We start from the raw sequence: 72,089 nt of genomic DNA on the forward strand, positions 1-72,089 counted from the left end.
GGGTTCGGTCCGCGGCCGTGTTTTGGATTCGGACGCGTTTTGGCAAAACCTCCCTGAAATTTTTTGTCGGATTCGGGTGTATTTTGGATTCGGGTGTTTTTTTTTACAAAAAACCCCCAAAAACAGCTTAAATCATAGAATTTGGGGGTCATTTTGATCCCATAGTATTATTAACCTCAATAACCATAATTTCCACTCATTTTCAGTCTATTCTGAACACCTCACAATATTATTTTTAGTCCTAAAATTTGCACCGAGGTCGCTGGATGACTAAGCTAAGCGACCCAAGTGGCCGACACAAACACCTGGCCCATCTAGGAGTGGCACTGCAGTGTCAGGCAGGATGGCACTTCAAAAAAATAGTCCCCAAACAGCACATGATGCAAAGAAAAAAAGAGGCGCAATGAGGTAGCTGTGTGACTAAGCTAAGCGACCCAAGTGGCCGACACAAACACCTGGCCCATCGAGGAGTGGCACTGCAGTGTCAGACAGGATGGCAGATTTAAAAAATAGTCCCCAAACAGCACATGATGCAAAGAAAAAAAGAGGTGCACCAAGGTCGCTGGGTGGCTAAGCTAAGCGACACAAGTGGCCGACACAAACACCTGGCCCATCTAGGAGTGGCACTGCAGTGTCAGGCAGGATGGCACTTAAAAAAAATAGTCCCCAAACAGCACATGATGCAAAGAATAAAAGAGGCGCAATGAGGTAGCTGTGTGACTAAGCTAAGCGACCCAAGTGGCCGACACAAACACCTGGCCCATCTAGGAGTGGCACTGCAGTGTCAGACAGGATGGCAGATTTAAAAAATAGTCCCCAAACAGCACATGATGCAAAGAAAAAAAGAGGTGCACCAAGGTTGCTGGATGGCTAAGCTAAGCGACACAAGTGGCCGACACAAACACCTGGCCCATCTAGGAGTAGCACTGCAGTGTCAGGCAGGATGGCACTTCAAAAAAATAGTCCCCAAACAGCACATGATGCAAAGAAAAAAAGAGGTGCACCAAGGTCGCTGGATGGCTAAGCTAAGCGACCCAAGTGGCCGACACAAACACCTGGCCCATCTAGGAGTGGCAGTGCAGTGTCAGGCAGGATGGCACTTCAAAAAAATAGTCCCCAAACAGCACATGATGCAAAGAAAAAAAGAGGCGCAATGAGGTAGCTGTGTGACTAAGCTAAGCAACCCAAGTGGCCGACACAAACACCTGGCCCATCTAGGACTGGCACTGCAGTGTCACGCAGGATGGCACTTCAAAAAAATAGTCCCCAAACAGCATATGATGCAAAGAAAAAAAGAGGCGCATTGAGGTAGCTGTGTGACTAAGCTAAGCGACCCAAGTGGCCGACACAAACACCTGGCCCATCTAGGAGTGGCACTGCAGTGTCAGACAGGATGGCAGATTTAAAAAATAGTCCCCAAACAGCACATGATACAAAGAAAAAAAGAGGTGCACCAAGGTCGCTGGATGGCTAAGCTAAGCGACCCAAGTGGCCGACACAAACACCTGGCCCATCTAGGAGTGGCAGTGCAGTGTCAGGCAGGATGGCACTTCAAAAAAATAGTCCCCAAACAGCACATGATGCAAAGAAAAAAAGAGGCGCAATGAGGTAGCTGTGTGACTAAGCTAAGCGACCCAAGTGGCCGACACAAACACCTGGCCCATCTAGGAGTGGCACTGCAGTGTCAGACAGGATGGCAGATTTAAAAAATAGTCCCCAAACAGCACATGATGCAAAGAAAAAAAGAGGTGCACCAAGGTCGCTTGATGGCTAAGTAAAGCGACACAAGTGGCCAACAAACACCTGGCCCATCTAGGAGTGGCACTGCAGTGTCAGACAGGATGGCAGATTTAAAAAATAGTCCCCAAACAGCACATGATGCAAAGAAAAAAAGAGGCGCAATGAGGTAGCTGTGTGACTAAGCTAAGCGACCCAAGTGGCCGACACAAACACCTGGCCCATCTAGGAGTGGCACTGCAGTGTCAGACAGGATGGCAGATTTAAAAAATAGTCCCCAAACAGTACATGATGCAAAGAAAAAAAGAGGTGCACCAAGGTCGCTTGATGGCTAAGCTAAGCGACACAAGTGGCCGACACAAACACCTGGCCCATCTAGGAGTGGCACTGCAGTGTCAGGCAGGATGGCACTTCAAAAAAATAGTCCCCAAACAAAACATGATGCAAAGAAAAATGAAAGAAAAAAGAGGTGCAAGATGGAATTGTCCTTGGGCCCTCCCACCCACCCTTATTTTGTATAAACAGGACATGCACACTTTAACGAACCCATCATTTCAGCGACAGGGTCTGCCACATGACTGTGACTGAAATGACTGGTTGGTTTGGGCCCCCACCAAAAAAGAAGCAATTAATCTCTCCTTGCACAAACTGGCTCTACATAGGCAAGATGTCCACCTCCTCCTCATCGTCCCGATTCCTCACCTCTTTCACTGTGTACATCCCCCTCCTCACAGATTATTAATTCGTCCCCACTGGAATCCACCATCTCAGGTCCCTGTGTACTTTCTGGAGGCAATTGCTGGTGAATGTCTCCACGGAGGAATTGATTATAATTCATTTTGATGAACATCATCTTCTCCACATTTTCTGGAAGTAACCTCGTACTGACAAGGTGAGCGGCTGCACTAAACACTCTTTCGGAGTACACACTGGAGGGGGGGGGGCAACTTAGGTAAAATAAAGCCAGTTTGTGCAAGGGCCTCCAAATTGCCTCTTTTTCCTGCCAGTATACGTACGGACTGTCTGACGTGCCTACTTGGATGCGGTCACTCATATAATCCTCCACCATTCTTTCAATGGTGACAGAATCATATGCAGTGACAGTAGACGACATGTCAGTAATCGTTGGCAGGTCCTTCAGTCCGGACCAGATGTCAGCACTCGCTCCAGACTGCCCTGCATCACCGCCAGCGGGTGGGCTCGGAATTCTTAGCCTTTTCCTCGCAGCCCCAGTTGCGGGAGAATGTGAAGGAGGAGCTGTTGACGGGTCACGTTCCGCTTGACTTGACAATTTTCTCACCAGCAGGTCTTTGAACCTCTGCAGACTTGTGTCTGCCGGAAAGAGAGATACAATGTAGGTTTTAAATCTAGGATTGAGCACGGTGGCCAAAATGTAGTGCTCTGATTTCAACAGATTGACCACCCGTGAATCCTGGTTAAGCGAATTAAGGGCTCCATCCACAAGTCCCACATGCCTAGCGGAATCGCTCTGTTTTTAGCTCCTTCAATGTCTCCAGCTTCTTCTGCAAAAGTCTGATGAGAGGAATGACCTGACTCAGGCTGGCAGTGTCTGAACTGACTTCACGTGTGGTAAGTTCAAAGTGTTGCAGAACCTTGCACAACGTTGAAATCATTCTCCACTGCGCTTGAGTCAGGTGCATTCCCCCTCCTTTGCTGCTCCTCCATCCTCTGAAGCATATAGAGGGTTGAATTCCACCTCGTTACCACCTCTTGCTTCAGATGAAAGCGAGGCAGGTTCAGGACTGTTTGCTGGTGCTCCAGTCTTCGGCACGCGGTGGCTGAATGCCGAAAGTGGCCCGCAATTCTTCGGGCCACCGACAGCATCTCTTGCACGTCCCTGTCGTTTTTTAAATAATTCTGCACCACCAAATTCAATGTATGTGCAAAACATGGGACGTGCTGGAATTTGCCCAGATGTAATGCACGCACAATATTGGTGGCGTTGTCCGATGTCACAAATCCCCAGGAGAGTCCAATTGGGGTAAGCCATTCTGCGATGATGTTCCTCAGTTTCCGTAAGAGGTTGTCAGCTGTGTGCCTCTTCTGGAAAGTGGTGATACAAAGCGTAGCCTGCCTAGGAACGAGTTGGCGTTTGCGAGATGCTGCTACTGATGCCGCCGCTGCTGTTCTTGCTGCGGGAGGCAATACATCTACCCAGTGGGCTGTCACAGTCATATAGTCCTGAGTCTGCCCTGCTCCACTTGTCCACATGTCCGTGGTTAAGTGGACATTGGGTACAACTGCATTTTTTAGGACACTGGTGACTCTTTTTCTGGCGTCTGTGTACATTTTCGGTATCGCCTGCCTAGAGAAATGGAACCTAGATGGTATTTGGTACCGGGGACACAGTACCTCAATCATGTCTCTAGTTCCCTGTGAATAAACGGTGGATACCGGAAACACGTTTCTCACCACCCAGGCTGCCAAGGCCTGAGTTATCCGCTTTGCAGCAGGATGACTGCTGTGATATTTCATCTTCCTCGCAAAGGACTGTTGGACAGTCAATTGCTTACTGGAAGTAGTACAAGTGGTCTTCCGACTTCCCCTCTGGGATGACGATCGACTCCCAGCAGCAAGAACAGCAGCGCCAGCAGCAGTAGGTGTTACACTCAAGGATGCATCGGAGGAATCCCAGGCAGGAGAGGACTCGTCAGACTTGACAGTGACATGGCCTGCAGGACTATTGGCTTTCCTGTCTAAGGAGGAAATTGACACTGAGGGAGTTGGTGGTGTGGTTTGCAGGAGCTTGGTTATAAGAGGAAGGGATTTAGTGGTCAGTGGACTGCTTCCGCTGTCATCCAAAGTTTTTGAACTTGTCACTGACTTCTGATGAATGCGGTCCAGGTGACGTATAAGGGAGGATGTTCCTAGGTGGTTAACGTCCTTACCCCTACTTATTACAGCTTGACAAAGGCAACACACGGCTTGACACCAGTTGTCCGCATTTCTGTTGAAATAATTCCACACCGAAGAGGTGATTTTTTTTGTATTTTGACCAGGCATGTCAATGGCCATATTCGTCCCACGGACAACAGGTGTCTCCCCGGGTGCCTGACTTAAACAAACCACCTCACCATCAGAATCCTCCTTGTCAATTTCCTCCCCAGCGCCAGCAACACCCATATCCTCATCCTGGTGTACTTCAACAGTGACATCTTCAATTTGACTATCAGGAACTGGACTGCGGGTGCTCCTTCCAGCACTTGCAGGGGGCGTGCAAATGGTGGAAGGCGCAACCTCTTCCCGTCCAGTGTTGGGAAGGTCAGGCATCGCAACTGACACAATTGGACTCTCCTTGGGGATTTGTGATTTAGAAGAACGCACAGTTCTTTGCTGTGCTTTTGCCATCTTAACTCTTTTAAGTTTTCTAGCAGGAGGATGAGTGCTTCCATCCTCAGGTGAAGCTGAACCACTAGCCTTGAACATAGGCCAGGGCCTCAGCCGTTCCTTGCCACTCCGTGTCGTAAATGGCACATTGGCAAGTTTACGCTTCTCCTCAGACGATTTTGATTTAGAATTTTGGGTCATTTTACTGAGCTTTATTTTTTTGGATTTTACATGCTCTCTACTATGACATTGGGCATCGGCCCTGGCAGACGACGTTGATGGCATTTCATCGTCTCGGCCATGACTAGTGGCAGCAGCTTCAGCACGAGGTGGAAGTGGATCTTGATCTTTCCCTATTTTACCCTCCACATTTTTGTTCTCCATTTTTTAATGTGTGGAATTATATGCCAGTAATATATCAATAGCAATGGCCTACTACTATATATACTGCGACCAACTGAAATGCACCAAAGGTATGTATGGATGGATAGTATACTTGACTACACAGAGGTAGGTAGAACAGTGGCCTACTGTACAGTACTGCTATATATTATATACTGGTGGTCAGCAAACTGTGCAAAACTGAAATGCACCACAGGTATGGATGGATAGTATAATTGACGACACAGAGGTAGGTAGAGCAGTGGCCTACTGTACCGTACTACTATATATTATATACTGGTGGACAGCAAACTGTGCAAAAGTGAAATGCACCACAGGTATGGATGGATAGTATACTTGACGACACAGAGGTAGGTAGAGCAGTGGCCTACTGTACCGTACTGCTATATATTATATACTGGTGGACAGCAAACTGTGCAAAAGTGAAATGCACCACAGGTATGGATGGATAGTATACTTGACGACACAGAGGTAGGTAGAGCAGTGGCCTACTGTACCGTACTGCTATATATTATATACTGGTGGACAGCAAACTGTGCAAAACTGAAATGCACCACAGGTATGGATGGATAGTATACTTGACGACACAGAGGTAGGTAGAGCAGTGGCCTACTGTACCGTACTGCTATATATTATATACTGGTGGACAGCAAACTGTGCAAAAGTGAAATGCACCACAGGTATGGATGGATAGTATACTTGACGACACAGAGGTAGGTAGAGCAGTGGCCTACTGTACCGTACTGCTAAATATTATATACTGGTGGACAGCAAACTGTGCAAAACTGAAATGCACCACAGGTATGGATGGATAGTATACTTGACGACACAGAGGTAGGTAGAGCAGTGGCCTACTGTACCGTACTGCTATATAGTATATACTGGTGGTCAGCAAACTGTGCAAAACTGAAATGCACCACAGGTATGGATGGATAGTATACTTGACGACACAGAGGTAGGTAGAGTAGTGGCCTACTGTACCGTACTACTATATATTATATATTGGTGGACAGCAAACTGTGCAAAAGTGAAATGCACCACAGGTATGGATGGATAGTATACTTGACGACACAGAGGTAGGTAGAGCAGTGGCCTACTGTACCGTACTGCTATATATTATATACTGGTGGTCAGCAAACTGTGCAAAACTGAAATGCACTACAGGTATGGATGGATAGTATACTTGACGACACAGAGGTAGGTAGAGCAGTGGCCTACTGTACCGTACTGCTATATATTATATACTGGTGGACAGCAAACTGTGCAAAACTGAAATGCACCACAGGTATGGATGGATAGTATACTTGACGACACAGAGGTAGGTAGAGCAGTAGCCTACTGTACCGTACTGCTATATATTATATACTGGTGGTCGCAGCGGGATCGCGATTTCAGCGGGTCCCACCTGGGGGGGCCCTCTTACCTCCTTCCTAACGTGCAGCCACGCGATCCAGGAGAGCAGCGGCGGTATGTGTGCCTGATGAGACCGAAGCGCCTCCGCTGTAAGTACCCGGCAACCAGGGCGCGGGAGTATACAGAACCGCTGGGGAAGGTGATGGAGCCGCAGCACGATATGTCAGGATGACATATAGCATCAAGTGCCTGTGCTGCAGCCCTTGAAGTCTTCTTTCTTGTCAGAAAAGCTCTTTTCAGGGCTGCCTAACGCAGCCCTCCCTGTTAGCTGCCTGCACTGCAGGCACCAACTTACAAACTGAGCTCCAGTGCCTGGAGGCGGGGATATAGAGGAGGTGGTGCAGTGCATCCTGGGAACAGTCAAAGCTTTTGTTACGTTCCTGGTGCTCAGAACAAGAGAGATGTTGCGTAGTGAGTCCAGAGCACCAGGAACGTAACATTATCACCGGCCATACAACAAAAAAGAAACAAAGCTAAATAGTAGTTTTTTCTTTTTGGGTCCAGTGTCTTGTCTAGAATTCAGTGTGCAGAATCCAGTCCGGTGTTTAGAATCCAGTCCTGTCTAGAATTCAGTGTGCAGAATCCAGTCCGGTGTTTAGAATCCAGTCCTGTCTAGAATTCAGTGTGCAGAATCCAGTCCGGTGTTTAGAATCCAGTCCTGTCTAGAATTCAGTGTGCAGAATCCAGTCCGGTGTACAGAATCCAGTCCGGTGTGCAGAATCCAGTCCGGTGTTTAAAAATCCAGTCTTGTCTTGTCTAGTTTAAAAAAAATCCAGTCCAGTCTTGTCTTGTCTTGTCTAGTTTAGTCTTGTCTTGTCTAGTTTAAAATCCTCCTATGCCAACTATGCAAGCCCTGCAGGCGTCTCTCTCAGCCCTGAACACTGCTTTCAGTGCTTTGAAACCTGAGCGACTGGAAGTTTTGCAGCAATCCTTAAAGCAACTGCAAAACCTTCTGACCAAAATTTTGCTTATTTTGCCAGAAGTCGTTGAGAGTTCATCTACCTCTAAAGAGACTCTTGCTCACAATATGGTGACAAGAGAATCCTCAGGTTCAGTTGGAGAGAAAAAGTTTAAAAGTTTTCTGCGGCCCAGGCTCTCAGAAGAGGAGCGTCTGCGTCGCAGAAACTTAAATTTATGCCTATATTGTGGGGGTTTAGGCCACTATCTGGAGACCTGTGAGTTGCGCAAGCTAAAGTGTGGCGACAAGTCCTGCCCTCTGGCCAAGTTGAGTCAGGATACAAGACCTACTCCTGTCTCTACTGTGGCAGAGGTACTTGTCACACAACCCACACTAAAAAGCACTCTGTCCTATAATTGGGGTCCTTGGGCTAGGGAGCCCCATTATAGATTCAGGAACCAAAGGAGAATTTTTCTCTCCTCTCTTGATTTTCCTGTTGAAGCAGAGTTGCAAACCCCTGGAGCGGTGCCCGATGCCCGGGGTCCTGGAGCGGTGCCCGATGCCCGGGGTCCTGGAGCGGTGCCCGATGCCCGGGGTCCTGGAGCGGTGCCCGATGCCCAGGGTTCTGGAGCGGTGCCCGATGCCCAGGGTCCTGGAGCGGTGCCCGATGCCCAGGGTCCTGGAGCGGTACCCGATGCCCAGGGTCCTGGAGCGGTACCCGATGCCCAGAGTCCTGGAGCGGTACCCGATGCCCAGAGTCCTGGAGCGGTACCCGTTGCCCAGAGTCCTGGAGCGGTACCCGATGCTCTGGGTCATAGAGGGACATCGAATATTATAGCTCAGGTGTCAATACCAGAAGGGGTCTCAGAAGCTGTTACCCCAGGTAGGGACTTGAAAAGCGCAACTCCAGAGAAGGTGTCTAAAACCATGGTTCTAGAAGGGAACTCGAGAAGCAAAACCCCAGAAGGGATCTTTGAAGTAATATCCCCAAGTGGGGTCTCGAGAGACACAGCCCCAGAGAAGGGTCTAGAAGTCGCTTCCCCAGGAAAGGACTCAAGAGGCATAGCGTTAGTGGAGGTTCAGAAGGTTATAGCTTCAGCAAAAGTCCCGGAAGTCATAGTCCCGGGAGAAGTTTCGATAATTATCGACTCAGAGAGGGAGGCTGACGGCCCGGTCCCAGAGAGGGAGGCTGACGGCCCGGTCCCAGAGAGGAAAACTGACGGCCCGGTCCCAGAGAGGGAGGCTGACGGGCCGGTCCCAGAGAGGGAGGCTGACGGCCCGGTCCCAGTAAAAGAATCCAAGGTGCCGCCTCCAGCGGGGTTCCCGAAGGCCACTGCCCCAGCGGGGTTCCCGAAGGCCACTGCCCCAGAGGGGGTTCTGAGGGCCACTGCACCGGGTGGGGTTCAGAAAGTCACTACCCCGGGTGGGGTTCCGAGGGCCACTGCCCCGGGTGGGGTTCAGAAAGTCACTGCCCCAGGTGGGGTTATTTATTTATTTATTTATTAACAGTTTCTTATATAGCGCAGCATATTCCGTTGCGCTTTACAATTAGAACAACAGTAATAGAACAAAACTGGGTAAAAACAGACAGACATAGAGGTAGGAAGGCCCTGCTCGCAAGCTTACAATCTATAGGGGTTCAGAAAGTCTCAGCCTCGAGAAAGGTCAGTAGTGACCAGGTCCTAGCAAAGCACTCTAGTCAGTCAGATGGGAAGGAAGCAGATCCTGACTCTGTTGATATCTCAACATCTATAATCTTTGATGGGGACTTAGTCCAATTTCTGGCGCTTTACAAACACTATTACATCATTATGTTGTCTAGACCATTTCTGGGCATCACTTCAGAGAACCTTGTGCTCTATCTGATATATTCCTTTAGAGGGGAGCCTTTTGAGTGGGCATCCAATTTAATGAAAACTGAAGATCCCATTCTTCAGGATCTCCCAGCATTCAGTGATGCAGTTATTAAGAGATATGGTTCCAAAGAAATTGGTTCAGGTTCCTCTAGGTCACCCGTCTTATTTGCTGTATACTGTAAACTCGGCACAAGAGTCTCAGCCCGTTGTTTTGACTGCAGGATGTGCTTTTCTGTCTTCTTCTAATAGTAGTACTTTGCCTGAAAGTTCAGCTCCCAAGGTTAAGAAACCAATCTCTGATTTGAACCCAGCCTTGCTGGGAGGTACCATCAGTTCAGACAATGTTTGGGAATTACCTTGGTCAGACCTCAAGAACTTTGTAAAAATAATAATAATAAGAAAAAGAAATAATTATTGACTCTTGCCTTGTTATAAAAAAGATTTTTTTTTTCCCCCTTGTCTTGTGTCCAGTGGCCACCGTGGGGGGGGGGGGGGGGGGGGGGTACGGCTGTGGCTCATTCCTGTTTTGCATTTTGGTTATGTATTTTATGTTATACATCTGTTTATATTCCCCGTGGGTGTTATGGGGTGTTCGGAGCCCACCCTTAAGGAGAGGGTACTGTTATGAACCACAGGTAGTGGTTCATTCCTGTTTTCCGTATTTTATGTTTATAGTTCTCTTGCAGGCCAGGATTTCCCCTTGTTCTGGTTTAGAAGATTCTTGTTTGCTGTCGGTGGTGAGTCTGTGTAATTGCAGCCTGTTTCCATGTGTTTGGCCTCACCTGTCTGCTAATTGCATCTTGTCAGTTTGGAGTCATGCAACAGGGCAGCTGCACGACATAATTAATTAGGGCTCTCTGTTATATTCTGGCTCAGTGCAATACACAGACGCCGGTGATAGTTCTTGAGTTCTGAGCTAGTTCCTGAGTGTCTGTTCCAGTGTCTGATCCCGTGTCCTGCCGTGAAGCGTTCCTGTCCAGAAGTCCTGTGGCTTTGTCTGTGCCTGGTCGAGTATCTGGCTTCTTGGTGTCCACCGGTCTGTCGTTTGGGATTCTGCCTGTCCTCCGGTTCTGAGAGCCTGTGTCGGCTACAATGGGGGTTCCTGTCCGTTTGCCAGTATTTGTACCGGTTCCGTGAGTAGCGGCTTTGCCGCGTCCGTTGGCCTAGGCCGCTGTATTCCTTGGTTATATCTGTTACTGGTGTTTTGCAGAGGGTTCTGCATATGCTGTCACCGCCGGTACACAACAGTAGAGTGTCGGCGTGTGGACAGCATTTCCTTGGTTGTTCTTTTCCTTTGGCGGCGTGCCGCACATGTATTTAGTTTTAGGGTTGTTAGCAGCCCCTAGCCTTCTGTTTGCTTTAGTTAGAGGTCCCCTTGTTATTATCCTGTCTCGGTTCACGCCTTGTCTCACTCTAAGACCTGGGGGCATCGGAGTTGGGCAGACCTAATCCGCCCTTCAAACGCGGCTGCCGTGGGCCCAAGAAACCATAGTCACGCAGGCGTGAACTGACCACACGGGTGAAACAATGGAGGTAGGCTGCTAGGGGCTATTTCCATACCACACCTTATTTCAGCGTCACGTTCTGGTGCTCTGGACTCACTACGCAACATCTCTCTTGTTCTGAGCACCAGGAACGTAACAGCTTTAGCCTGTTGGTGCCTCGGATCAAGTTCCAACTCTACACCCCAATGTTATTCCCTGTGGAATCCCAGTGTACCCCGCTGCAGAAATGTGTTCTGATCTTCATCTAAGTCACAACAATAGACAAACACAGTCTGCTGAAACTAATACCACACAGTTATATGTTCTCATGTTTTTATTGAACACACCATGTAAACATTCACAGTGCAGGGTGGACAAAGTATGTGAACCCTAGGCTAATGACTTCTGCAAGAGCTAATTTGAGTCAGGAGTCAGCCAACCTGGAGTCCAATCAATAAGACGAGATTGGAGGTGTTGGTTAAAGCTGCCCTGCCCTATAATAAACACACATCAGTTTCTCATACGTCCTAGAGGATGCTGGGGACGACATCAAGACCATGGGGTATAGACGGGATCCGCAAGAGACTTGGGCACTCTAAAGACTTTTCATTGGGTGTGAACTGGCTCCTCCCTCTATGCCCGTCCTCCAGACCTGTTTTAGAAATGTGCCCAGGTCGACTGGATGCACTCTGAGGAGCTCTACTGAGTTTCTCTGAAAAGATTTATGTTAGGTTTTTTATTTTCAGGGAGATCTGCTGGCATCAGACTCCCTGCTTCGTGGGACTGAGGGGGCAGAAGCAGAACCAACTTCTTCTGCTTCTGGCTGACAGGACACCATTAGCTCCTGAAGGGAACTGAACGCTAGCCGTGTCTAGATGCTCACTCCCACAGCACGCCGTCACCCCCCTCACAGAGCCAGAAGACAGGTGAGTATGAGAAGATTGAACTTCAATCAAGTAAGTGACGCCATTGCTGCCCACACACACAGGCACTGTAGTGTGCATGGCGCGGGGGGTGGCGGCCAGGGCAGCAAAATACCTCTATAAACTAACTAATAGGGGGCATAAGATGCCCAGGCACAGCCCTACCCCCACCAGTATAAATATTACAAACAGTCTCTGAGGTAAAAAGGGCGGAGCTTCTTCCTCAGGCAGCCAGCACACTACTCAGCACCATTTTCTCTCTCTCCTTTAAGCTGCAGAGATATAGCTGGTCCTCCTCCACTTCTGACTACAAGTATTTAGGGTGTAAATAAGGGGGCACAAAGTGATTTGGGTGCTTTACAAATGTGTTTTACTGTGTAAAGAGTGCTGCATGTCAGTGGGCATTCTGTGTTCACAGACATTAAATACAGGCGCTGGGGTTGTGAGCTGGCTGCTCCTATACTGTGTCCCTCTGACAGATTTTACTGTGGGTCTATCCCCAAATAAGTCCCAGTGTGTCTGTGAGTGCTGTACAAGTGTGAGGCATGTCTGAGGCAGGGAGTTCCTCCCTGGAGGAAGCCATTTTAGGGACACAGAAATGTAATGTGGTGGAGCTACCAGCACACCAAGAGCCTGCATGGGTGAAAGAGCTACGTGACAGTATGCATCTGATTAACCGTAGATTGGATAAGTCTAAATCTAAGGCTGCATGCTGGAGAAAATCTGTGGAAGATGTGATTTTTCAGGATGCTGTTATTCCTTATGCGGGCGGCCCCTCTGGGTCACATAAGAGACCATTTGCAAATGTTGTAAACACTGATACCGACACGGATTCTGATTCTTGTGTCGATGATAGTGACTCCAGAGAGATAGATCATAAATTGGCAAAAAGTATACAATATATGATTGTGGCTATAAGGGACGTGTTAGAGGTTACAGAAAGCACTCCTGTACCTCAGGAGAAAGCTTATTTATGTAAGGAAAAGAAATCCAAAATCACGTTCCCTCCTTCACACGAACTAAATGCTCTGTATGAAGGGATGTGGGTGAATCCTGATAAAAAGGATTCACATAGCTTATCCTTTGCCGGTTGAATACAGGAAAAAATGGGAGTCACCCCCTGTGTTAGACAGTGCACTTTCCAGGTTGACAAAGAAGGTAATTATCCCTGCTCCTGGCAAAGATTCTATTAAAGAGCCGGCAGACCGCAAAATGGAAACGACATTGAAATCCATTTATGTTACCAATGGTACACTGCTCAGGCCCACTATTGCCTGCGCATTTGTGAGTCGCGCTATTGAAAAATGGTCAGAAAGCGTGTCATCAGAAATTTACACGATTGATAAAGATGAGATACTCCTTAAGTTAGGGAATATCAAGGACGCTGCCGCCTACATGCTGGAAGCAATGAAGGATATTGGACTCTTGAGTTCACAAGCCGCTACCATGGCAGTATCGGCTAGGCGGGCCTTATGGATTCACCAGTGGAACGCGGATGCAGATTCCAAAAGAAACATGGAGGCTCTCCCATATAAAGGTGAGGCCTTATTTGGCGATGGCCTGGATACTTTAGTCTCGGCGGCTACCGCAGGTAAGTCAACATTTTTGCCCTCTGCGCCTGCACTGGCAAAAAAAATAAAAATAAATACCTATCACCCGCAAATGCAGTCCCAATAAATACAAAAAGATGAGAGATTCCCCCTTCTTTGCAGGTAGGGGAAGGGGAAAGAAGCCCACACCGGCTCCAGGTTCTCAAGAGCAAAAGTCTACCCCTAATTCTGCCAAATCCCCAGCATGACGCCGGAACTCACTTGCGGGAGGCCGCTCGGGTGGGGGCACGTCTCAAACTCTTCAGCCAGGATTGGATTCTATCTGGCCTGGACCCCTGGGTGTTGCAAATAGTATCCCAGGGATACAAACTAGAGTTTCAAGACGTTCCCCCATGCCGATTTTTAAAATCGACCTTGCCAGCTTCTCCGCCAGAGAGAGAAGCAGTAACAGCGGCAATCCAAAAATTATGTCAAGACCAGGTCATAGTCCTGGTACCGTTGTCACAACAAGGGCGGGGTTTTTATTCAAGCCTCTTTGTTGTTCCGAAGCCGGACGGCTCGGTCAGAATTTCTTCCTGAAAACGTTCAAGTTCAAGATGGAATCACTTCGGGCGGTGATTGCCAGTCTGGAGGAGGGGGACTACTTGGTGTTGGTGGACATAAAGGATGCTTACCTGCATGTTCCCATTTATCCTCCTCACCAGGCTTATCTGAGATTCGCGATTCAGGATGCCATTACCAATTCTAGACGTTATCTTTCGGTCTCTCCACGGCGCCGAGGGTATTCACCAAGGTGATGGCAGAGATGATGGTCCTCCTTCGTCAGAAAGGAGTCAATATAATCCCTTATCTGGACGACCTCCTGATAAAGGCGAGATCCTGGGAGCAGTTATTACAAAACATATCCCTCTCCCTGTCAATACTCCAACAACACGGGTGGATCATAAATTACCCAAAGTCACAGTTGGAACCGACGACAAGGTTGTCTTTCCTCGGGATGATTCTGGACACAGAAGTTCAGAGAGTATTTCTTCCGCTGGAAAAGGCTCTGGAAATCCAGAAAATGGTAAAACAGATATTGAAACCATCAAGTGTGTCGATCCATCAGTGCATTCGGTTGTTGGGGAAGATGGTGGCGGCCTACGAGGCCATACAGTTTGGCAGGTTCCATGCCAGAGTATTCCAGTGGGACCTGTTGGACAAATGGGTCGGGGTCACACCTATACATGCACAGAAAGATAATCCTGTCGTCAAAAAAACAGGATTTCGCTCCTGTGGTGGTTGCACAGCTCTCACCTGCTAGAGGGACGCAGGTTCGGGATTCAGGACTGGGTCTTAGTAACCACGGATGCAAGTCTCTGAGGCTGGGGAGCAGTCTCTCAGGGAGAAAACTTCCAGGGACGTTGGTCACAACAGGAAGCCTGCCTTCACATAAACGTTCTGGAGCTAAGAGCCATTTACAACGGCCTTCAACAAGTGGTACATCTTCTTCAAGACCGTCCCGTGGAGATCCAGGCGGACAATGTAACAGCAGTCACATACATAAACAGGCAGGGCGGAACGAAAAGCAGAGCGGCAATGGCAGAGGCGACAAAAATCCTCCACTGGGCAGAAAAACATCTACAAGCTCTGTTGGCAATATTCATTCCGGGAGTAGACAACTGGGAAGCAGACTTCCTCAGCAGACACGATATCCATCCAGGAGAGTGGGGCCTCCACCAAGAAGTCTTCGCAGAGGTGACAAGTTTTTGGGGATTTTTTCAAGTAGACATGATGGCGTCTCTTCTCAACAAGAAACTTCAGAGATACTGTTCCAAGTCGAGAGACCTTCAAGCAGTAGCAGTGGATGCACTGGTGACCCAGTGGGTGTTTCCGTCAGTGTATGTTTTCCCTCCACTTCCGCTGATCCCAAAAGTACTCAGGAGCATAAGAAAGACAAGGGTTCGAGCAATCTTCATTGCCCCAGACTGGCCAAGAAGGGCTTGGTACCCAGATCTTCAGCAGTTACTCATAGGAGATCCTCGGCCTCTTCCTCCTCGGGAGGACCTGCTGCAGCAGGGGCCGTGTGTGTACCAAGACTTACCGCGGCTACGTTTGACGGCATGGCTGTTGAGCGCCGTATCCTAGCCAGGAAGGGTATTCCTAAGGAGGTCATCCCCACCCTTATTCAGGCCAGAAAGGGAGTAACGTCAAAACATTACCACCGTATTTGGAGAAAATATGTGTCTTGGTGTGAATCCAAGAAGGCTCCTTCGGAAGAGTTTCACTTAGGACGTTTTCTCCATTTTTTTTGCAGGATGGTGTGGAGGCGGGCCTACGATTGGGATCAATCAAGGTCCAGATTTCGGCCTTGTCAGTGTTCTTCCAAAAACAATTGGCTTCTCTTCCAGAGGTTCAGACCTTCGTGAAAGGGGTTCTGCACATCCAGCCTCCATTTGTGCCTCCAGTGGCACCATGGGACCTTAACGTGGTATTGCAGTTCCTTCAATCGGATTGGTTTGAGCCTCTACAAAAGATAGAGTTGAAGTTTCTCACTTGGAAAGTGGTGATGCTTTTGGCATTGGAATCCGCAAGGCGGGTTTCTGAATTGGGGGCCTTGTCTCACAAGAGCCCTTACCTGATTTTCCATGAAGATAGGGCAGAGTTGCGAATTCGACAACATTTTCTTCCTAAGGTGGTTTCTACTTTTCACATAAACCAACCTATTGTAGTGCCAGTAGTTACTGACACATTCACTGATTCAAAGTCTCTAGATGTGATTAGAGCGTTGAAAATCTATGTTGCTAGAACAGCTCGTATACGGAAAACAGATGCTCTGTTTGTCCTGTATGATCACAACAAGATTGGCTGTCCTGCTTCCAAGCAGACGATTGCACGTTGGATTAGAAATACGATTCAGCAAGCTCATACTACGGCTGGATTGCCGTTACCGACGTCGGTAAAGGCCCACTCCACTAGGAAGGTGGGCTCATCCTGGGCGGCTGCCCGGGGGGTCTCGACATTACAACTTTGCCGAGCAGCTACTTGGTCAGGGTCAAACACATTTGCTAAGTTCTACAAGTTTGACACCTTGGCTGATGAGGACCTAAAGTTTGGTCAATCGGTGCTGCAGGGTCATCCGCACTCTCCCGCCCGTACTGGAGCTTTGGTATAGACCCCATGGTCTTGATGTCGTCCCCAGCATCCTCTAGGATGTATGAGAAAATATGATTTTGATATCTTACTGGTAATCCTTTTCTCCTAGTCCGTAGAGGATGCTGGGCGCCCGTCCCAGTGCGTACTTTACCTGCAGTTTAGTTATTACAGTTACACAAGTTGTGTTATCTTGGTTTCAGCATGTTGCTGCAATTAGTTCATGCCTGTTGGCGTGTGTTATGTTAAATGCCATGTGTGCGGCATGGTTGAGGGTGTGAGTTGGTAGATATCTCACCACTAGTTAAGTAATTCCTTTCCTCGAAATGTCAGTCTCCGTGGGCACAGTTCCTACAACTGAGGTCTGGAGGAGGGGCATAGAGGGAGGAGCCAGTTCACACCCAATGAAAAGTCTTTAGAGTGCCCATGTCTCCTGCGGATCCCGTCTATACCCCATGGTCTTAATGTCATCCCCAGCATCCTCTACGGACTAGGAGAAAAGGATTTACCGGTAGGTTATCAAAATCCTATTTTTTGAGTTTGCAATTCTCAAGAAGCATTGCCTGATGTGAACCATGCCTCGCAGAAAAGAGCTCTCAGAAGACCTACGACTAAGAATTGTTGACTTGCATAAAGCTGGAAAGGGTTACAAAAGTATCCCTAAAAGCCTTGATGTTCATCAGTCCACGGTAAGATAAAATGTCTATAAATGGAGAAAGTTCAGCACTGTTGCTACTCTCCCTAGGAGTGGGCGTCCTGTAAAGATGACTGCAAGAGCACAGCGCAGAATGCTCAATTAGGTGAAGAAGAATCCTAGAGTGTCAGCTAAAGACTTACAGAAATCTTTGGCACATGCTAACATCTCTGTTTACGAATCTACCATACGTAAAAAACACTGAACAAGGATGGAGTTCATGGGAGGAAGCCACTGCTGTCCAAAAAAAACATTGCTGCACGTTTGAAGTTTGCAAAAGATCACCTGAATGTTCCACAGCACTACTGCCAAAATATTCTGTGGACAGATGAAACCAAAGTTGAGTTGTTTAGAAGGAACACATAACACTATGGCCCTCATTCCGAGTTGTTCGCTCGGTAAAAATCTTCGCATCGCAGCGATTTTCCACTTAGTGCGCATGCGCAATGTCCGCACTGCGACTGCGCCAAGTAAATTTGCTATGCAGTTAGGATTTTTACTCACGGCTTTTTCTTCGCTCAGGCGATCGTAGTGTGATTGACAGGAAATGGGTGTTACTGGGCGGAAACAGGCCGTTTTATGGGCGTGTTGGAAAAAACGCTACCGTTTCCGGAAAAAACGCAGGAGTGGCCGGAGAAACGGAGGAGTGTCTGGGCGAACGCTGGGTGTGTTTGTGACGTCAAACCAGGAACGACAAGCACTGAACTGATCGCAGATGCCGAGTAAGTCTGAAGCTACTCAGAAACTGCTACGAGGTGTGTAATCGCAATATTGCGAATACATCGTTCGCAATTTTAAGATGCTAAGATTCACTCCCAGTAGGCGGCGGCTTAGCGTGAGCAACTCTGCTAAAATCGCCTTGCGAGCGAACAACTCGGAATGAGGGCCAATGTGTGGATAAAAAAAGGCACAGCACACCAACATCAAAACCTCATCCCAACTGTGAAGTATGGTGGAGGGGGCATCATGGTTCGGGGCAGCCTCAGGGCCTGGACAGATTGCTATCGACGGAAAAATAAATTCCCAAGTTTATCAAGACATTTTGCAGGAGAACTTAAGGCCATCTGTCCACCAATTGAAACTCAACAGAAGATGGGTGATGCAACCTTCAGTGCTTCCCTATCTAATTACATCCTCTGTACAGTATACATAGCATCACATATCTTTACTCTCACACCCTCCTGACACTTGGCCAACATTGCGGGGTATCATCATACAACCCATTAAGAACATAGCAATCTGGTGGACCATTATGCAATAGATAGCATCTATCCTTGTGTATCTATGCCTATTTACCTATAGATTGTAAGCTTGCGAGCAGGGCCTTCCTACCTCTATGTCTGTATGTTTTTACCCAGTTTTGTTCTATTACTGTTGTTCTAATTGTAAAGCGCAACGGAATATGCTGCGCTATATAAGAAACTGTTAATAATAAACAGGACAACGACCCAAAGTACAGAAGTAGAACAACAGAATGGCTTCAACAGAAGAAAATACGCCTTCTGGAGTGGCCCAGACTCCTGACCTCAACCCGATTGAGATGCTGTGGCATGACCTCAAGAGAGTGATTCACACAAGACAACCCAAGACTATTGCTGAACAGTTTTGTAAAGAGGAATGATCCAAAATTCCCCCTGACCGTTGTGCAGGTCTGATATGCAACTATAGGAAACGTTTGGTTGAGGTTATTGCTGCCAAAGGAGGATCAACCAGTTATTAAATCCAAGGGTTCACATACTTTGTCCACCCTGCACTGTGAATGTTTACATGGTGTGTTCAATAAAAACATGAGAACATATAATTGTGTGGTATTAGTTTCAGCAGACTGTGTCTGTCTATTGTTGTGACTTAGATGAAGATCAGAACACATTTTATGACCAATTTATGCACAAATCCAGGAAATTCCAAAGGGTTCACATACTTTTTCTTGCAACTGTAGCTATACACCCTTAACCCCCACTGCCCAGGTGACACAGCTATCTATACACCCTGAACCTCCCCCAACCCCACTGCCCAGGTGACACAGCTATCTATACACCCTGCCCCCCACTGCCCGGGTGACACAACTATCTATACACCCTGAACCTCCCCCAACCCCACTGCCCAGGTGACACACCTATCTATACACCCTGCCCCCCACTGCCCAGGTGACACAGCTATCTATACACCCTGCCCCCCACTGCCCAGGTGACACAGCTATCTATACACCCAGCTACACCCCCCACACTACCCAGGTGACACAGCTATCTATACACCCAGCTACACCCCCTCCCCCCCACTACCCAGGTGACACAGCTATCTATACACCCAGCTACACCCCCTCCCCCCCACTACCCAGGTGACACAGCTATCTATACACCCAGCTACACCCCCTCCCCCCCACTACCCAGGTGACACAGCTATCTATACACCCAGCTACACCCCCTCCCCCCACTGCCCAGGTGACACAGCTATCTATACACCCTGCCCCCCACTGCCCAGGTGACACAGCTATCTATACACCCTGAACCTCCCCCACTGCCCAGGTGACACAGCTATCTATACACCCTGACCCCCACTGCCCAGGTGACACAGCTATCTATACACCCTGCCCCCCACTGCCCAGGTGACACAGCTATCTATACACCCTGAACCTCCCCCACTGCCCAGGTGACACAGCTATCTATACACCCTGAACCTCCCCCACTACCCAGGTGACACAGCTATCTATACACCCAGCTACCCCCCCCCCCCCACTACCCAGGTGACACAGCTATCTATACACCCAGCCCCCCACTGCCCAGGTGACACAGCTATATATACACCCTGCCCCCACTGCCCAGGTGACACAGCTATATATACACCCTGCCCCCACTGCCCAGGTGACACAGCTATCTATACACCCTGCCCCCCACTGCCTAGGTGACACAGCGATCTATACACCCTGCTCCCCACTGCCCAGGTGACACAGCTATCTATACACCCTGACCCCCACTGCCCAGGTGACACAGCTATCTATACACCCTGCCCCCCACTGCCCAGGTGACACAGCTATCTTTACACCCTGACCCCAACTGCCCAGGTGACACAGCTATCTTTACACCCTGACCCCCACTGCCCAGGTGACACAGCTATCTATACACCCTGCCCCCCACTGCCCAGGTGACACAGCTATCTATACACCCTGCCCCCCACTGCCCAGGTGACACAGCTATCTATACACCCTGCCCCCCACTGCCCAGGTGACACAGCTATCAATACACCCTGCCCCCCACTGCCCAGGGTGACACAGCTATCTATACACCCTGCCCCCCACTGCCCAGGGTGACACAGCTATCTATACACCCTGCCCCCCACTGCCCAGGTGACACAGCGATCTACACACCCTGCCCCCCACTGCCCAGGTGACACAGCGATCTATACACCCTGCCCCCACTGCCCAGGTGACACAGCTATCTATACACCCTGCCCCCCACTGCCCAGGTGACACAGCGATCTATACACCCTGCCCCCCCCACTGCCCAGGTGACACAGCTATCTATACACCCTGACCCCCACTGCCCAGATGACACAGCTATCTATACACCCTGCCCCCCCCACTGCCCAGGTGACACAGCGATCTATACACCCTGCCCCCCCCACTGCCCAGGTGACACAGCGATCTATACACCCTGCCCCCCACTGCCCAGATGACACAGCTATCTATACACCCTGCCCCCCACTGCCCAGGTGACACAGCTATCTATACACCCTGACCCCCACTGCCTAGGTGACACAACTATATATACACCCTGCCCCCCACTGCCCAGGTGACACAGCTATCTATACACCCTGCCCCCCACTGCCCAGGTGACACACCTATCTATACACCCTGCCCCCCACTGCCCAGGTGACACAGCTATCTATACACCCTGCCCCCCACTGCCCAGGTGACACACCTATCTATACTCCCTGCCCCCCACTGCCCAGGTGACACAGCTATCTATACACCCTGCCCTCCACTGCCCAGGTGACACACCTATCTATACTCCCTGCCCCCCACTGCCCAGGTGACACAGCTATCTATACACCCTGCCCCCCACTGCCCAGGTGACATAGCTATCTATACACCCTGCCCCCCACTGCCCAGGTGACACAGCTATCTATACACCCTGCCCCCCCACTGCCCAGGTGACACAGCTATCTATACACCCTGCCCCCCACTGCCCATACACCCTGCTCCCCACTGCCCAGGTGACACAGCTATCAATACACCCTGCCCCGCACTGCCCAGGTGACACAACTATCTATACACCCTACCCCCCACTGCCCAGGTGACACAGCTATCTATACACCCTGCCCCCCACTGCCCAGGTGACACAGCGATCTATACACCCTGCCCCCACTGCCCGGGTGACACAGCTATCTATACACCCTGCCCCCCACTGCCCAGGTGACACAGCTATCTATACACCCTGCCCCCCACTGCCCAGGTGACACAGCTATCTATACACCCTGCCCCCCACTGCCCAGGTGACACACCAATCTATACTCCCTGCCCCCCACTGCCCAGGTGACACAGCTATCTATACACCCTGCCCCCCACTGCCCAGGTGACACAGCTATCTATACACCCTGCCCCCCACTGCCCAGGTGACACAGCTATCAATACACCCTGCCCCCCACTGCCCAGGTGACACAGCGATCTATACACCCTGCCCCCACTGCCCAGGTGACACAGCGATCTATACACCCTGCACCCCCACTGTTCAGGTGACACAGCTATCTATACACCCTGCCCCCCACTGCCCAGGGTGACACAGCTATCTATACACCCTGCCCCCCACTGCCCAGGTGACACAGCTATCAATACACCCTGCCCCCCACTGCCCAGGGTGACACAGCTATCTATACACCCTGACCCCCACTGCCCAGGTGACACAGCGATCTATACACCCTGCCCCCACTGCCCAGGTGACACAGCGATCTATACACCCTGCACCCCCACTGTTCAGGTGACACAGCGACACCACCACCCACCCAGCTATCTTTACACTCAGCCCCACACCCCCACCACTGCCCAGGTGACACAGCTATACTCCGTGCCCCCCCCCCCCCCCCCCACTGCCCACGTGATACTGCCTATAAGTCCCCTCCCCAGGAGAGCCAGCTGTTTCTTGCAGATAGCGGCGATATCCTGCTGATGGGTCTCACTCATATCTCCGGCGACTCTGCACAGCAGAGAGGCGTGGTTCCGTACAGTGACGTTGCACAGCAGAGAGGGCAACGTCACTGTACGGAGCCACGCCTCTCTGCTGTGCAACGTCAGCAGCAGCAGCGCGCGCGATTTGATTCCCTCTCTGTGCCTGCTGTAGCGTGTGTGTAAGCGCCGGATCCTCCGTCCCTCTGCCCGGGAGCACACAGAGCCTGCATCGTATTTATATCCCAGGTGAGTTCTGCTATTTCCCCTGTACCCTCCCCGCACACTGCCCCCTGATGTCAGCCAGGATTAGGAATTACAGGGCCACTGCTGCCGTGGCACTACAAGTACCAGCATGCCCCTTTGAGGGAGCTGTGAGGCTGGCATAGAAAGGGGCATGACTGAGGGGGCCGCATACAAAGGGACATGACTGAGGGAGCTGTGAGGCTGGCATACAGTCATGCCCCTTTCTATGCGCCCCCCTCAGTCATGCCCCTTTCTATGCGCCCCCCTCAGTCATGCCCCTTTCTATGCCAGCCTCAGTCCCCCTCAGTCATGCCCCTTTCTATGCCAGCCTCAGAGCCCCCTCATTCATGCCTCCTTTCTATGCCAGCCTCAGCCCTCTTCAGTCATGGCCCCATTCTATGCCAGCCTCAGAGCCCCCTCATTCATGCCCCTTTCTATGCCAGCCTCAGAGCCCCCTCATTCATGCCCCTTTCTATGCCAGCCTCAGAGCCCCCTCATTCATACCCCTTTATATGCTAGCCTCAGCCCTCTTCAGTCATGGCCCCATTCTATGCCAGCCTCAGAGCACCCTCATTCATGCCCCTTTATATGCCAGCCTCGGCCTCCCTCAGTCATGCCCCTTTATATGCCAGCCTCAGAGCTCCCTCAGTCATGCCCCTTTATATGCCAGCCTCAGAGCTCCCTCAGTCATGCTTCTTTATATGCCAGCCTCTGGGCCCCCATCAGTCCATGCCCCTTTATATGCCAGTCCAAAGCTTGCTCATATACACACACTGAATAATAGTAATGGCGCTAGTTCTCAAGTAATCATTAATATTGTCCCAAAAATAAAGTCTTGTCTTGGAGAAAAACTCCCAAGACACTGCTGCGTGTTGAACAGTGTTGGAAATTTGATTTTCTACTCAACCAAGGTAATTTATCTCCCAATGGAACCCTTGGATGCCAGCCAGCCTCTCTTTAGCGCATCCACCAATACCAATAGGGAATCGTACACCTGAATGAGACAGTATGGTCTATATAAGCCCATAACACAAGGCCACTTTCAAAAGGGGTAAACTTACGGAAGACGAGCCTGACCCTTGAGGATAGTTGAAGGCCCGGGGTCAGAGTGTCCTCAAGGACATAAAAAGACACGGTAATCTAACACAGCCTCGGAGAGATCCTGACACTCATACTGTCAAATGTAAAGCTTCCAGATACGATGATAGATGCTGGAATCATAGTCGGGATAAACTGCCTGGACAACCCTCGTGCTCTCAGGATCTGGGTCTAAGGAACCTTGCCATTAAAGTCAGACAAGACAATTCTGGGTGCAGACACGGCCCTTGGCGCTGAAGGTCCTATTGAAGGGAAAGGCGGCAAGGGATCTGCACCTCGACTAACCTTTTCTGAAGAGTGTCGGATAAGACGGCCGACAAGGCCAGTCCACAGAAAGGTTAGATCGTCATCCTAAAAGAAGTGTAAGGCTGGGTACGCCCTATCACGACTTGATGGCGGACCCTCCTTCACGCACACAGAGCGGATGATTCAGGTAAGCATATACATTTGGCGATTGGCTGCTCATTGGGGGATATTCAATTGTTTGAAAAGTTGGTTGGGTGTCTGTTTTTTCCTAACAACCAACTGACTTTTCAAACAATTAAATACCCCCCAATAGTGGTCATGCTAGGATTTGGGCAGGGCGCCGGACTGTGGGGGGCACAAGCGTGTGCAGCAAAAAAAGGGCGTGGCCACGCAAAATAGGGGGAGTGATCATTTTACGTAATAAAAGTGGGTGGTTCAGCCCACAGATGATAAAACGGCGTGTGGGCGGCCGGCGGCGTCACTGTTAGGTGCTGGGCTTCCCCCAAGCTCTTACAACGTGAATGGATGCTGCACGCATGCGCACGGCATCTTTACACGCTGGGTGGGCAGGAAGCGGGCGACTGTTCTAGCAGGGCGCCGCAGAAAGGGCAGGGCAGATCTTGTCCTTAAAAAATCGGGCAGGGCGCGGCGCCCTGCTAAAACAGCCTAGCGTGAACACTACCCCAATATGTCTGTCTTGCACCACAGCTTGGCGTGCATTTGAATTTGCCCGCCGAGCTGTGACATGAGCCCCTTCAGCAAGTGTACAGGAGGTTGGTGGAGCACCCATACACACAGCCAGATGCGCTGATATAGCTGAAGATGTATCACCAAGCAATGGTCATTCCTGTTCTTTGGTTGTCCCTCGGGCCAATCGGAACCTGGGGATGGGGCTTCAGGGGCGTTTGGGTCAGAAAAAAAATTGGTTAGCCAACCGATGAGTGGTTAACACTATATATACATAGACGTGTGTATGTATATATGAAACAAAATAGCGGCACTCGGAGACTTAAAAATTCAAAGTGTATTCCACAAAAAGACCAACGTTTCGGGGTCTATGTACCCCTTTGTCAAGGTGAAGGGGACATAGACCCGGGAGTGCTGATCCGTTTTTGCATTATATATATATATATATATATATATATATATATATATATATATATATATATATATATATATATATATTATATATATTATACACGGATCGGCACTCGCCTATCTTGTATTAGAAATGCTCCGGTGCCCTCTGGAGATCCATATCCAAAAGTAACCCAATTCCATTCAGCGGCACTCAGAGACTTGTAATGGCGTGAAAAACGTGCTTTAATAAATCATGCTAAAAATCTGCATACCAAACCGACGTTTCGGGGCGCAACCGCCCCTTTATCAAGGTGAGCAAGACAAAAAGTGAAAATCTGAATTTTAAAACATACCTTTATAAAGATTTTCACTTTTGTCTTGCTCACCTTGATAAAGGGGCGGTTGCGCCCCGAAACGTCGGTTTGGTATGCAGATTTTTAGCATGATTATTTATTAAAGCACGTTTTTCACGCCATTACAAGTCTCTGAGTGCCGCTGAATGGAATTGGGTTACATATATATAATATATATATATATATATATATATATATATATATATATATATATATATATATATATATGTAATTTATTTCTGCTGCAGGGTACACTGGGCTCCACACGGATTAACATCGGGGTGTAGAGTAGGATCTTGATCCGAGGCACCAACAGGCTCAAAGCTTTGATTGTTCCCAAGATGCACAGCACCGCCTCCTCTATATCCCCGCCTCCGTGCACAGGAGCTCAGTTTGTAAGTTGGTGCCATGCAGTAAGCAGGCAATCAACAGGTGGGCTGCTATTACAGCCCATAGTATAAGCTAATTTCAGAAGAAAAGAAATTTGAAGACTTCAAGGGCTGCAGCTTTCATGTATGTCAGATAGAAATCCTCTGCTGCTGCTCCATCACTCCCCCAGCGGCACTGTATACTCTCGCGCCCTGGTTGCCGGGTAACTACAGCGGAGGCTCCGGTGTCTTTCCTGTCAGTCACACACTCGCCGCTGCCCTCCGGGATCGCGTGCCCGCAGGTACAAGGGGAGGTAAGGGGTCTCTTTGGCCGCTGTTAACCGCGATCCGGCACGGCCGTGGACACTGTTACTGGGCAGCCGCTCCACTAGCCGCCGGGCCACTGGGCACAGGTGGGGTTTTTTCCTCTCCTAAAACCCCATTTTTAATAGCCTGCAGCGCCCGGTGGGGAAGCCAGCAGGGGGAGAAGGCCTAACCTGTAGCCCCAGGGTGCCATTTCAGTGAATGCTCCTTCCCTGGAGCTGCATATCTCTCCCTCACTCCCTGTCAGCAGCCATCACAATGGAGCTGAGCTGTTCCTGGGACTGCTGGGGCAAATCCTCCTCTGTAAAGCCGCCTGCTCGCCAGCGCTGTGCATTTTACAGGACACTTAAGTATTCTACCTGTCACTGGGACAGTGTTAGTTAAGAAAGAGTGCATACATTCAGTGCTGTGTGGTGCAAACACCCTGTGATATATATCCAGTACTTACTGTTTTTTGATATAACTATTGTTAACATATATAGCTATACTGAGTATTACTTTGTATTGCTAGTCCAGTGCAGTTTTATGGTGTATAATTTCTGCATGGTACGCTTGTGACTATATGTGTGTGTGCATGTAGCTGCTGCGTGGCTGCCATATCTGGTATTTCACTCAGCGTGCTACTCCTATATTCCATAACCTGAGGGGGCTAAGTGCGTCAGGTTTTCAGTATAATATAGGTTTTTCACAAGTTATACTTGCTGTGTATTTTTACTTGTGATTTATAGTCACCATATTTCTCTCTTGGATTCCCGGTTTGTGCTGACACCGTCGCACTTCACTGGGAGTTCTTGCTAGGTATATCGTTGCTAAGAATTGTACCATGTTTCCTGATATTGTGCTTTTTGTTATGTCAGCTACACGAGGCAACGGAGCTGTGGCTTCTCCCACATTGTGTGGTGGTGATGCCGCAGACATTTTGGAGGAATATTTGGCAGCAGAGAGTTCAGGTTGAGAGGGTTCCTTACCCCCCAGTGGGTCTGTAGCACCGGGGGCAACAAATGACCCACCTTGGGCTACCTTTTCCACGCTGTTAAACACGCTTGTAACTAAATTGGCTCCCCCTGTGGGACCACCTGTGCCAATGAGCAGTTTATGGTCCCTGCTATTAATCTGCCATGGGCAGATCAAATCTCCACTCAGTTACAGTAATTGAACCGGTTACTAACTAAATCCAAGTGTCACTCTCGCCCGCCTAAGACTTCTTCTAAACGGGCCATTACCTCCTCACAATCCACTGCTATCCCAGACATACTGATACTGATCCCACAGACACTGACTCAGATGCTTCTGATGGGGAAAGGAAGTCAGTGGTGGATGTCCCTGATTTGATTGAGGCAATTAGGCTCATTCTTCAGGTTTCTGATGATCCTGAGGCTGTCTCTAAAAAGCCGGACAGATTTAAACGCAAGAAGGTGGTTAAACAAGTTTTACCTCATTCTCAACACCTGGCTGCCATTTGTCAGGAATCCTGGGAAAATCCGGGGACAAAATTCACACCAAACAAGAGGCTGTTGGCTCGCTATCATCTCTCTGCGGAGCGATGTAAAAGTTGGGAAACTTATCCGCCTGTAGATTCTCATGTGGCGCGCATGGTAGTTTCCTCTGCTCTGCCAGTAACTACCGTCACCTCTGAAGAAACCGACGGATAGACGTGTGGAGGGTTGTTTGAAAGCGATTTACACTCTAACGGGGGCTGTGCATAGGCCAACCATTGCAGCAACATGGGCTGCTGAAGCTGTTGAGGCGTGGGCTCAGGAGTTAGAGGCGGAGCTCCCTTTCAATGCTTCTGAGCATGCTCGACAATGTCTCATATATTACCACGGCCTCTCTATACCTTGAGGTGGCCTCCAATGCCGGGGTGCTGGTGGCCAAGGCTGCTACCACGTCCGTCTTGGCCAGACGTATTCTTTGATTGAGATCGTGGTTGGTGGATATGGATTCCAAGAAACCCTGGAGGTGCTTCCTTTCAAGGGAGACATTCTCTTTGGAGAACCTCAATAAGATTGTGGCTGATCTGGCTACTGCTAAAACAGCTTAACTAACTAGTACGGCTCCTTCCGCACAGAAGGCTAAAAGTACTTTCCTCCGGCCCTTTCATCCTCCAGGTAAAGCAAAGGGTCAGGCGTACCCAAAGCAAGCTCGTGCTTCCAGACCTGCCAAGCCCAGACCGAAATGAGCCTGGGCTGCCCTTCAGCCTGCTTCCAAAACTGACAAGCCTGCCACATGACGGGGGCGGGCCTCCCTCTGGGGGATCCCATGGTGGGCTGCTGACTTCTAGGTTTTGCCCAGGAATGGTTGAAGACAACTTCCGATGCCTGGGTAAGGGAAGTTGTCACTCGAGGTTACGCTCTAGCCTTCAAGAACCGTCCCCCTCATCAATTTTGCCTGACAGATGTTCCTCTGGACCCGACAAAGACAAACACTCTGCATTCGGTGGTACATTCCCTCCTGTCCACAGGAGTGGTAGTACAGGTGCCTCTGGCTCAGAGAGGATAGGGGTACTATTCACCGCTGTTTCTAGTCCCGAAACCGAACGGGTCCTCACGGCCCATTCTCAATCTGATGTCCTTGAACAAGTATGTGCAGGTTTCCAAGTTTCGTATGGAAACTCTGCGCTCTATTGTTCTGGCCTCGGAGCCTGGGGACTATATGGTCTCCCTGGACATATTCCTATTATTCCTATTGCAGTATCTCATCAGCAGTACCTCAGGTTTGCAGTGGGCAATCTTCATTACCAATTATGGGCATTACCCTTTGGTTTGACAACGGCTCCCCGAGTTTTTACCAAAGTAATGGTTGTCATGACAACTCCGCTCCGCCGTCAAGGGGTCAGGATCCTACCGTAATTGGACGATTTGTTGATCCTGGCAAATTCCCCAGAACTTCTCCTGTTTCATCTCGATCTGACGGTCCAGTGCATGAAAGCCCACAAGTGGCTGATCACCTGGAAGAAATCCTCCCTGGTTCCTGCTCGGAGCATGGTGCACCTGGGAGCGTAAATGGACACTCACAACCAACGGTTGTACTTGTCTCAGGAGAAAGTACTGATGCTTCCTCTCTCGTCCGCAACTGTCGATACATTCGGCGATGCAAGTGCTAGGTCTCATGGTGCCGGCTTTCGACATGGTGGAGTATGCTCAATTCCATTCTCGTCCCCTGCAGAAGTTAATTCTGACTAAGTGGGACAGCCTGCCTCACCGGATCAGATCTCACATTGTCTCCGAAGATCCGCCTGTCACTGAGCTGGTAGCTTCAGGATCAACGATTGAGCAGGGGACGTCCCTTCTGGATATCCAACTGGGTCTTTCTGACGACGGATGCGAGTCTGAGAGGTTGGGGCGCAGTGTTGGAACAACACTCTCTTCAGGGACGGTGGACCAAGGAGGAGTCTTTACTCCCGATAAATATTCTGGAACTGCGGGCAGTGTTCAATGCGTTGACAATGGCCCAGCATCTAATACAAAAACAGACCTGTTCAAGTACAATCTGACAACGCCACTCAATCATTAAGGCGGCACTCTAAGCCGCATGGCAATGAGGGAAGTATCTCGGATCCTTCAGTGGGCAGAACGCCATCTGCCGGCCATATCCGCAGTGTTCATTCCGGGGGTCCTAAACTGGGAAGCAGACTTTCTCAGTCATCAGGACATACACGCCGGAGAATGGAGCCTCCATCCAGAGGTGTTTCATCGTCTCTTGGACAAGTGGGGCCTTCCAGATGTGGAGTTGATGGCGTCTCGACACAATCACAAGGTTCCGGTCTTCGGAGCAAGAACAAGGAATCCAAGCGCCGTTCGTGGATGCTCTGTCAATCCTATGGAACTTTCGGCTGCCGTATGTGTTCCCTCTGGTGTCACTCCTGCCCAGAGTAATACGGAAGTTCAAACAAGAAGGAGGAATCCTACTTCTAATCGCTCAGGCGTGGCCCAGACGGCACTGGTTCTCCGATCTACAGGGCCTCTCGTTAGATCGTCCCCTTCTACTTCCACAACGACCAGACCTCCTTGTTCAGGGCCCTTGTGTTTACCGGGACTTGGCCCGTCTGGCTTTGACGGCATGGCTCTTGAAGATTCCATCCTGAGGGCCAAGGGTTTTTCTGAGGCGGTCGTTCAAACTATGTTGAAGGCCCGTAAACCGGCTTCTGCTCGGATTTATCATAGGGTCTGGAATGCTTACTTTACTTGGTGTGCGTCTCACAATCCATGACATTTTCAAGTTTAGTACGGCCAAACTGTTGGCCTTCCTACAACAGGGCCTGGACTTAGGCCTTTGTCTGCCTTCCCTCAAGGTTCACATTTCTGCCTTGTCGGTTTGGTTTTAGAGAAAGATTTACCCTACCTGATGTTCATACATTCACTCAGGGCGTGTTGCGGATTCAGCCTCCTTATCTGCCACCTGTTGCCCCTTGGGATCTGTCTGTGGTTTTGGAGGCTTTGCAAGACTCTCTGTTTGAGCCTCTTGCATCTGCTGACCTTAAGTGGCTTTCCCTTAAGGTGCTCTTTTGCTGGCTCTTGCTTCAGCTAGAAGGGACTCGGACTTGGGTGCCTTATCCTGTAAGTCTCCCCATCTGATTTTTCACCGTGACCGGGCGGTTCTTAGAACGCGGCCGGGTTATTTACCCAAGGTGGTGTCTTCCTTTCACATTATCCAGGAGATTGTGGTTCTGGCCTTTAATTCTCCTGAATTGTCCTCCAAAGAAAGATCTTTGTATGTGGTACGGGCTCTCCGTATCTACCTCCCTTAAGAAATCTGATTATCTTTTTGTACTGTTTGGTTTTCACAAACAGGGCTGGCCTGCTTCCAAGCAGACTTTGGCCAGATAGATTAGAATGGTGATTGCACATGCTTATGTACAGGCTGGTCGTCCAGCTCCTGCTACCATTAAAGGCCATTCTACTCGGTCGGTTGGACCTTCTTGGGCGACCCCATAACAATTGTGCAGGGCGGCTACGGGGTCCTATGGGAACATGTTTATAAGGTTCTATGCCTTCGATACTTCGATGCCTTCGATACTTCCGCCTCCCATGATGCTTCTTGTGCCCGCTACAGTGCTTCCCCTCCCATAAGGAACTGTTTTAGGACATCCCCGATGTTAATCCTTGTGGAGCCCAGTGTTCCCTGCAGCAGAAAACGAGATTTATAGTGAGAACTTAGTACAAAGGATAATAATTAATTATCAGAGAGCGCATATAGCTTTATAGCTCAAATTTATTGCATATGTATTAAAAATAAATAATAGTAAATAAAGTAAACACATGTACAAAATAATAACAATCAATAAAAAATTCCCCCTGCTGCAGCGGATACCTGGACACTAGTTTTATGTCCAGATTAATAGCACTTGGTATAACCTTATTAGCAATTAAAAAGTCCCGAACGGTATACCGTCCAATTTAAGAACAATTTTTGATGCCTGCTGTTTGAATTCAGCTGTAGGTATTTTCCACTTGTTAATAGAGATCTCCTTGTATATCTGTTAACAGCAGGCTTTCCACTCCGTTAATTACTGCCGCTGAACGGTCAAGACCTTTAAATGCTTATGCTCCGGTATCTGTGTCAAAATGACCTTTTCCATCCACTCTCACTGTGCTAATAGGCCATACTTGCAAAAATGTCCACTTTATACTCACAGCCAGGAGTATATCCTTTAATTATCCGTGGACGGCCCCCGTTGTAGGTCTCAGTCGTAAACTTAAAAATTACTTTTTTTAAAACAATAGAATACATTTCTATCTCTAGTAATCGGAGAACTGAGGTGATGGCACGCACTCACTGATTGCAAACAACAGCAACAAGTCTGCAAAAAATCCATATTGATTATATGGCATCTATTCTAGCCTAGTGGTTTAATGCCCCGTATTAATACCCACAGGGTCCCGAGTTCAATCCCCACATATAATATTGATTTAAAATTTTATGTTTTTATCTCTTTCAATATTGTTATTATTGTTTATATTCGTCAGTTATGCACTCCCATACTATACAGCGAGTGCATAATTCTGGCTAGGATACAGAAAATATATTAAATACATCATGAAGACACTTCAAGAGAGACCACAGTCAATAATATTAATAAACCTCATTACAAACTGTACTTCTAAATGTGCTATGCTTTTCAAAGTGCAATAAAAATCAGCAACTCAACAAATATAGAGGATCTATACTCTGTGAGGATATCATTATTATCACTGTTTATCACGTGTGTACAGATATATAATATCAAGAAAAAGGGAAAAAGGTAAAGATAGAGAGGTGTAAGGAACAGGAAAGCTGAAAAAAGATCCTACTAGCACTTGGATTTCATCTAATATTATTGATCTCCATATTCTCGTTTAGACCTTCGGGTACCAAAGTGCCCAGATTGAAAATCCAAAATGCCTCTCTTGTGCACAATTTATTGAATCTGTCGCCCCCCCTAGGGGTGGGGGCCACAGATTCAATACCTTGCACCTTCAGTGAGTCCACGTTACCATCATGTTGATGGGTTACGTGTCTCGACACACTATGGTGGGGATTCTTCTTAAGGACATTTCGTCTATGTTCTAAAAACCTAGTGTTGAGACTCCTAACCGTCCTCCCCACAGCAGTATCAATGGACATTTACGGTAGTATCACTAAACATATACGGCAGTTTCAATGGACATATACGGCAGTATCACTGGACTGTACTTATACGGCAGTATCACTGTAATTATACGGCAGTATCACTGGAATTATACGGCAGGATCACTGGAATTATACGGCAGGATAACTGGAATTATACGGCAGAATCATTGGATGGTATAAAGTAACCGCAGTGCGTACACCTTATCAATACTTATACTCTTTAAACAGTTAAAATACTCTTTAAACTCCTGCAGGAAAGTGAAGACACCACACTGGTTTGTAGTTGAAACCACAGGGTTCTAAGGCCACAGTGGATTAATTCCAAAAGGTAAACAATACAATTTATACACTACAGGCTAACAAGATAAGTCTAAACAGAATAATGGCTACAGAGAATGTACATACGTGAGAATGTTCGCAAGCGCAACCCGGATCCAGTCCTCCGCTGGTCATACAGATAGCGTTCAGAGTTTTCTGACCGGCCAGGCAACAGCGGTCTTTTTATAAACAACATGCATACACAATACAATGGTCACTGTAACCTCATTGTCCATTGGACACAGGGATGTGTGTCTACATTACAGAAGAGGTCATAGGTTGATTTGAAAAGGTGGGCAATGTCTTTCCCCAACTGCTCTTGTGGGTGGTATCCTCTGGATTCCCACCGCATACTTAATATACAGTAAATACAGTTAATACCTATATTCTACTTCTGTACATAACTATACGCAAGAACATGCAATCTTTTCCTAACTAACACCGGAATGTTACCCTTACAATATCCTACAGCTGGATACTAGACATCACCTTCCAACCTTTGTCTGACCCTTCCTATCATGCAAAGGCGAATCCCTTAGTCCTGGAACTGTTTAAACTATCGATATTCGCTGATGCGGTCTAGGGGAACTATATCTAAAATATACGCTATTTGGGTTAAATATGCAATGTTCTAATAACCCTCTACGCGTTCACAAACTCTACCGTAAATGCGCATACCACGCTCTAAGGCGCATGGCCGTAGAAGCTCCGTTACGCAAATTGTGGATATGCGCACCCACGGCAGACCGAGTGCACACGCAGCGGGCATGCGCATGGGGTTAGTACATGGGGCATGCATTACAATATTTTTCGACTTTGACAGGAATATCCCTATTTCTCTGACGTCCTAGTGGATGCTGGGAACTCCGAAAGGACCATGGGGAATAGCGGGCTCCGAAGGAGGCTGGGCACTCTAGAAAGATTTATGACTACCTGGTGTGCACTGGCTCCTCCCACTATGACCCTCCTCCAAGCCTCAGTTAGATTTTGTGCCCGGCCGAGGTTGGATGCACACTAGGGGCTCTCCTGAGCCTTTAGAAAGAAAGTATAGTTTTAGGTTTTTTATGTTCAGTGAGACCTGCTGGCAACAGGCTCACTGCAGCGAGGGACTAAGGGGAGAAGAAGCGAACCTGCCTGCTTGCAGCCAGTTTGGACTTCTTAGGCTACTGGACACCATTAGCTCCAGAGGGATCGACCGCAGGCCCAGCCTTGATGTTCGGTCACGGAGCCGCGCCGCCGTCCCCCTTACAGAGCCAGAAGCAAGAAGAGGTCCGGAAAATCGGCGGCATGAAGACTTCTGTCTTCACCAAGGTAGCGCACAGCACTGCAGCTGTGCGCCATTACTCCTCATACACACTTCACACTCCGGTCACTGAGGGTGCAGGGCGCTGGGGGGGGGGCGCCCTGAGCAGCAATAAAAACACCTTGGCTGGCAAAAATACCACAATATATAGCCCCAGAGGCTATATATGTGGTAAATACCCCTGCCAGATTCCAGAAAAAACGGGAGAATAGTCCGCGGAAAAGGGGCGGAGCTATCTCCCTCAGCACACTGGCGCCATTTTTCCCTCACAGCTCCGCTGGAAGGAAGCTCCCTGGCTCTCCCCTGCAGTCTACACTACAGAAAAGGGTAAAAAAAGAGAGGGGGGGCACTAAATTTAGGTGCAGTATACATTATATAGAAACAGCAGCTATAGGGGACATAACTCAGTCCCTGCATTATATAGCGCTCTGGTGTGTGCTGGCATACTCTCACTCTGTCCCCCCAAAGGGCTTTTGTGGGTCCTGTCCTCGTTTAGAGCATTCCCTGTGTGTCTGCGGTGTGTCGGTACGGCTGTGTCGACATGTTTGATGAGGATAATGATGTGGAGGCGGAGCAGATGCCTTTGGAAGGGATGTCACCCCCTGCGGGGCAGACACCTGAGTGGATGAGCTTATGGAAAGAAATGAGTGCACGTATAGACTCCTTACATAAAAAATTTGACGACATGCCAAATGTGGGACAGCGAGTTCTCAGCTCGTGCCTGTCCAGGTGTCTCAAAGGTCTTCAGGGGCTGTAAAACGCCCGTTACCTCAGACAGATGTCGACACTGATACTGACACCAGTGTCGACGACGATGAGTCTAATCTAATGCCCACTAAGGCCATTCACTGCATGATTGAGGCAATGAAAGAGGTGTTAAACATTTCTGATATAACTCCAGGTACCACAAAAAAGGGTATTATGTTTGGGGAGAAAAAACTGCCCGTAGTTTTTCCCCCATCAGAGGAATTAAATGAAGTGTGTGAAGAAGCGTGGGCTTCCCCTGATAAAAAAATTGGTAATTCCTAAGATGGTACTAATGGCGTTCCCTTTCCCGCCAGAGGATAGATCACGTTGGGAAACACCCCCTAGTGTGGATAAAGCGCTCACACGTTTGTCTAAAAAGGTGGCACTACCGTCTCAGGATACGGCCGCCCTTAAGGAGCCTGCTGATAGAAGGCAGGAGGCGATCCTGAAGTCTGTATACACACATTCAGGCATTATACTTAGACCAGCTATTGCGTCAGCATGGATGTGCAGTGCTGCCGCTGCATGGTCAGATAAACTGTCAGAAAATATTGACACACTAGACAGAGACACGATTCTGCTAACCATAGACCATATAAAAGACTCAGTCTTATATATGAGAGATGCACAGAGGGAAATCTGCCGGCTGGCATCTAAAGTAAGTGCATTGTCCATTTCTGCTAGGAGATGCTTATGGGCTCGCCAGTGGACAGGAGATGCAGATTCCAAAAGGCACATGGAAGTTTTGCCTTATAAGGGGGAGGAATTATTTGGGGATGGTCTCTCGGACCTAGTTTCCACAGCAACGTCTGGGAAGTCAGCATTTTTACCCCATGTCCCCTCACAGCCTAAGAAGGCGCCATTTTATCAGGTTCAGTCCTTTCGGACCCAGAAAAATAAGCGTGGAAAAGGAGGGTCTTTTCTGTCTAGAGGCAGAGGTAGGGGAAAAAGGCTGCAACAAACAGCAGGTTCCCAGGAGCAAAAGTCCTCCCCCGCTTCTTCTTCCAAGTCCGCCGCATGACGGTGGGGCTCCACAGGCGGAGCCAGGTACGGTGGGGGCCCACCTCAAGAATTTCGGCGATCAGTGGGCTCGCTCACAGGTGGATCCCTGGATCCTTCAAATAGTATCTCAGGGGTACAAACTGGAATTCGAGGCGGCTCCACCCCACCTGTTCCTAAAATCTGCCTTGCCGATTGCTCCCTCAGACAGGGAGGCGGTGCTAGCGGCAATTCACAAGCTGTATTCCCAGCAGGTGATAATCAAGGTACCCCTACTTCAACAAGGCCGGGGTTACTATTCCACACTATTTGTGGTGCCGAAACCGGACGGTTCGGTGAGACCCATTTTAAATTTGAAATCCTTGAACACATACATGAAAAAATTCAAGTTCAAGATGGAATCGCTCAGGGCGGTTATTGCAAGCCTGGACGAGGGGGATTACATGGTATCACTGGACATCAAGGATGCCTACCTGCATGTCCCCATTTACCATCCTCACCAGGAGTACCTCAGATTTGTGGTACAGGATTGTCATTACCAATTCCAGACGTTGCCGTTCGGTTTGTCCACGGCACCGAGGGTATTTACCAAGGTAATGGCCGAAATGATGATACTCCTTCGGAGAAAGGGAGTTTTAATTATCCCATACTTGAACGATCTCCTGATAAAGGCGAGGTCCAGGGAGCAGTTGTTGGTCGGGGTAGCACTATCTCAGGAGGTGCTACAACAGAACGGTTGGATTCTAAATATTCCAAAGTCACAGCTAGTCCCTACGACACGTCTACTGTTCCTGGGGATGGTTCTGGACACAGACCAGAAAAAAGTGTTTCTCCCGGAGGAGAAGGTCAAGGAGCTGTCCTCTCTAGTCGGAGGCCTCCTGAAACCAAAACAGGTATCGGTGCATCACTGCACGCGAGTCCTGGGAAAGATGGTAGCTTCCTACGAAGCAATTCCATTCGGCAGGTTCCATGCAAGAACTTTTCAGTGGGACCTGTTGGACAAGTGGTCCGGATCGCATCTCCAGATGCATCAGTTGATAACCCTGTCTACAAGGACCAGGGAGTCTCTGCTGTGGTGGCTGCAGAGTGCTCATCTTCGAGAGGGCCGCAGATTCGGCATACAGGACTGGGTCCTGGTGACCACTGATGCCAGCCTTCGAGGCTGGGGGACAGTCACACAGGGAAGAAACTTCCAAGGTCTATGGTCAAGCCAGGAGACTTCCCTTCACATAAATATTCTGGAACTGAGGGCTATTTACAATGCCCTAAGTCAGGCAAGGCCCCTGATTCAAATCCAACCGGTACTGTTTCAGTCAGACAACATCACGGCGGTCGCCCATGTAAACCGACAGGGCGGCACAAGAAGCAGGAAGGCGATGGCAGAAGCCACAAGGATTCTCCGATGGGCGAAAAATCACGTGTTAGCACTGTCAGCAGTGTTCATTCCGGGAGTGGACAACTGGGAAGCAGACTTCCTCAGCAGGCACGACCTCCACCCGGGAGAGTGGGTACTTCATCCAGAAGTCTTCCAAATGATTGTAAACCGTTGGGAAAGGCCACAGGTGGACAGGATGGCGTCCCGCCTCAACAAAAAGCAAAAAAGATATTGCGCCAGGTCAAGGGACCCTCAGGCGATAGCTGTGGACGCTCTAGTGACACCGTGGGTGTACCAGTCGGTTTATGTGTTCCCTCCTCTGCCTCTCATACCCAAGGTGCTGAGAATAATAAGAAGGAGAGGAGTAAGAACTATACTTGTGGTTCCGGATTGGCCAAGAAGAGCTTGGTACCCAGAACTTCAAGAAATGATCTCAGAGGACCCATGGCCTCTGCTGCTCAGACAGGACCTGCTGCAGCAGGGGCTCTGTCTGTTCCAAGACTTACCGCGGCTACGTTTGACGGCATGGCGGTTGAACACCGGATCCTGAAAGAGAAGGGCATTCTGGAGGAAGTCATTCCTACGCTGGTTAAAGCTAGGAAAGATGTAACCGCAAAACATTATCACCGCATATGGCGAAAATATGTTGCGTGGTGTGAGGCCAGGAAGGCCCCAATGGAGGAATTTCAGCTTGGTCGATTTCTGCACTTCCTACAGTCAGGGGTGACTATGGGCCTCAAATTGGGTTCCATTAAGGTCCAGATTTCGGCTCTGTCGTTTTTCTTCCAAAAAGAACTGGCTTCGCTGCCTGAAGTTCAGACATTTGTTAAGGGAGTGCTGCTTATTCAGCCCCCTTTTGTGCCTCCAGTGGCACCTGGGGATCTCAACGTGGTTTTGGGTTTCCTAAAGTCACATTGGTTCGAGCCACTTAAAACTGTGGGTTTGAAATATCTCACGTGGAAAGTGGTCATGTTGTTGGCCTTGGCTTCGGCCAGGCGTGTGTCAGAAATGGCGGCTTTGTCGTGTAAAAGCCCTTATCTGTTTTTCCATATGGATAGGGCAGAATTGAGCACTTGTCCCCAGTTTCTCCCTAAGGTGGTATCAGCTTTTCATTTGAACCAACCTATTGTGGTGCCTGCGGTTACTAGGGACTTGGAGGATTCCAAGTTACTGGACGTAGTCAGGGCCTTGAAAATATATGTTTCCAGGACGGCTGGAGTCAGGAAAACTGACTTGCTATTTATCCTGTATGCACCCAACAAGCTGGGTGCTCCTGCTTCAAAGCAGTCTATTGCTCGCTGGATCTGTAGCACAATTCAGCTTGCGCATTCTGCGGCTGGACTGCCGCATCCTAAATCTGTAAAAGCCCATTCCACAAGGAAGGTGGGCTCTTCTTGGGCGGCTGCCCGAGGGGTCTTGGCTTTACAACTTTGCCGAGCTGCTACTTGGTCAGGGTCTAACACTTTTGCAAAATTCTACAAATTTGATACCCTGGCTGAGGAGGACCTTGAGTTTTGCTCATTCGGTGCTGCAGAGTCATCCGCACTCTCTCGCCCGTTTGGGAGCTTTGGTATAATCCCCATGGTCCTTACGGAGTTCCCAGCATCCACTAGGACGTCAGAGAAAATAAGATTTTACTCACCGGTAAATCTATTTCTCGTAGTCCGTAGTGGATGCTGGGCGCCCATCCCAAGTGCGGATTGTCTGCAATACTTGTATATAGTTATTGTTAACTAAAGGGTTATTGTTGAGCCATCTCTTGAGAGGCTCAGTTATATTTCATACTGTTAACTGGGTATAGTATCACGAGTTATACGGTGTGATTGGTGTGGCTGGTATGAGTCTTACCCGGGATTCAAAATCCTTCCTTATTGTGTCAGCTCTTCCGGGCACAGTATCCTAACTGAGGTCTGGAGGAGGGTCATAGGGGGAGGAGCCAGTGCACACCAGGTAGTCCTAAAGCTTACTTTAGTTGTGCCCAGTCTCCTGCGGTGCCGCTATTCCCCATGGTCCTTCCGGAGTTCCCAGCATCCACTACGGACTACGAGAAATAGATTTACCGGTGAGTAAAATCTTATTTTAAATGCAAAGTAAAGTACTTTGAGCCCTTTTGGGAGAAAAGTGCTATATAAATAATATTATTATAGCTATAATCTCAGCTTCGCCCTCTGTGGAAAATGTGTAACATGCATTGGATTCTGACTTTTACTTTAATTTCTCTCTTCTGCCAGCGATGGCGTCTGCTGACCTGAGACAGGAGCTGGACTGTTCCATCTGCCTGAGCATTTATACGGATCCTGTAACCCTGAGATGTGGCCACAACTTCTGCCGGATCTGTATTGAGCGTGTGCTGGATACACAGGAGGGGGCTGGAGCTTATACCTGTCCGGAATGCAGAGCAGTGTGTCAGGAGCGTCCTGTACTGCAGAGGAACATAACGCTGTGCAACATAGTGGAGAGTTTCCTGTCTACTCGGCCAGATCAGGAGGAGACTGGGATCTTCTGCACTTACTGTGTGGACTCTCCTGTACCTGCTGCTAAATCCTGTCTGCTGTGTGAGGCTTCTCTGTGTGATAAACACCTGACAGCACACAGCAAGTCAGCAGAACATGTCTTATGTGATCCCACCACTGCCCTGGGGAACAGGAAATGCTCCGTCCATAAGAAGGTCCTGGAGTATTACTGCACTGAGGATGCTGCCTGTATCTGTGTGTCCTGCTGTCTGATCGGGGAGCACAGAGGACATCAGATGGAGTCGCTGGATGAGGCCTCTGAAAAGAAGAAGGAAAAGCTGATGAATGTTCTGCAGAAACTGACCACAAAAAAAACAGAGGCTGAGAAAATTCTGCAGAGTCTTCAGGAGCGCAGGAGAGAATATCGGGGTAGAGCAGCAAGTGTAACAGAGAGAGTCACTGCCCTGTTTAGAGACATCAGGCAACAGCAGGAAGACCTGGAGATAAGAGTCCTGAATGAGATATCTAGACAGGAAGAGAGCGTTTCACTCTTTGTCACTGATCAGATCAGGCGTCTGGAAAATATGAAGGACGAGCTGTCCGGGAAGATGCGTCACATTGAGGAGCTGTGTAACATGTCTGATCCAGTGACTGTCTTGCAGGAACCAGACATGGGGGACTTCTGTGATATTAATATTCGAAAGAGACCTTATACACAGGTCCATCGTGCAGGAGATCTGGATGTGGGTCTCATCTCAGAAACATTACACATATTATCTGATACAACAAAACGTATAAATACAAGTATCTTTGTGCCGGAAGCTACAGACATAGTACTGGATGTAACCACAGCTAGTAATAATATACATATATTAGGTGACAGGAAAACTGCATCCGTGTCACCATACCAGAATCGTCCAATAACAGCAGAGATATTTCGGAGTTATCCTCAGGTAATAAGCACCAAGAGATTCTCCTCTGGGCGACATTACTGGGAGGTGGATGTCAGTAAGTCAGTGTACTGGAGGGTGGGGATGTGTTACCCCAGTATAGACAGGACAGGAAAGCAGTCACTAATTGGAGATAATAACAAGTCCTGGTGTTTGTGTAGAAGCATGTATAATAATCAGTACACAATGAGACATGACAGTACAGAGATCTGGTTGCTCGACAATATCCCCTGTGACAGAGTGAGGGTATTCCTGGATTATGAGGCAGGACAGATGTCCTTTTATGCTCTGTGTGACCGGCTCATACACTTACACACCTACACTGCCGCCCTCACAGAGCCCCTCCATGCTGCATTGTGTGTTAGTGGAGGTAGTATTACTATATCTGGGAGAATCGGGAGCTGGGAGAACTTACCATGAGGTATCTGCTCAGAGAATGATTTAGTGGGTGGAACTACTGCTCAGCTCTTCCCCCAGCGTAACCATGTGACCAGTGTGTCTGGATTTGTTCACTTGTTGCTATGTAAGAAACTCATAAATATGTAAATGTACATCTCTGTGGGTTTTCCCCGCCTCTGGCTCAGTGAGAGCTGTGATTGGCTGCAATACCTGTCTGTCAGCCAGTGTGCACCCTATTACTGTAGCCCAGTGGTTCTCAATCTCTGTCCTCAGGACGTCAAACAAGTCGCATTCTCCAGGTCACCTGGCAGGTGCACAGGTGTGATCATTACTCACTGACACATTTCAAAAGATCTAAAGGTGGAGTTAATTTTTCTCTAACATCCATAAGGGATACTGGGGTTCACTCAGTACAATGGGGTCCAAAGGAGCCGGTGCACTTTAAATTCTTCAACTGGGTGTGATGGCTCTTCCCCTCTATGCCCCCTCCTACAGCCAGTTTAGAAAAATGTGCCCTCAGGAGAGGACACACACTCTGGGAGCTCCAGAGGAATTTTTCTTCAGTTTATTTTTAACTTTGTTATTTTCGGTATACTGTTTGGGCAACCTGCACCGTGGAAGTTAGGAAGGGGGGTGGTTACCGGCCTCTGTAAGGCGTCAGAGCCACTTCCCCTCTGCAGGACCACCATCCTGAGAGGTTGTTGGTACCGCGGGGCACTGCACCTAGGCGGTCGCAATCGCAGCATGCCGCACACCCCTAACGTAGCCTGAAGGTGAGAAGTGGTGAGTACAAACCAGAGGCCCCGCTAGGGGGGTCCCCCGGTTCTTTGTGCGGCACTACGGTGTGGGCGGCATATGGGACCCTCCCTGGAGGGACCTGCAATAGCCCCCCTGTCTACACTGGCAGCGGTAGTGAAAACTAGCAGTCATTGTGATGTTTTTCACTGTTTAAGGAGACTTTGCCAGTATTAAAAAAAAGACATAGCTCCGGCGCCATTACAGGGGGCGGAGCTTCCTCAGAGCGGGACCAGCGGCATTTTGGCGCCTTCCTCTGCTTGCAGCAGCAAGGACACACAGCTCCTCCAGGCACTCCGGGATACACGGGAAACTGGTACAGGGGTGTATGACTTGGAGAGCCGCTATTGTACACAAACTAGTGTCCTGAAACAGACAAGAAATCTGGTTTCTACTGTGAGATATATATATATATATATATAATAAAATGTTCAGCCTGCAGATTTACTGAGTCTGACAGGCTGGGGTGTGCTGTCCTCTCACTCTAGGTCTCCTTATCATATACAGTAAGGCAGGCTTGCTATTGTACCGTGTGTGTGATTGTTGTTTACTGTAAACATGGTCAAACACCAATTATGCAGTGTTTGTCACACCAGATTCTTCCCTTCTACAACTGGTTCCTTAATCTGTGAACAATGCAGTCAGTCTTCCTAAGTTAGTGAGACGGGGGGAGGTGGTGTCAGGAGCCATTAAAACTATGGTGGCAGACATGTCATCTCTGCTCAATGCCAATAAACAGATGACACAACTGCAACAGGCTGTTGTAGACCTGGCTGCTAAGGCAGATGACAGATAGCCCCCTCTCCCTAGTTCGAGGCCACTTAAATAGAGGATTCCACTTCTGCCCAGGGTATTGAGCCCCCTCTTTCTTGCTATCGGGGATGTACTAAAAAAAAAATCCCTTTGGAAGACGCTGCTGCATCGCAGTCGTTTTTTCTAGCACAGAAAAAGCTCAGTGTCTCCTTCCCTGATTCTCCGGAACTAGATGAGGTATTTAAGCAAGCCTGGAAAACTCCTGATAAAACATATCAGGTTACAGGGCGTTTTTTTGCACACTTTCCCATTTACACCTGAATGTAGGATAAATTGGGAAGAACCCCCAGCCGTAGACGTATCGCCTCTCAAAAAAGATGGTATTACCTGCTCCTGGCTCCTTTTAACTAAAGGACCCTGGAGATAGGAAAATATAAACTACGCTAAAGTCTATTTACACAGCGGCTGGCGTATCACAAAGACCTGTGATAGCGGGTTGCTGGATGTCTCATGCCATCCATACCTGGGCGACACAAATTCAGGAGGGCCTTGTGGGGAATATGCCCCTGGTCACTACGGTGACCCTCATAAGACACATTCAAGACACTGCACGCGTCCTGTGTGACTCTCAAGGAGGTAGGCACTATTAATGCTAGAACTACTGTCATGGCAGTGTCGGCGAGCAGAGCTTTGTGGCTGCCTCAGTGTATTGCGGATTCCAAGTGCAGTGTGGAGTCTCCCTTTCTCAGGGGAGTGGCTATTCGGGGGCAAGTTAGATACATGGATTTACCTGCAGTAACCTTAGAAATGCATGTATCTCCACGCTGGGGCCCCGCCGGCTAGGCGTTCCTACCCGGGGCCATCTACCCAGTCCTTTCGATCCACCAGATTCCGATCAAGAGCCAGAGGTGCCTCCAGTGCGGCACGAAGCACCAGAGGTGAGACCAGAAAACCAGCTACTGCTGGTTCTCAGGAATCAAGCACCAGTTCTTCTTCCACAAAAGCCTGAGCATGACAGTGCCCCCCCACCCCGAGGGGATCTTGAGGTGGGAGCTCGTCTCACTTCAGCCGCATCTGGGAAGGCTCCTGCCAGGATACCTGGGTAAAGGACCTCATTTCCCAGGTCTACAAGCTGGAGTTCGACAGCTCTCCTCCCCAATGATTTTTCAAATGAAGCTTACCAGTTTTGGAGGATACATGAGTTACGCTACAACAGGCCAACCTAAAGTTGGTCCAGTCCCAGGTCATTGTTGCAGTGCCACTACAACAACAAGGAAAGGGTTATTACTTCAACCTATTTGTAGTACCGAAACCGGACGGTTTGGTAAGGCCCATTCTGAATCTGAAGTCCTTGAAGCCTTACCTAAAAGTCGGGATGGAATCCTTGCGAGCAGTGATTGCGGGCCTGGAAGAACGGGAGTTCATTGTTTCTCTGGATAAAAAAGACGCTTATCTCCATATCCCAATTTGGCCGGCTTACCTGTGGTTTGCCCTGCTGAACAATCACTACCAGTTCCAGACGCTACCCTTCGGCCTGTCCACAGCACCGAGGGTGTTCACGAAGGTAATGGCGGAGATGATGTTCCAGCTCAGAGTCCAGGGGGTCAATATTGTCCCTTACCTGGACAATCGCTTGATAAAAGCGAGATCCAGGGAGCTTCTACTGCTCTATATAGACCTCACTATTCAGCTGCTGTCACAGAATTACAGAAGTCCTACCTGGAGCCTACTCAGCGGCTCCTGTTCCTGGGAATGTTTCTGGATACTGTGGCTCAGAAAGTGTTCCTCCGGGAGGACAAAGGACACTCCAGGAGATGGTCCTACGGCCTACTAGGATATCCATCTATCTTTGCATAAAATAGTTGGGTAAGATGGTAGCATCGTACAAGGCTATCCAATACGGAAGGTTCCATGCCAGAACATTTCAATTGTATCTTCTGAGCAAGTGGTCTGAATCACATCTTCAGATTCACTGGATAATATGTCTGTCCCCTCAGGCCAGAATATCCCTCCTGTGGTGGCTACAGTCCTCAAACCTGCTGGAAGGCCGCAGTTTCGGGATTCAGGATTGGATCCTTCTCACGACAGATGTGAGTCTGAGAGGATGAGGAGCGGGGTCACCCAAGGGGCTCAGTTCCAGGGCAGATGGTCATCACACGAAGCCCTTCTTCCGATCAACATTCTAGAACTTCGGGTGATCTACAATGCTGTGCTTCAGGCCTCTCCTCTGCTCAGGGACTGGGCGATCTAAGTTCAGTCGAACAACGCCACGGCGGTGGCTTACATAAATCGTCAAGGAGGGACAAAAAGTAGAGGCTGCATGCGAGAGGTATCAAAAATACTCCTCTGGGCAGAAAACCGCAAAAGCGATGTCCGCCGTCTTCATTCCGCGTGTGGACAACTGGGAAGCGGACTTCCTGAGTCGTTACAATCTCCACACGGGAGAGTGGGGTTTCCACCAACAGGTGTTTCAACAGACCATCGATCTGTGGGGGTGCCCACCAACAGGTGTTTCAACAGACCATCGATCTGTGGGGGGTGCCCACAGATAGACATGATGGCTTCTCGGCTCATAAGACGATTTGCTCGAGAACCAGGGATCCTCAGGCGAGGGCAATAGATGCGCTGACGTGCCCTTGGCCTTACGGGCTGGTCTACCTGTTTCCTCCGATTCCATTGCTCCCGAGGGTGCTCAAGCGAATCGGGAATCAAGGAGTCCACGCAATTCTGATTGCCCCAGATTGGTCTAGGAGGGCGTGGTACGTGGATCTTCTGGACATGTCCGTCGCAGACCCTTGGCATCTGCCAATGAGAAAGATCTTCTGCAACAAGGACCATTCATCTACCCGTACTTACGGCTTGGAGGTTGAGCGGTACATCCTAGCTTACAAGGGCCTTTCCAGAAAGATTATTACAACCATGGTTCAGGCCAGAAAACCTGTGACCTCAAAACACTATCATAATATCTGGAGAAGATATGTCTCTTGGTGCGAGGAACGCACATTTCCGCCTGCAGAATTCCACTTGGGACGTTTCTTACGTTTCCTGCAGGCTGGTGTGGATAAAGGCTTACGTCTGGGATCCATTAACGTCCAGATTTCAGCTCTCCATTTTCTTTCAGAAAAAGTTGACAGTCTTGCCAGAGGTTCAGACCTTCTTGCAAGGGGTACTTCACATCCAACCTCCGTTTGTGCCGCCCACAGCACCTTGGGATTTGAATGTGGTGTTGGAATCTCTACAGTCCTCCTGGATTGAACCTCTGATGACGGTAGAAGGTACTGCACGTGGAAAACAGTGATGTTACTAGCCCTGGCTTCTGCTAGACGTGTCTCAGAATTGGGGGCTTTATCATGTAAAAGTCCATACTTGGTCTTTTACGAAGACAGAGCTGAGCTCTGCTGAAGTTTGTCTCTGCAATCCACTTGAATCAACCTATTGTAGTCCCGTCAAGTTCTGGCACTTCTGCTCCTCTGGAGTCATTGGATGCTGTGCGAGCCTTGAAGATTTATGTCAAAAGGACGGCTCGGATAAGAAAGATTGATTCCTTGTTTGTGCTGTATGATGCGCAGAAAAAGGGTTGCCCTGCTTCTAAACAGTCCATTGCTCGTTGGCTTAAGTTGGCTATACAACAGGCCTATGTGTCGGCAGCCTTACCTGTTCCACAGTCTCTGAAGGCCCACTCTAAAAGATCAGTGGGGTCTTCCTGGGCGGATGCCCGTGGAGTCTCGGCCTTGCAGCTATGCTGAGCTGCTACCTGGTCGGGCAACAACACCTTCGTGAAGTTCTAAAAGTTTAATACCCTGTCCAAAGAGGATACCCAGTTTGGGCAGGCGGTGCTGCAGACGTCTCCGCACTTTCCCACCCGTTTTGGAAGCTTTGGGACGTCCCCATTGTACTAAGTGAACCCCAGTATCCCTTATGGATGTTAGAGAAAATAGGATTGTAATACCTACCAGTAAATCCTTTTCTCGTAGTCCATAAGGGATACTGGGCGCCTGCCTCAGTGAGTTGACTTTCCTGCAGGTTTTCTTTTACTAAAGTTACCTGTTCAGCTGTTGCTGTTTTGTTACCAGACGTTGCTGGTCTTTTTTTGTTATTGGTGTGCTGGTGTATGAATCTCACCACTCGTTATGTGCCTTCTCTCAAGTATGTCCATTCTCCTTCGGGCACTGTTTTACCTATAACTGCCTGTGGGAGGGGGCATAGAGGGGAGGAGCCAGCACACCCAGTTGAAGAAATTTAAAGTGCACCGGCTCCTTTGGACCCCATCTATACCCCATCGTACTAAGTGAACCCCAATGTCCCTTATGGACTACGAGAAAAGGATTTACCGGTAGGTATTAAAATCCTATTCACTTGTGATTCTGTGAGGAGACCTGTAAAATATGAACTGTTAGGGATCCTGATGTATGCAGGGGGTGAAGAGAATGTTGTGTAGGATTTATGTTGCAATACCATGTATCTGAAATACTCCCAGCATTTCTCTTTGTATAATTGTAATTACTTGATATTTGTCACTATCGAACACCATTGGAGGTGTGGCTATTAAATAACGAGGCTGTACTTATAAATAATAAACCATAGAAAAATGTTTGACTTGACCAGCAAACACTCCCTGTGTTCAGAATGATAGCAGAAATGTAACTTAGGCAAGTTTTGCATTAAGATCTTAACACAACAAAAGTTTGTGCTAAGATGGTTCCTAGGCCTCTCACTGCTGAGCTGGAAAAAAGATCAGAATCACATTTGTACAGCCAATTCAATCGGATTCACGTTTTTTTCGATAATTATTACCTGTGATGACACATGGAACTTCCAGTACGATCCGGAGACAAAAACGCCAGTCCAGGCACTGGAAACGCCATAATCACCAAGAATGAGGCAACGTCAAAGCAAATCCATGTTAATTATTTTCTTTGATTTCAGGGGTGTTATTTTGGCAGACTGAGCACCAGAAGGCGTAACAGTGAATTAATATTAGACAGTTAAAAAATTATTAAGCCCTGTGCTCCAAAATGTGATGCTGCTAACCCAATTCAGTAGTACACCTCTCACTTATAAAAGTAGACAACGGCCCTCATTTCGAGTTGCTCGCTAACTACTTTTAGCAGCCGTGCAAACGCATAGTCGCCGCCCACGAGGGAGTGTATTTTCGCTTTGCAAGTGTGCGAACGGCTTTGCAGCGGAGCTCTGTAAAAAACAGTTTGTGCAGTTTGAGTAGGTCTGGACTTACTCAGGCCTTGCGATCACCAGTCTTTTTGGTTCCGGAATTGACGTCAGACACCCGCCCTGCAAACGCCTGCATTTTTCCAAACACTCCCAGAAAAAGGTCAGTTGACACCCACAAAAGCCTTCTTCCTGTCAATTTCCTTGCGATCGCCTGTGCGAATAGATTCCTTGTTAAATCCAGCAGCATCGCTCAGCAACAAACCTCTTTGTACCCGTACGACGCGCTTGCGCATTGCGGTGCATGCGCAGTTTTGCCGTTTTTCTTTTACCTGATCGCTGCACAGTGAAAATAGTCAGCGAGCGATCAACTCGGAATGACCCCCAATATATCATGGAATAAAGAAGTAACCAGCGCTCCACATCTGTAATTAAATAATGTGAATCAGATGGCTCACCGGAGAATCCCTGTGTGATATTTTCTCTGTTCGCCCTGTGGTTTAAAACTGAAGCCTGTCCGTTACATTTTACTTCTCACCCGCATGCACATAACGGTTTCTTTATAATGCCCAGCAATCGGATGGCAAAATAAATGATTGGTGATATACACCTACATTTAAAATTCTGCCTCGAGTGCCAGTAAAGGTTTCTTTCACAGCATCCCATGTCTCAATAGCATTGTAATTAATGCATCTCAGTGGCCAATAAATTCACGGCTTTGACCAATGAAAAACAAGAATGCAGCGGTGTGTGGATGCAGAAGGAGAACATAGAAGGGGAATGGAGTTAATATAATTAAACAAATTATAGCATCAGTCTCGTTATTTAATAGCCACACCTCGTAATTATTTTCTCGATTTATAAAAGTTTGTTTTTAATGTTCCCTTTTGTAACAAATGGCAAGATAAATGGGTTCAAACAAGTAATAATGATCTATTATATGACTTGGGAAACTGACATTTTATCAACAGAGGTTCTCCTGTATTTGTAGGGGATCAGTATTGAATCCCGCCGGTCGGAATCCCGCCGGTCGAAATACCGACGCCGGAATCCCGACAGGGGTGGCGAGCGGAACGCAGCCCCTTGCGGGCTCGCTCGCCACGCTGCAGGCACGGTGCCTCGCTACGCTCGGCACACTATTATATTCTCCCTCTATGGGTGTCGTGGACACCCACGGAGGGAGAATATGTCGGGATTGCGGCGGTCGGGATTCCGGCGTCGGTATTTCGACCGCCGGGATTCCGGCCGGCGGCATCTTGACCGCATCCCATTTGTAGGGTACCTGGGAGTTGAAATCTTATGTAGTCTCCCATTTTCCTCCCATTACAGGAGCTTAATTGCAGCCGCTTCCTGGCGTATTTAAGCCCCACCGATCCAATGTATGTTTTGGTTTAAATAAACGCCTATGTTGCAAATTTTAGTACAACAGCTCCTGAGTCAGGTCATGTGATGTGGTTTTGGCACAGACTGATCAGTGATTGGTCCATGCACTAAGGAATCTGTACAGTATGTTATGTCTATGCTGTAACCTTAAATTCCAACTTTATGATGTACAGGACAAATAAACAGGATAAGATCAATTTATTGGTGATGTGTGATACCTGTGACATTATCTGTTATACAAAGGGTACAGCTGCCACAGTACCTGCCACCCGGACCTTCAGAATCTCTAAGTGTAGATCATTTTGCCTAAAGGTACATTTCAATGTCCGTGTGACTGGGTATTCCCTTTGTTCTTGCAGATCAGGGGCCTGATTCGTCATCAGTGCGTCTTTTGCCATCTGCAACTTTATGCTAATGCAGCCAAACAAACCCTTCCCTGGTGTATATCCAAATGTGCAAGGACTGAGGTGCCCACTGTCGGCTTCTGCAGAGGCTGGATTCATGCTTGGTGCGTTTTTAGATGCCATCATCCATCTCGCCATCAATACTTGCAACAATCCCATAAGATACATTTAAGTGCATCTGATTATCCACCCCTCTATAACCTCCTACTCGCTGCCCAGGAACTCCCCATACCCTTCCTATACAGTTCCTTGTCCCTATGTGTGATTAGCCACCCCTCTGTTACTCCCTACCCGCACCCAGGAAAGCCCCATACCCTTCCTATACAGTTCCTTGTCCCTATGTGTGATTAGCCACCCCTCTGTTACTCCCTACCCGCACACCCAGAAATGCCCCATACCCTACCTATACAGTTCCTTGTCCCTGTGTGTGATAGCCACCCCTCTGTTACTCCCCAGGAATGCCCCATACCCTTCCTATACAGTTCCTTGTCCCTATGTGTGATTAGCCACCCCTCTGTTACTCCCCAGGAATGCCCCATACCCTTCCTATACAGTTCCTTGTCCGTGTGTGTGATTAGCCACCCCTCTGTTACTCCCCAGGAATGCCCCATACCCTTCCTATACAGTTCCTTGTCCCTGTGAGTGATTAGCCACCCCTCTGAAGTCATCTCATTAGACTTGAAATTATGGGCCAAATTCCACGGTGATCGCAAAAGCAAAATCTTTGTCTAATTGGCAAAACCATGTGCACTGCAGGTGGGGTATATGTAACATGTGCAGAGAGAGTTAGATTTGGGTGGGTTATATTGTTTCTGTGCAGGGTAAATACTGGCTGTTTTATTTTTACACTGCAATTTAGATTTCAGTTTGAACACACCACATCCAGATCTAATTCTCTCTGCACATGTTACATCTGCCCCCAGCAGTGCACATGGTTTTGCCAATTAGAGAAATATTTTGCTTTTGCGATCCCTGCTGAATTAGGCCATGTATCCATTGTTACTAATGGGGTGTATTTACTAAAGCTTCTAAAATTAAAGAGTGGTGTTGTTGCCCATAGCAACCAATCAGATTCTGTCTATCATTTCTCTTATGCATCCTAGAAAAAGATAGACTGAGAATCTGATTGGTTGCTATGGGCAACAACACCACTTTTCAATTTGAGAAGCTTTAGTAAATTGACCCCTAAGTATACTAATTTAGGTGTGGACTCTGATTGATATATATATATATATATATATATATATATATATATATATATACCCCTGATGAAGTCTTACAAATGAAATGTGTTATCTTGTAAGCATTTTTAACTAGGATTAATAAATTGTGCACCTGTGATAATGCACCTCGGGGGTTATTCAGAGTTGTTGGCAAATCAAAAAAGTTAGCAGTTGGGCAAAACCATGTGCACTGCAGGTGGGGCAGATGTAACACGTGCAGAGAGAGTTAGATTTGGGTGGGGTGTGCTCAAACTGTAATTTTAAATTGCAGTGTAAAAATAATAAAGCAGCCGTATTTACTCTGCAAAGACACTGTGGATACTCGAACAGATTCTCTGTCAGCTGGAAGTCCTGCCTAGCCCTTGTCTGTACCTCAGTCTTTTTCCTGTGCCTGCCATTTCCTGTTACTCTCATTGTTGTTCACGTCCAGCTTGTTGTATTCTAACTACATGGTGCCTCAGTCCACCTCACCTTGTCACCACTGCTCCAAGCTGGGAACCAGTGCCAACCCAGACCTATCCTCTTGCCCTCCAGTTAGTCTGTGTATTTGTCATTCAAGGTCTCCAGTCAATTGTGTAAGCCCCTACTGCTGAGGCATAAGACCTGGCGGCAACCTAAGTACCGGTGTAGGTATAAATTACTAAGGGAACAGCAGAAGGCTGTTATAGGCTTCAAGATACTCTATCCAGGTTCAAGGGGTCTTACACATATTGTGCTGGAGTTCCTCTAACATTTAGATACAGAAGTGTTCACATAAGCCATACTCAGATAATATGAACCTGTCTTAGTTTCAGTGGCGCAACCGATGGTGGCATCTAAAGACACATTGGTTTTACAGTCTCTACAGACACAGTTTGCGTCTCAGGCCTTGTATACTGGGGCAGATGGAGATGGTATCGTGATCCGAGCGTTTGGGATACCGGCGGTCAGAATACCAACATTGGCATCCCGAAGTGCAGGATCCCGTCACCTCTTAGGTAAGTACCCTAATCCCTTAACCCTCCCTGCCCCGCAGCCTAACACCCTCAGCAGCCCCGGCATACTTACGTTTGGGATTCCGGCGCCGGCATTGCGATCCATGTCAGCATTCCAAGCAGTGTTGGGATTCTGGCATTTGTATTCCGACTTGTGGGATCCTGACCGGATCCCAGACACACACACTACATCAGGGAAGGGAACTGTAGTGGTATTTGCACAAAGCTACAGGTGTGGATGCAACAGCCCTTGGATTGCCGCAAGCCGCTTATTATCCTGAAAACGCTGCTATTGTTCCTGCCAAAGATCCAGGATTTCAGGACAGAATGTACCCTACGTGCAGCTGCTCGCAGGATAGTGTTCTATCGCTTTCACAAAATTAGGGAATTTCCACAGAAGTCCCTTTGCAAGCTGTGTTTTTATAAATCGTAGTTAGGGATGTAATTAGTTTGATATTATCCTTGCCTTGGAGTTGGAGGATGAATGTATTGCAGTGACCCGATAAATCTTTCAAGAGAGATAATTTTGTCAACCACGATGCATCATTGCAGGCGAGCTGGACATTCTCCAAGTGATTCCAAGAACGCACTTATTTCAGGCAACAGGGATTGGAATTGTTCTAAGAACAGTCACAGGATAAAGCTAGGCACACACCTGGCAGAGGAACAAGACACTTTTTTGTTCTCTTATAGCTGAAATGATCTAGAGAGCGTCAGATTTCCTGTATACATACTACACTTATCTTTCCTATAGGAGCGATACATTTCCCGAAAGATCATTGATGTTTTTTACATGCAGTTTGTCGTCACACAATATATGTACGTACTGCATGACATCAGCTTGTTGGGAGTGAGGAACTGTTGTGCAGCATCCTGATGTTGGATGCCGATCTGACAGGTTTGTGAACGATAGTCGGCCCCAGGTGCGGCGTGGTGTATAGACTGGGCAGTAATCTGCAGTCGGCCCCGGGTGCTGTGTAAAGACTGCAGTAATCCGCAATCGGCCACGGGTGCTGTGCACAGACTGTGCAGTAATCATCAGTTGACCTCTGTTGCTGTGTATAGACTGCAGTATTCGGCAGTTGTCCCTGGGTGATGTGTACAGACTCCAGTAATAAGCAGTCGGCCCCGGGTGCTGTGTACAAACTGCAGTAATCGGCAGTTGGCCCCGAGTCCTGTGCAGTAATCAGCATTTGGCCCCGGGTGCTGTGCACAGACTGCAGTAATTGGCAGTCAGCCCGGGTGCTGTGTACAGCAGTAATCGGCAGTCAGCCCCGGGTGCCGCGCACAAACTGCAGTAATCGGCAGTTGGCCCGGGTGCTGTGCAGTAATCAGCATTCAGCCCCGGGTGCCGCGCACAAACTGTGCAGTAGTCAGCAGTTGGCCCCGGGTGCTGTGCAGTAATCAGCATTTGGCCTCGGGTGCTGTGCACAGACTGTACAGTAATCGTCAGTCAGCCCAGGTGCTGTGTACAGCAGTAATCGGCAGTCAGCCCCGGGTGCTGCGCACAAACTGCAGTAATCGGCAGTCAGCCCCGGGTGCCGCGCACAAACTGCAGTAATCGGCAGTCGGTCCCGGGTGATGTGTACAGACTGTGCAGTAATCGTCAGTCGGTCCCGGGTGATGTGTACAGACTGTGCAGTAATCGTCAGTCGGTCGGGTGCTCCGTATGCACTGTACAGTTATCGGCAGTCAGCCCCGGGTACTGTGTACAAACTGCAGTAATCGGCAGTTGGCCCCGGGTGCTGTGCACAGACTGTGCAATAATCGGCAGTCAGAGCCGGGTGCTGTGTACAGCAGTAATCGGCAGTCAGCCCCGGGTGCTGTGTACAGCAGTAATCGGCAGTCAGCCCCGGGGGCCGCGCACAAACTGTGTAGTAATTGGCAGTTGGCCCAGGGTGCTGTGCAGTAATCAGCATTTGGCCCTGGGTGCTGTGCACAGACTGTGCAGTAATCGGCAGTCGGTCCCGGGTGATGGCCCTCATTCCGAGTTGTTCGCTCGTTAGCTGCTTTTAGCAGCTTTGCACACGCTAAGCCGCCGCCTACTGGGAGTGAATCTTAGCATAGCAGAATTGCGAACGAAAGATTAGCAAAATTGCGAATAGACACTTCTTAGCAGTTTCTGAGTAGCTCCAAACTTACTCGGCAACTGCGATCAGTTCAGACAGTTTCGTTCCTGGTTTGACGTCACAAACACACCCAGCGTTCACCCAGACACTCCCCCGTTTCTTCAGACACTCCCGCGTTTTTCCCAGAAACGGCAGCGTTTTTTCGCGCACACCCATAAAACGGGCAGTTTCCGCCCAGAAACACCCACTTCCTGTTAATCACACTCCGATCACCAGAACGAAGAAAAAACCTCATAATGCCATGAGTAAAATACCTAACTTAATAGCAAATTTACTTGGCGCAATCGCACTGCGGACATTGCGCATGCGCATTAGCGACTAATCGCTCCGTTGCGAAAAAAAATAACGAGCGATCAACTCGGAATGATCCCCCCATGTGTACAGACTGTGCAGTAATCGGCAGTCGGTCCCGGGTGCTCCGTATCCACTGTGCAGTAATCGGCAGTCAGCCCCGGGTACTGTGTACAAACTGCAGTAATCGGCAATCGGCCCTGGGTGCTGTGTGCACAATGCAATAATAGGCAGTCGGCCCCAGGTGCTGTGTACCTATGTCCAAGTATTGCTGTAATGTGCTCCAACATGTAAATCCCCCAAGACACCAGGATTTAAAAATGTGGTAACTTAAATAATAGAGCAGACAACATAGTGTTGTAAATAGAAATGGTTTTATTATTTTATGTTTTTTTGTATTAAATCATGATAGGCTGCATAGCATCTGCACAAGTAATTACAGTAAATACAGTACACCGTATAAATTTGAAGTTAATTTTTACTTTTACTAAGACCATAACAAGACGTTTTCCGAGCATTTAAAAAAAAAAAAAAAACAGAGGTAGGCCTCTCCGAGATGCTGTGTTCTTACTCTTATCAGTAATACCTGTGCACCCCTTAAATAGATGAGGACAATAAGCGGTGGAACACTTGGTCGTACAAAAGAAAGCAATGTTGTTACAAGTACAATGTACACCTTAAAACATGGGTCTTCAACCTGTGGCCCTCCAGCTGCTGTGGAACTATACATACCAGCAGAGCCGGCCATAGGCAAACTAGGCAATTGCCTAGGGCATTTGATATGCCTAGGGGCTTCAGCAGCTTTTGCTGAGTAAAATGATATGCGGCATGCCTATATTCTATGTGTAGCATTTCATATGCAGATACAGCCACAGTCTCACACAGAATATAGGCATGCTGCATATCATTTTAATCAGAAGTTGCTTGTGTCTCCTAGCCACATAGTAATGCAAATAAGATGCATTTTCATTAAAAAAAAGGTGCCCGACGTTAGCATTGAGGAAATATTTATGAAAACACATCTGTATCCAAGCAGAGGCAGAGGTCACAGTGTTAGTGGCAGAGTGAGTGCTGTGTGCATGTGAGTGGGTTGGTTGTGCAGTAGTGTTCGGAATATGTGTAAGGAGCATTATGTGTGTCATGTAAAAATGCATTAATAATGTGCAGCAAATGTGTAGGGGGCACTATGTGTGTCATTATGTGTATAAGGCCATTAATAATGTGCGACATATGTGTAAGGGAGGCAGGGGAGGAGAACAAGCGCCATATGGTGTAGTAAATAAGATTTTACTTACCGATAAATCTATTTCTCGTAGTCCGTAGTGGATGCTGGGACTCCGTAAGGACCATGGGGAATAGCGGCTCCGCAGGAGACAGGGCACAATAATAAAAGCTTTAGGATCAGGTGGTGTGCACTGGCTCCTCCCCCTATGACCCTCCTCCAAGCCTCAGTTAGGATACTGTGCCCGGACGAGCGTACATAATAAGGAAGGATATTGAATCCCGGGTAAGACTCATACCAGCCACACCAATCACACCGTACAACTCGTGATCTGAACCCAGTTAACAGTATGATAAACGCAAAGGAGCCTCTGAAAAGATGGCTCACAACAATAATAACCCGAATTTTTGTAACAATAACTATATACAAGTATTGCAGACAATCCGCACTAGGGATGGGCGCCCAGCATCCACTACGGACTACGAGAAATAGATTTATCGGTAAGTAAAATCTTATTTTCTCTGACGTCCTAGTGGATGCTGGGACTCCGTAAGGACCATGGGGATTATACCAAAGCTCCCAAACGGGCGGGAGAGTGCGGATGACTCTGCAGCACCGAATGAGAGAACTCCAGGTCCTCCTCAGCCAGGGTATCAAATTTGTAGAATTTAGCAAACGTGTTTGCCCCTGACCAAGTAGCTGCTCGGCAAAGTTGTAAAGCCGAGACCCCTCGGGCAGCCGCCCAAGATGAGCCCACTTTCCTTGTGGAATGGGCTTTTACTGATTTTGGCTGTGGCAAGCCTGCCACAGAATGTGCAAGCTGAATTGTACTACAAATCCAACGAGCAATCGTCTGCTTTGAAGCAGGAGCACCCAGTTTGTTGGGTGCATACAGGATAAACAGCGAGTCAGATTTTCTGACTCCAGCCGTCCTGGAAACATATATTTTCAAGGCCCTGACAACGTCAAGCAACTTAGAGTCCTCTAAGTCCCTAGTAGCCGCAGGTACCACAATAGGTTGGTTCATGTGAAATGCAGAAACCACCTTAGGTAGAAATTGAGGACGAGTCCTCAATTCCGCCCTGTCAGAATGAAAAATTAAGTAAGGGCTTTTATATGATAAAGCCGCCAATTCTGACACACGCCTGGCTGAAGCCAAGGCTAACAGCATCGACACCTTCCATGTGAGATATTTTAAGTCCACAGTGGAAAGTGGTTCAAACCAATGTGACTTTAGAAAACTCAACACAACATTGAGATCCCAAGGTGCCACTGGAGGCACAAAAGGAGGCTGTATATGCAGCACCCCTTTTACAAACGTCTGAACTTCAGGTACTGAAGCCAGTTCTTTCTGGAAGAAAATCGACGGCCGAAATTTGAACCTTAATGGACCCTAATTTTAGGCCCATAGACAGTCCTGTTTGCAGGAAATGAAGGAAACGACCCAGTTGAAATTCCTCTGTAGGGGCCTTCTTGGCCTCACACCACGCAACATATTTACGCCAAATGCGGTGATAATGTTTTGCGGTTACGTCCTTCCTGGCTTTGACCAGGGTAGGGATGACTTCTTCTGGAATGCCTTTTTCCTTCAGGATCCGGCGTTCAACCGCCATGCCGTCAAACGCAGCCGCGGTAAGTCTTGGAACAGACAAGGCCCCTGCAGTAGCAGGTCCTTTCTTAGAGGTAGAGGCCATGGTTCGTCCGTGAGCATCTCTTGAAGTTCCGGGTACCAAGTCCTTCTTGGCCAATCCGGAACCACGAGTATAGTTCTTACTCCTCTCCTTCTTATGATTCTCAGTACTTTTGGTATGAGAGGCAGAGGAGGGAACACATACACTGACTGGTACACCCACGGCGTTACCAGAGCGTCCACCGCTATTGCCTGAGGGTCCCTTGACCTGGCGCAATATCTGTCCAGTTTTTTGTTTAGACGTGACGCCATCATGTCCACCTTTGGTTCTTCCCAGCGGTTTACAATCAGGTGGAAGACTTCTGGGTGAAGTCCCCACTCTCCCGGGTGAAGGTCGTGTCTGCTGAGGAAGTCTGCTTCCCAGTTGTCCACTCCCGGAATGAACACTGCTGACAGTGCTATCACATGATTTTCCGCCCAGCGAAGAATCCTTGCAGCTTCTGCCATTGCCCTCCTGCTTCTCGTTCCGCCCTGTCTGTTTACGAGGGCGACTGACGTGATGTTGTCCGATTGGATCAACACCGCCTGACCCTGAAGCAGAGGTTTTGCTTGACTTAGGGCATTGTAAATGGCCCTTAGTTCCAGAATGTTTATATGAAGAGATGTTTCCATGCTTGACCACAAGCCCTGGAAATTCCTTCCCTGTGTGACTGCTCCCCAGCCTCTCAGGCTGGCATCCGTGGTCACCAGGATCCAATCCTGAATGCCAAATCTGCGGCCCTCTAGTAGATGAGCACTCTGCAGCCACCACAGAAGAGACACCCTTGTCCTTGGCGACAGGGTTATCCGCTGATGCATCTGAAGATGCGATCCGGACCATTTGTCCAGTAGATCCCACTGAAACGTTCTTGCATGGAATCTTCCGAATGGAATCGCTTCGTAAGAAGCCACCATTTTTCCCAGGACCCTCGTGCACTGATGCACTGACACCTGGCCTGGTTTTAGGAGGTTCCTGACTAGCTCGGATAACTCCCTGGCCTTCTCCTCCGGGAGAAACACCTTCTTCTGGACTGTGTCCAGAATCATTCCTAGGAACAGTAGACGTGTCGTTGGAATCAGCTGCGATTTTGGAATATTTAGAATCCACCCGTGCTGACGTAACACTACCTGAGATAGTGCCACTCCGACTTCTAACTGTTCCCTGGACCTTGCCCTTATCAGGAGATCGTCCAAGTAAGGGATAATTAAGATGCCTTTTCTTCGTAGAAGAATCATCATTTCGGCCATTACCTTGGTAAAGACCCGAGGTGCCGTGGACAATCCAAACGGCAGCGTCTGAAACTGATAATGACAGTTTTGTACTACAAACCTGAGGTACCCTTGGTGAGAAGGGTAGATTGGGACGTGGAGATAAGCATCTTTGATGTCCAGAGACACCATATAGTCCCCTTCTTCCAGGTTCGCTATCACCGCTCTGAGTGACTCCATCTTGAATTTGAACCTTTTTATGTAAGTGTTCAAGGATTTCAGATTTAAAATTGGTCTCACCGAGCCGTCCGGCTTCGGTACCACAAACAGCGTGGAATAATACCCCTTTCCCTGTTGTAGGAGGGGTACCTTGATTATCACCTGCTGGGAATACAGCTTGTGAATGGCTTCCAAAACTGCCTCCCTGTCGGAGGGAGACTTTGGTAAAGCAGACTTCAGGAACCGGCGAGGGGGAAACGCCTCGAATTCCAGTTTGTACCCCTGCGATACTACCTGTAGAATCCAGGGGTCCACTTGCGAGTGAGCCCACTGCGCGTTGAAATTCTTGAGACGGGCCCCCACCATGTCTGAGTCTGCTTGTAAAGCCCCAGTGTCATGCTGAAGACTTGGCAGAAGCAGGGGAGGGCTTCTGCTCCTGGGAAGCGGCTGCATGGTGCAGTCTTTTTCCTCTTTCTCTGCCCCGGGACAGAAAAGAGTGGCCTTTTGCTCGCTTGTACTTATGGGAACGAAAGGACTGAGTTTGAAAAGACGGTGTCTTTTTCTGCTGATGTGAAGTGACCTGGGGTAAAAAGGTGGACTTTCCAGCCGTTGCCGTGGCCACCAGGTCCGATAGACCAGCACCAAATAACTCCTCCCCTTTATACGGCAATACTTCCATGTGCCGTTTGGAATCCGCATCACCTGACCACTGTCGCGTCCATAACGCTCTTCTGGCAGAGATGGACATAGCACTTACTCTTGATGCCAGGGTGCAAATATCCCTCTGTGCATCACGCATATATAGCAATGCATCCTTCAAATGTTCTATAGTTAACAAAATATTGTCCCTATCCAGGGTATCAATATTCTCAGTCAGGGAATCCGACCATGCGACTCCAGCACTGCACATCCAGGCTGAGGCGATTGCTGGTCGCAGTATAACACCAGTATGTGTGTATATACTTTTTAGGATATTTTCCAGCCTTCTATCAGCTGGTTCTTTGAGGGTGGCCGTATCAGGAGAAGGTAACGCTACTTGTTTAGATAAACGTGTGAGCACCTTATCTACCCTAGGGGGTGTTTCCCAACGCGCCCTAACCTCGGGCGGGAAAGGATATAGTGCTAATAATTTATTAGAAATTAGCAGTTTTTTATCGGGGGAAACCCACGCTTTATCACACACCTCATTTAATTCATCTGACTCAGGAAAAACTATTGGTAGTTTTTTCACACCCCACATAATACCCTTCTTTGTGGTACTTGTAGTGTCAGAAATGTTCAATGCCTCCTTCATTGCCGTGATCATGTAACGTGTGGCCCTACTGGACATTACGTTTGTCTCGTCACCGTCGACACTAGACAAAGTATCTGGGTCTGTGTCGACCCACTGAGGTAACGGGCGTTTTAGGGCCCCTGACGGTGTCTGAGACGCCTGGACAGGCACTAATTGATTTGCCGGCTGTCTCATGTCGTCAACAGTTTTTTGCAACGTGCTGACATTATCACTTAATTGTTTAAATACAATCATCCAGTCAGGTGTCGACTCCCTAGGGGGTGACATCACTAACACAGGCAATTGCTCCGCCTCCACATCATTTTCCTCCTCATACATGTCGACACACGCGTACCGACACACAGCACACACACCGGGAATGCTCTGATAGGACAGGACCCCACTTAGCCCTTTGGAGAGACAGAGGGAGAGCCTGCCAGCACACACCCAGCGCTATATATATATACAGGGATAACCTTATATAAGTGTTATTCCCTTATAGCTGCTGTTTATATTGTTATTTGCTGCCAAAAGTGCCCCCCCTTCTCTTTTTTTACCCTGATTCTGAAGCAGGACTGCAGGGGAGAGTCAGGGAGCCGTCCTTCCAGCGGAGCTGTGAGGGAAAATGGCGCTTGTGTGCTGAGGAGATAGGCTCCGCCCCTTCACGACGTCCTTATCTCCCGCTCTTTTGTGTAAAAATGGCAGGGGATTAAAATACATCCATATAGCCCAGGAGCTATATGTGATGTATTCTTTTGCCACCTAAGGTATTATCTGTTATTTCTCTAACGTCCTAGTGGATGCTGGGGACTCCGTCAGGACCATGGGGATTAGTGGCTCCGCAGGAGACAGGGCACAAAAAGTAAGCTTTTAGGATCACATGGTGTGTACTGGCTCCTCCCCCTATGACCCTCCTCCAAGCCTCAGTTAGGTTTTTGTGCCCGTCCGAGCAGGGTGCAATCTAGGTGGCTCTCTTAAAGAGTTGCTTAGAAAAAGTTTTTAGGTTCTTTATTTTCAGTGAGTCCTGCTGGCAACAGGCTCACTGCTACGAGGGACTTAGGGGAGAGAAGTGAACTCACCTGCGTGCAGGATGGATTGGCTTCTTAGGCTACTGGACACCATTAGCTCCAGAGGGAGTCGGAACACAGGTCTCGCCCTGGGGTTCGTCCCGGAGCCGCGCCGCCGACCCCCCTTGCAGATGCTGAAGATTGAAGAGGTCCGGAACCAGGCGGCAGAAGACTTTCAGTCTTCATCAGGTAGCGCACAGCACTGCAGCTGTGCGCCATTGTTGTCTGCACACTTCACACAGCGGTCACGGAGGGTGCAGGGCGCGGGGGGGGGCGCCCTGGGCAGCAATGTATAATACCTGTATGGCGAAAAATACATCACATATAGCCCTTGAGGCTATATGGATGTATTTAACCCCTGCCAGATATCACAAACTCCGGAGAAGAAGCCCGCCGAAAAGGGGGCGGGGCCTATTCTCCTCAGCACACAGCGCCATTTTCCCTCACAGAAATGCTGGTGGGAAGGCTCCCATGCTCTCCCCTGCACTGCACTACAGAAACAGGGTTAAAAACAGAGAGGGGGGGCACTGATTTGGCGATATGGATATATATTAAATGCTATAAGGGAGGAACACTTATATAAAGGTTGTCCCTGTATAATTATAGCGTTTTGGTGTGTGCTGGCAAACTCTCCCTCTGTCTCCCCAAAGGGCTAGTGGGTCCTGTCCTCTATCAGAGCATTCCCTATGTGTGTGCTGTATGTCGGTACGTGTGTGTCGACGTGTATGAGGAAAATGTTGGTGAGGAGGCGGAGCAAATTGCCTGTAATGGTGATGTCACTCTCTAGGGAGTCGACACCGGAATGGATGGCTTATTTATGGAATTACGTGATAATGTCAACACGCTGCAAGCCGGTTGACGACATGAGACGGCCGGCGATCAAATTAGTACCTGTCCAGGCGTCTCAAACACCGTCAGGGGCTGTAAAACGCCCATTTACCTCAGTCGGTCGACACAGACCCAGACACGGACACTGATTTCAGTGTCGACGGTAAAAAAAACAAACGTATTTTCCTTTAGGGCCACACGTTAAGGGCAATGAAGGAGGTGTTACATATTTCTGATACTACAAGTACCACAAAAAAGGGTATTATGTGGGATGTGAAAAAACTACCTGTAGTTTTTCCTGAATCAGATAAATTAAATGAAGTGTGTGATGATGCGTGGGTTTCCCCCGATAGAAAATTATTGGCGGTATACCCTTTCTCGCCAGAAGTTAGGGCGCGTTGGGAAACACCCCTTAGGGTGGATAAGGCGCTCACATGCTTATCAGAACAAGTGGCGGTACCATCTACAGATAGGAGGCTGGAAAATATCCTAAAAAGTATACACACACATGCTGGTGTTATACTGCGACCAGCGATCGCCTCAGCCTGGATGTGCAGAGCTGAGGTGGCTTGGTCGGATTCCCTGACTAAAAATATTGATACCCTTGACAGGGACAGTATTTTATTGACTATAGAGCATTTAAAGGATGCATTTCTATATATGCGAGATGCGCAGAGGGATATTTGCACTCTGGCATCAAGAGTAAATGCGATGTCCATATCTGCAAGAAGATGTTTATGGACACGACAGTGGTCAGGTGATGCAGATTCCAAACGGCACAAAGATGTATTGCCGTATAAAGGGGAGGAGTTATTTGGGGTCGGTCCATGGGACCTGGTGGCCACGGCAACTGCTGGAAAATCCACCGTTTTTTACCCTAAGTCACATCTCTGCAGAAAAAGACACCGTCTTTTCAGCCTCAGTCCTTTCGTCCCTATAAGAGTCATATCTGCCCAGGGATAGAGGAAAGGGAAGAAGACTGCAGCAGGCAGCCCATTCCCAGGAACAGAAGCCCTCCACCGCTTCTACCAAGTTCTCAGCATGACGCTAGGACCGTACAGGACCCCTGGATCCTACAAGTAGTATCCAAGGGGTACAGATTGGAATGTCGAGACGTTTCCCCCTCGCAGGTTCCTGTAGTCTGCTGTACCAATGTCTCCCTCCGACAGGGAGGCAGTATTGAAAACAATTCACAAGCTGTATTCCCAGCAGGTGATAATAAAATTACCCCTCCTACAACAGGGAAAGGGGTATTATTCCACACTATATTGTGGTACTGAAGCCAGAAGGCTAGGTGAGACCTATTCTAAATCTGAAATATTTGAACACTTACAAAGGTTCAAATCCAGATGGAGTCACTCAGAGCAGTGATAGCGAACAGGGAAGAAGGGGACTATATGGTGTCCCGGGACATCAGGGATGCTTACCTCCATGTCCCAAAATTTGCCTTTCTCACCAAGGGTATCTCAGGTTCGTGGTACAGAACTGTCACTATCAGTTTCAGACAATGCCGTTGGATTGTCCAAGGCACCCCGGGTCCTTACCAAGGTAATGACCGAAATGAGGATTCGTCTTCAAAGAAAATGGACGACCTCCTGATAAGAACAAGGTCCAGAGAACAGTTGGAGGTCGGAGTAGCACTATCTCAAGTAGTTCTACGACAACACGGGTGGATTCTAAATATTCCAAAACCGCAGTTGTTCCGACGACACGTCTGCTGGTCCTAGGGATGATTCTGGACACAGTCCAGAAAAAGGTGTTTCTCCTAGTGAAGACACTTTCTCCCAGAGGAGAAAGCCAGGGAGTTATCCGAGCTAATCGGGATCCTCCTAAAACCAGGAAAAGTGTCAGTGCATCATTGCACAAGAGTCCTGGTAAAAATGGTGGCTTATTACGAAGCGATTCCATTCGGCAGATTTCACGCAAGAACTCTTCAGTGGGATCTACTGGACAAATGGTCCGGATCGCATCTTCAGATGCATCAGCGGATAACCCTATATCCAAGGACAAGGGTGTCTCTCCTGTGGTGATTACAGAGTGCTCATCTTCTAGAGGGCCGTAGATTCGGCATTCAGGATTGGATGCTGGTGACCATGGAGGCCAGCCTGAGAGGCTGGGGAGCAGTCACACAGGGAAAAAATTTCCAGGGAGTGTGATCAAGTCTGGAGAATTCTCTCCACATAAATATACTGGAGCTAAGAGCAAATTTATAATGCTCTAAACTTAGCAAGACCTCTGCTTCAAGGTCAGCCGGTATTGATCCAGTGGGATAACATCACGGCAGTCGCCTACGTAAACAGAAAGGGCGGCACAAGAAGCAGGAGGGCAGTGGCAAAACTGCAAGGATTTTTCGCTAGGCGGAAAATCATGTGATAGCACTGTCAGCAGTGTTCATTCCGGGAGTGGACGACTGGGAAGCAGACTTCCTCAGCAGGCACGACCTCCACCCGGGAGAGTGGGAACTTCATAGGGAAGTTTTCCGCATGATTGTGAACCGTTGGGAAAGACCAAAGGTGGACATGATGGCGTCCCGCCCGAACAAAAAACGGGACAGGTATTGCGCCAGGTCACGAGACCTTCAGGCGATAGCTGTGGATGTCCTGGTAACACCGTGGGTGTAACAGTCGGTGTATGTGTTCCCTCCTCTGCTTCTCATAACCAAGGTATTGAGAATTATAAGACGTAGAGGAGTAAGAACTATACTCGTGGCTCCGGATTGGCCAAGAGGGACTTGGTACCCGGAACTTCAAGAGATGCTCATAGAGGACTAATGGCCTCAGGAGCTAAGAAGGGACTTGCTTCAGCAAGTACCATGTCTGTTCCAAGACTTACCGCGGCTGCGTTTGACGGAATGGCGGTTGAACGCCGGATTCTAAGGGAAAAGGCATTCCGGAAGAGGTCATACCTACCCTGGTCAAAGCCAGGAAGGAGGTGACCGCACAACGTTATCACCACATGTGGTGAAAATATGTTGCGTGGGTGAGGCCAGGAAGGCCCCACGAAGAAATTTCAACTAGGTCGATTTCTGCACTTCCTGAAAACAGGAGTGTCTATGAGCCTCAAATTGGGGTCCATTAAGGTTCAAGTTTCGGCCCTGTAGATTTTCTTCCAGAAAGAATTGGCTTCAGTTCCTGAAGTCCAGACATTTGTCAAGGGAGTATTGCATATACAGCCCCTTTTGTGCCTCCAGTGGCACCGTGGGATCTCAAAGTAGTGTTGGGATTCCTCAAATCATATTGGTTTGAACCGCTCAAATCTGTGGATTTGAAATATCTCACATGGAAAGTGACCATGCTGTTGGCCCTGGCCTCGGCCAGGCGATTGTCAGAATTGGCGGCTTTGTCTTACAAAAGCCCATATTTGATTTTCCATTCGGACGGGGCAGAACTGGGACTCGTCCCCAGTTTCTTCCTAAGGTGGTGTCAGCGTTTCACCTGAAACAACCTATTGTGGTGCCTGCGGCTATTAGGGACTTGGAGGACTCCAAGTTGCTAGACGTTGTCAGGGCCCTGAATATATATATATATATAATTCCAGGACGGCTGGAGTCAGAAAGTCTGACTTGCTGTTTATATTGTATGCACCCAAAAAGCTGGGTGCTCCTGCTTCTAAGCAGACTATTGCTCGTTGGATTTGTAGTACAATTCAACTTGCACATTCTGTGGCAGGCCTGCCACAGCCAAAATCTGTAAATGCCCATTCCACAAGGAAGGTGGGCTCATCTTGGGCGGCTGCCCGAGGGGTCTCGGCTTTACAACTTTGCCGAGCAGCTACGTGGTCAGGCGGGAACACGTTTGTAAAATTCTACAAATTTGATACCCTGGCTGAGGAGGACCTGGAGTTCTCTCATTCGGTGCTGCAGAGTCATCCGCACTCTCCCGCCCGTTTGGGAGCTTTGGTATAATCCCCATGGTCCTGACGGAGTCCCCAGCATCCACTAGGACGTTAGAGAAAATAAGATTTTACTTACCGATAAATCTATTTCTCATAGTCCGTAGTGGATGCTGGGCGCCCATCCCAAGTGCGGATTGTCTGCATTACTTGTACATAATTATTGTTACAAAAATCGGGTTATTATTGTTGTGGGCCATCTTTTCAGAGGCTCCTTCGTTGTTATCATACTGTTAACTGGGTTCAAATCACAGGTTCTACGGTGTGATTGGTGTGGCTGGTATGAGTCTTACCCGGGATTCAAGATCCTTCCTTATTGTGTACGCTCGTCCGGGCACAGTACCTAACTGAGGCTTGGAGGAGGGTCATAGGGGGAGGAGCCAGTACACACCATGTGATCCTAAAAGCTTACTTTTTGTGCCCTGTCTCCTGCGGAGCCGCTAATCCCCATGGTCCTGACGGAGTCCCCAGCATCCACTACGGACTATGAGAAATAGATTTATCGGTAAGTAAAATCTTATTATTGCGTCTCAGGGCGCTCCCCCCCCAGCGCCCTGCACCCTCAGTGACCGGAGTGTGAAGTGTGCTGAGAGCAATGGCGCACAGCTGCGGTGCTGTGCGCTACCTTAGTCTGAAGACAGGATCGTCTTCTGCCGACGATTTCACCAGACCTCTTCGTCTCTTCTGGCTCTGTAAGGGGGACGGCGGCGCGGCTCCGGTGACCCATCCAGGCTGTACCTGTGATCGTCCCTCTGGAGCTAATGTCCAGTAGCCTAAGAAGCCCAATCCACTCTGCACGCAGGTGAGTTCGCTTCTTCTCCCCTTAGTCCCACGATGCAGTGAGCCTGTTGCCAGCAGGACTCACTGAAAATAAAAAACCTAAAATAAACTTTTATTCTAAGCAGCTCAGGAGAGCCACCTAGATTGCACCCTTCTCGGCCGGGCACAAAAATCTAACTGAGGCTTGGAGGAGGGTCATAGGGGGAGGAGCCAGTGCACACCACCTGATCCTAAAGCTTTTATTATTGTGCCCTGTCTCCTGCGGAGCCGCTATTCCCCATGGTCCTTACGGAGTCCCAGCATCCACTAGGACGTCAGAGAAATTTAGATAAATGGGAATATTGTAGACACATATACGAAGTGTAAGTACCGGATGAATTCTTGGAATCAGGCCTATCTGTCTCTCTTTATCCTCAGTGGCTGTTCCCCACCTAGAATTGTGCCATATTCACAAGTGCAGTCACTTGTGAATATGGCACAATTCTAGGTGGGGAACAGCCACTGAGGATAAAGAGAGACAGATAGGCCTGATTCCAAGAATTCATCCGGTACTTACACTTCGTATATGTGTCTACAATATTCCCATTTATCTAAATTACTACACCATATGGCGCTTGTTCTTCTCCCCTGCCTCCACAGAATTGCATGACTGAATATACCCGGGTCATATCTTGAAGAACTGAGCTGCCACCAAAGAAGTTTGGGAGGTGTCTATAGAGCACGAAGTCTTTGCTAGAAAGCTACTGATACGGACTATCCACGACCAATTAAGTCCTAATATTTTGACATTTGGCGACCCCTTCCTTTGAAGGAACATTCGAACGTTGGATAAGCGCACTGACCTAAAAAACTCTTTCCATATGTGTAAGGGACATTATGTGTAAAAGGGCATTAATAAAGGTTGTCACAATGTGTAAGGTGCATTATGTTTATAGGGACATTAATAAGGTGACTAATATGTGTAAGGGGCATTACTGTGTGGAATGTGTGTAAATGCATTACGAATGTGTGGCATTATGTGTATAAGGTGCTCTACTATGTGGCGTTGCATATAGAAAGGGCACTACTGTATCGTCTAATGTGTATAAAGAGCAATAAGGTGTGGTGTAATGTGAATAAGGAGCCAATTCAGTGTGATGTAATGTGAATAAGGGGCTCTACTGTGAGGAGTAACGTTTATAAGGTAAAGTGATACTACTGTGGGATGTAATATGAATTATGGACACTATCGCATGATCATATGTGAATAAAGTTGCAGTACTGTGTGGCGTAATTGGAATTGGGGTTACTATTGTGTGGCCATGCCCCTTGCCAGCAAAAACACACTCCTTTTTGGGCTGTGCGCCAAATGTGCGAACTGTTCCTGTTTAAAATATAGGGGGTACAAGGTCAGAGGTGCTAGGGGGCACCAGCCAAAATCTTGCCTAGGGCATCATATTGGTTAGGACCGGCTCTGCATACCAGCATGCCCTGCCATAGTTTTGCTATTAAGGCATGCTAAAACTGAAGCTGGGATGCATAGTTCCTCAGTAGCTGGACGGCTGCAGGTTGAAGACCTTTGCCTTAAAAGGTTTTACAATATAAGAGAAAACCTTTCAAGGAATCAGACTATAAAGATATAGAGTAGGCTTGTCCCCTAAAAACTACTGAGGGAATCTGAATATTACGATATAATAGACCCCTGACCTATAAAACATAGAGTGTATTCAGGGACAGGGCATATAAAGACCGTTCCATGAGACACGTCTGTGGGAGAGTAACATGCAGCCACCAGGGGGCCTCAGTGGTCCCTACTGTCCCCCGATCTTCTGCTTACCTCTATTATCAGTGCCACCATTAAATACATAGGGCAGATAATCAATAAAAAACACAATAACGATGTCAGTCTATCCCCCTTTTATCATCTCTACAACTGTAGTTACGCTTTGTAGCACTGACAGGTTCACACCACCACCCAAGGACCGCAAACCTGCAACAGATACTGCTCCCAAGAAAACATCTGCAACAACTCAAATGAAAATGATTGGCAACATAATATTCACACTTATGCTTGTGATACGCTGCTGAGCGTAAGGCAGGTACCTACTCTTTGCTGTAAGTCGTCGCACACAACACAAACAGCTCTTACAAGAGTGGTAACCTGCACATAACATCCTCACCATAAGCATGATTAGTAAGTGATGCAGTGCGCCCATTCAGCAATCACCCAACGAAACTTTAGTGCACTTCAAGAAATCTGTGTGTCCCTTAGCAATCAGGAACACACCATGGGGGTAATTCCAAGTTGATCCCAGCAGGATTTTTTTTTAGCAATTGGGCAAAACCATGTGCACTGCAGGGGAGGCAGATATAACATGTGCAGAAAGTTAGATTTGGGTGGGTTATTTTGTTTCTGTGCAGGGTAAATACTGGCTGCTTTATTTTTACACTGCAAATTAGATTGCAGATTGAACACACCCCACCCAAATCTAACTCTCTCTGCACATGTTATATCTGCCTCCCTCTGCAGTGCACATGGTTTTGCCCAATTGCTATCAAAAATCCTGCTGCGATCAACTTGGAATTACCCCCCATGGGTGATGTTGGCCCAGTTTGGGTTCTTAGCACCGCAGTTGAAGCACGCCTGGGACATGAGAGAGAAAATGTGCAATAAAATGCAAACATGTCACGGTATTTATTGCACTGAGACCGAATGATGCTACACAACCCAGGCTGAATAAATGAATTTGCAAACCCATGCTTACAATAAGTCATACAGAATACTACATAGGTGAAGAACATTTAAAGAGGCTCTACACTCACACACGTTACTCTTACACAATGGAGATACTGTGGGGTGGAAGTTCTGCAGGACATAAATATCTGCTAATATGAAGGAGGCAACATGCTGACCAATCCACTAAGACAACCGAGGAAGTGGTCACCTGCGTGCAGAATACAGTCACTCCCCCACCTTACTACACATTAGCAGGACAAGGTGATATTAGACTTACACCACTTTCACACTGCAAATGCCAGGAATTGGAAACAGATCTTTCCTGGGTTGAATTACTGGGTCAGGCGACCCGGCAATTCAGGAGTGACCCTTTCACACCGCAGAGCGACCCACATTGACCAGGCAATTTTCCCGAGTTGATACCGGGTTATTTATGCAGTGTGAAAGGAGTATAATACCTCTTTCAGACCGCAAATGCCGGATCCTACCCGGTAAGACAAACGTGTACTTACCAGGTGGGATCCGGCATTTGTGCTCTGCTGCTGGCTTTCCGATCCGGCAATATACCGGGTCGGTTGCCATAGCAGCGGGGGTGGAGGTGGCGCCGGGAGATGAGCTCATCTCCTGCGCCGCCTCTCCCTATGCTGTGAATGGGAGCCGTGTCGCATCGACACAGCTCCCATTCACACCGCACCTGACCTGGTAATCAACCTGGGTAAAACCCTTCTTTTTTACCGGGTTGAATTACCGGGTCAGGCGACCCGCTAAAACGACCAAGGGCCTTTCACATCGCACACTGACCCGGGTCGACACGGCAATATGCCGTGTCGATACCGGGTTATTTGTGCGATGTGAAAGGGGTATAAGTCTTGCTATGACTTTGTAATTGCAGATTCATTACTAAAAGTATTCCGGGATGTTTTTGTCTACTTTTTGGGTAATGTATAGATGAGTATTTTATCATCGTGTACCCACCAATCACCAAAGTCTGAATCACTGCCAGGATTAATGGAAAAGCTGAAATAGCAGCGGATGTATCTTCATTTACAAACCTTGAAATCACTGGCTGTGCTGCTGTGACCTCCGTATCTGTAAGGAGTATTAATGGTACCTAGAAGACACAAATCATACTTGCCTACCTGACCCTCTCCATGAGGGAGAAAATGCTCTGTTCCTGGACTTTCCTGGTAATGTATGATTGCCATCACCTGTGGTGAGCTGGTTAATTGATAAGAAAGGTGTTTCAGCACAGGTGATGGCAATCATACATTACCAGGAAAGTCCAGGAACAGAGCATTTTCTCCCTCATGGAGAGGGGCAGGTAGGCAAGTATGACACAAATCTATCACCAAGTTCTACGGAGCTGTGACCTAGCTATATCTGTAAGGAGTATTACGGTTACCTAGGAGACAACAAATCTCATTACTAAGTTCTATGGAGCTGTGCCCTGGCTATCTGTAAGGAGTATTACTGTTACCTAGAAGACCACAAATCTATCATTAAGTTCCATAGAGCGGTGACCTGGCTATCTGTATGGGGTATTACTGTTATATCTGTATGGAGTATTAATGTTACCTAGAAGACGACAAATTAATAAGACCCATGGAGCTGTGGACAGGATAAAAGAGCACATTGTCCCCCCACTCCCCATTCTTGCACTCTGCAGTAACCACACCGGCTTCCACTACACTACTATGGATCATATCTGTAGCACAGCGCCATTCCCCGAGAACCGAAGCAGCTGCTGCCTGTTACGTAACGTACGGAACCACGCTCTTCTGCCAGTAGACGTCGCTGTACGGAACCACGCTCTTCTGCCAGCAGACGTCGCTGTACGGAACCACGCTCTTCTGCCAGCAGACGTCGCTGTACGGAACCACGCTCTTCTGCTAGTAGACGTCGCTGTACGGGACCACGCTCTTCTGCCAGCAGACGTCGCTGTACGGGACCACGCTCTTCTGCCAGCAGACGTCGCTGTACGGAACCACGCTCCTTGTTGTTCAACGGTCCTGTACGTAAGCACGCAGTTTCCCGTCTCAGGCCAACGTCTTTGTGTTTACCTCAGAGCCCGCTCCCTCTTGGCCGCGTGTATAAGCGGTTCCCGTCTCTCTGACTGGGAGCACACCGTGGCGGCATCGTATTTATATCCCAGGTGCGTTCTGCTCCTTCCCCCGCACACTGCTACCTGGTGTTAGGCAGGACGACTGCTACCGAGGCACAAGTGCCCGCATGCCCCTTTTTATGCCATCCTCAGAGCCCCCTCAGTCATGCCTCCTTTCTACGCCAGCCTCAGAGCCCCCGCAGTCATGCCTCCTTTCTATGCCAGCCTCAGAGCCCCCCTCAGTCATGCCTCCTTTCTATGCCAGCCTCAGATCCCCCCCTCAGTCATGCCTCCTTTCTATGCCAGCCTCAGAGCCTCCTCAGTCATGCCTCCTTTCTATGCCAGCCTCAGAGCCCCCCTCAGTCATGCCTCCTTTCTATGCCAGCCTCAGATCCCCCCCTCAGTCATGCCTCCTTTCTATGCCAGCCTCAGAGCCTCCTCAGTCATGCCTCCTTTCTATGCCAGCCTCAGAGCCCCCCTCAGTCATGCCTCCTTTCTATGCCAGCCTCAGATCCCCCCCTCAGTCATGCCTC

At 48.5% G+C, this 72,089-nt stretch overlaps 2 protein-coding genes across 3 annotated transcripts in view; both read left to right on the forward strand.

Annotated features, from left to right (window-relative positions):
* Positions 1–22,687: 22,687 nt before the first annotated feature.
* Positions 22,688–50,689, forward strand: LOC134933739 (E3 ubiquitin-protein ligase Midline-1-like). 2 transcript variants are annotated; one of them, XM_063929160.1, is made up of 3 exons: positions 22,688–22,844; positions 39,893–41,067; positions 49,920–50,689. In XM_063929160.1, the coding sequence occupies exons 2-3, from the start codon at positions 39,895–39,897 to the stop codon at positions 50,313–50,315; spliced, it is 1,569 nt and encodes a 522-aa protein (XP_063785230.1). In that variant the 5' UTR covers positions 22,688–22,844; positions 39,893–39,894; the 3' UTR covers positions 50,316–50,689. The 2 variants fall into 2 exon arrangements, with proteins under 2 accessions (XP_063785230.1, XP_063785229.1); XM_063929159.1 differs by lacking the exon at positions 49,920–50,689 and having other exon boundaries at positions 39,893–49,757.
* Positions 50,690–71,355: 20,666 nt separating this feature from the next.
* The window catches only part of LOC134933741 (E3 ubiquitin/ISG15 ligase TRIM25-like), a 5,421-nt gene continuing 4,687 nt past the window's right edge, over positions 71,356–72,089 (forward strand). Inside the window, exon 1 of the mRNA XM_063929162.1 lies at positions 71,356–71,466. The gene's annotated coding sequence lies outside the window, so the exon portion shown is untranslated. The remainder of the gene's footprint in view (positions 71,467–72,089) is intronic.

This window comes from Pseudophryne corroboree, chromosome 6 (genome assembly GCF_028390025.1).
Source record: "Pseudophryne corroboree isolate aPseCor3 chromosome 6, aPseCor3.hap2, whole genome shotgun sequence".
In the NCBI taxonomy this organism is placed as follows: Eukaryota; Metazoa; Chordata; class Amphibia; order Anura; family Myobatrachidae; genus Pseudophryne; species Pseudophryne corroboree.

What these genes read in the sequence shown, in the direction of transcription:
- LOC134933739 (XM_063929159.1), top strand. Translation starts at nt 39,895, where the DNA reads ATGGCGTCTGCTGACCTGAGACAGGAGCTGGACTGTTCCATCTGCCTG.